The 72,089-nt window shown below is 36.9% G+C and overlaps 2 protein-coding genes and 1 long non-coding RNA gene across 6 annotated transcripts; 1 reads left to right on the top strand and 2 right to left on the bottom strand.

The window, feature by feature from the left end:
• Nucleotides 1-28,841: 28,841 nt before the first annotated feature.
• LOC142164896 (uncharacterized) lies at nucleotides 28,842-30,347 on the bottom strand. Its single transcript, XR_012695980.1, has 2 exons — nucleotides 29,966-30,347; nucleotides 28,842-29,156 (listed from the first exon to the last, which is right to left on the bottom strand). It is a non-coding gene; the product is annotated as an uncharacterized LOC142164896 (long non-coding RNA).
• Nucleotides 30,348-50,987: 20,640 nt separating this feature from the next.
• Nucleotides 50,988-57,519, top strand: LOC107764844 (protein MEI2-like 2). 2 transcript variants are annotated; one of them, XM_016583431.2, is made up of 13 exons: nucleotides 50,988-51,400; nucleotides 52,795-52,848; nucleotides 52,948-53,076; nucleotides 53,158-53,624; nucleotides 53,849-54,007; nucleotides 54,093-54,209; nucleotides 54,315-54,466; nucleotides 54,879-54,970; nucleotides 55,051-55,984; nucleotides 56,072-56,156; nucleotides 56,244-56,312; nucleotides 56,552-56,731; nucleotides 56,903-57,519. In XM_016583431.2, exons 2-13 carry the CDS (start codon nucleotides 52,806-52,808, stop codon nucleotides 57,014-57,016), a joined length of 2,541 nt encoding a protein of 846 aa, XP_016438917.1. In that variant the 5' UTR covers nucleotides 50,988-51,400; nucleotides 52,795-52,805; the 3' UTR covers nucleotides 57,017-57,519. The 2 variants fall into 2 exon arrangements, with proteins under 2 accessions (XP_016438917.1, XP_016438918.1); XM_016583432.2 differs by having other exon boundaries at nucleotides 51,135-51,400; nucleotides 52,962-53,076.
• LOC107764845 (ribose-phosphate pyrophosphokinase 4) lies at nucleotides 56,363-62,134 on the bottom strand. 3 transcript variants are annotated; one of them, XR_001643305.2, is made up of 9 exons: nucleotides 61,877-62,134; nucleotides 60,558-60,873; nucleotides 60,256-60,351; nucleotides 60,065-60,133; nucleotides 59,859-59,987; nucleotides 58,813-58,912; nucleotides 58,479-58,714; nucleotides 57,206-57,691; nucleotides 56,363-57,018 (listed from the first exon to the last, which is right to left on the bottom strand). XR_001643305.2 is itself a non-coding variant. In XM_016583433.2 (7 exons), the coding sequence occupies exons 1-7, from the start codon at nucleotides 61,996-61,998 to the stop codon at nucleotides 58,584-58,586; spliced, it is 963 nt and encodes a 320-aa protein (XP_016438919.1). In that variant the 5' UTR covers nucleotides 61,999-62,134; the 3' UTR covers nucleotides 58,422-58,583. The 3 variants fall into 3 exon arrangements, 1 of the variants encoding a protein (XP_016438919.1); XR_001643304.2 differs by lacking the exons at nucleotides 56,363-57,018; nucleotides 57,206-57,691 and adding an exon at nucleotides 58,249-58,354; XM_016583433.2 differs by lacking the exons at nucleotides 56,363-57,018; nucleotides 57,206-57,691 and having other exon boundaries at nucleotides 58,422-58,714.
• Between the last annotated feature and the right edge of the window lie 9,955 nt (nucleotides 62,135-72,089).

The raw sequence follows: 72,089 nt of genomic DNA, 5'->3' as shown, positions 1-72,089 counted from the left end.
TGATAGGTGCTAAGATATGCTCTTATGTTACTAGACAGTGAGAAGGTTTCATGATGATACTCGCAAGAGAGTAGAGTGACTGTTCAAACCATATAAGCCATATACACGACTGAGTAAAAGAGTGACTCGAGAAGGATCGCAATGCTGGGATGCTTTGCATGGAATTTGACACCACATAGGTAAACTTCAGGATGGTGCATGTATAGGCACAAGCGAGTAGATTTTGTCCATTAAAATAAAATGATTTCTGTAATAAATTCATCGGGAATAGTCCCTTATTGAGAATTTAGGAAAAGTAAGTGGGAAGTATCAATAGTGTTATAACTCAATTCTGGAACATAATTATAGAGCTCAATTCCATTGGAGGCTGTAAGTAAGAGAACTGTGATCGGGAGATTTTGTGAATAATATGTCTCATTCAAAGGGCAGGTGCATGCAATGTTTTGTGATTCAGATTCTTATTAAGACCATATCTATGTAGGATTCCATACAGGTGCACATATATAATAAGGAAAAGTATGAGGCGTTCGGAATGACGTACTAATGGGTCACTTACTTGGTGACTCTAGATTGGTGGGGCAGTGCCTTAACTGATGCACCCTGACCCCATATCTGTAACATACATTGGTAACATACTGAAATACTACATGATCTGGTGGTGCAGTGACATTAATAGGAATAAGGTTACTCCCCTTAGCAACAAGTTCTACCAATCCCTCCATGGCTCAACACATTCTCCTAACAAGTTCTTGGGCAATCCACTCGGACTCAATGGTGAGATCAATCCCTCCTTACATATTTCAAATTCGTGGATTATGGTATCAAGATTACCAATCTTGAGAATAAGACTTAGAGAGGAAATAAGCTCCCTATCTTGAGCTATATCGCACGATCTGGAGTATCAAAGAAGGGTGAAATTCCTGAATATCCAAATAGCCTCCAACTTATAGATGTGGTCAACTACACACCGATAAGAAGGACTCTACTAGACACGGCTCCGAGACATCCTAGGACACTTTAAAACCTTAGGCTCTGATACCAAGTTTGTCACGCCCAAAAATCTGAGGAGCGCGACCGGCGCTCAACCGAGTAAACCCGACTGAGCAAGCCTGTTAGGTTTCATTCTACGCAAACTAATTCATGAATAAATAGGAGATGGACTCTATTAATCATACTTAGTAAGTATTTCATTAATAACTTCCATTTCATTTCCATTAGCAGCTTAAATCATAATTATCAAAATATTACAAGTTTTATAAGTCTTTGCAAACATCAATATTTCTACTTTAATTCCAATACCCGACACTATCCACAACCTGTCTACGGAGCCTCTAAACACAACTGAAGAGTAATGTAATATGGAAATGCCGGTAACAAGGCTCCGGTTATACCTCAAATACAAAGTACATAATGAATAGATGAAACAGGACCTCGAAACGAAGTGAGGCTCACCAAGTCAGCTGAAAGGATGATGCGGCACTACCTGCGACCAACACTGCTTGTTATAGAAACACTTACATCCATTAAAGACGTAGCGCCCCCGGCAAAAGGGACGTTAGTGCCATCGAATAGCACTAGTATGTATAACTAAACACCATCTAGTTAGAAAGAACTATCATACAAGAACAAAGAAATCATAAACACCTTCTCATTAGAAAGAACTATCAAACAAGAATAAAGAAATCATAAAGGTCAATCAAAAGCTTTAACAATCACCACATCATCAAATAAAAGAATCATACAACTTCCACATCATTTTTCCATAGCGTTTTAGTTTAGGGAATTTTATACTATTCATCATATGTTTCCAATACCACCGCTATCTTGAGCGGAGTCCGATCTCGACCCGATCAGCTAGGTCGCCTCATTTGAGACATATGCTTCAATCGCAATCTCATTTTCCTTCTTTTTCGGAATTCATTCACAATACCACCGCTATCTTGAGCGGAGTCCGATCTCGGCCCGATCGGCTAGGCCGCCTTACCAAGGCATTGTTTCCTTCTAATTAATCAATTCATTTCACATATATCATTTCATAGGAACTTGGGGACACAACTTATCACATCATACTTGGCACTAGGCCACATTTCATAACTCAATCTCTTCTTTCCCATATTTCACATCATTTCCACATATTTCACATCAATATCAATTTCAACAACAAGCCATTCAATTCAAGATGTTAAGTACACATAAGAGGAATCATGAACCATGGGCATATACAATATTTCAGAAATCATACACCTCTAGTTTATTAACAATGGAACTTTAAACACAACGGATTCTTCCAAAAAGGAGGGGATACACCAAACCACAATAAAAACACACATCAAAGGCATAAGCAAGATATTTCATCAAGTGTTCTTGAATTACTCTTTTTCAATCATGACAATATACAATTTCAACATCGAAGTATGTAACAACTCGGATCACATTGGATGTACTCATAAGGCAAGACATTATCTCGAACAGCCACTTATGGCATAAATTGTGTATAAAGCCTTTAGGGCACTTTATTATTGAAGTCATTTATGGAAAGAAAAGTCGAGGCTCATTTCATAATCTGTTTCATATTTTCACATGTCATAGACATCACCAGGTACAATTATAATTCAAGTTCTGGGCACATTGGTCACACTCTATTTTCCAAATTCATTTGATTACTTCAAACATCTCTATACATAGAGGGTTTCACATAGTTTGGCATAATATATGCAGCTCCGATCTTAATTTAAGGTCTTAGCATTTCAATACATGATTCATATTCCTTGCACCCTTTTTAAGTTATCAAGAATAGCGCATTGAACATATTGGAATGCATCTTTCACAAATATAGGGTCACAACACTAATTCATGTAAAGTATCAATCAAAGCAAGAATCCAAAGTTCAGTCTTACTACATTTACACAAGCATCAATAGAGCTCAATTTCTAAATGACGGGATTTTAGCCATACATTTCCTTAAGTTACTACAACGTTCCGAAAATTCTATCAATCCCAATCTACTTTGAGACATAACAAAATTGAACATACATTAGGAAGGTATTCATGGTTTTAGCTCATTTGAGAATTTTATCAAATACTAGTTGAGCATCTTGATTTCAAATCTCTTTTACAAGGTTTCCTTCATTCCCCAACTCAATCTTTACCTATTTATGTTCAACAATCTTTTCACAAACATAATTTGTACATGCATGTATACATAATAGTATTACACCCAAGAGTCATACCTCAATACCCCATCTTATACCCCAAACTCGAAATTAAAGTCTAACGTGTAGAATCTTACCTCTTAGATGAAAAACTTGTGATTGGGTTCTTTGATTCTTGAAAATTGATGCAAGATTGGATGATTGAATGTTGGCTTCCTCCTTCTCTCTCTAAAATTCTCTCAACTTTCTCTAAAATCAGTAGAAAAATGACCGCAAATGAAGCCCCAAAGACTATATATTAAAATGGGGTCGGGTTATAAAAATAGGAAGATTTACCCTCCGAATGCGGGTCTGCGGTCACATAATGGACCACAGAATGGGTATGCTGGCCACAAACGCGTCGCAAAGCTTGGTGCCCAAAACTGGGCTACACTGGTCCAGTTTGCGACCAGATTTGTGATCGCATATCGAGTATCCATACCGCATAATGGTTTTTGCGATTGCATATCTGACACAGGATCGCATTTTTCCAGCCTTTGGTAATTTGATCATAACTTTGTGTAGGAATGTCCAAATGACGAACAGTTTGAAGCATTAGAAACTAGACTCGAAGACCTTTCATATGATAGGTTGTTTCATCACATAAAACCTTATAGATATTTTGATATGCTCGTTCAAACTAGGGACTTGTGCAAACTCATTTGAAATCTTAGCCTATCATGAAGTTTTTTTCCAATTTGACTTAGCCCTAGGCCTTTTCTTGGGCCCCAAATTACTTACCACAAGACTTGTACACTTATTTACCAAATCTAATTGATGTCCACCATGTTAATAGCACATAAAATATTAAAATAAGCCTACGTGGCACCACGAAATCCTAGGTTACTTAGCGAAATTTTCCGGGTCCTTACATGGCCCTTTGCAAATTTTCCTATCGGGACCCCTGTTGACACGAAGCATCTTCCTTGAAAACATAACATCCAAGGGTGATGCCCCCCAGTATTCGAGGTTGATTTTAAATTAGTCTTGGATACTGTTGAATTGCTCTAAGTTAGCACGAATAATGGTTGCCTCGTAAAAAATCTTGCCGGAAAAACCCATTTGGGATAAAAACCGGTCGAAGGAAAAAAGAGTGCATTTCAAACCTAAGGACTTTGTTTTTGCAGAGAACTTCGACGTCTTTGACCAAACACCTGCAATAAGTTAGTATAAAATACAAATGAAAAGGGAGAAAAACATACTTTAGCAATAATATCGTTTGAGGAATGATATGTTCCAATTACTTGGAAATTGTTCACCGTTCAGCATGCCAAGTTTGTAAGACCCTTTTCCAATGATGTCGAGGACCTGATACGGTCCGTCCCAATTTGGACCGACCTTTCCCTCGTTTGGGTCTCGAGTGTTGATGGTGACTTTTCTCAGAACTAAGTTCCCAATTTTGAAGTGTCGAAGATTGTCTCTTCGATTATAATATCTTTGATTCGCTGTTTCTGGGAAGCCATTCGAACGAGGGCGGCTTCCCGTTTTCCATCTAGCAATTCGAGGCTTGTGTTCATAGCTTCATGATTTGATTCTTCAGTTGTGTATCAAAATCTGATGCTTGGTTCCCCGACTTCGACCAGGATTAGAGCTTCGTCGCCATATACTAGGAGAAAGGTGTTGCCCCCGTACTGGATTTTGTCATTGTCTGATATGCCCAAAGGACTTCGGGTAAAATTTCTCACCATTTCCCCTTAGTATCGTTCAATCTTTTCTTTAGGTTTTGAATGATGGTCTTATCTATTGATTCAGCATATCCGTTCCCATTACGATCATATGGCATCGACAAGATCCTTTCTATCTTGTGATCTTCGAGGAACTTTGTTATTTTGCTGTCGATGAATTATTTTCCATTGTCGCATATGATCTCGGCGGGTATCCCAAATTGGCATATGATGTTAAATAAAATGAATTTAGCTTTACCTGGGGCCGATGGTAGAGGGTCGATGATATCCATCCCCTATTTCATCAACAACCATGGGGATAGGACTGAATGAAGTTGTTCCCCGGGCTAGTGGATCATCAGTGCACGTATTTGGAATTTTTCACATTTTCGAACAAACTCCTTAATATCTATTTCCATATTGACCCAATAGTACCCTGCTCGGATGACTTTGTAAACCAGTGATTCGGCATCGAAATGATTCTCGCAAATATCCTCGTGAATTTCTCGTAGGACGTAATTGGTGTCTCCTAGACCCAAACATACTGCCAACGGCCCATTGAACATCCTTTTTTACAAAGTTCCATCTTCGACCAATGTGAATCGTGCAACTTTCGTTTGCAGAGTCCTCGATTCCTTAGGGTCCTGTGGAAGCTTCCCGTTCTTTAGATACTCAATATATTTGTTCCTCCAACCCCAAGTTAGGCTTGTGGAGTTTATTTTGTCATGGCCTTCTTCGACTACTGACTTTAAAAGTTGTATGACAGTCCCCGAGCTAATTTTATCGTCTTCGAATGACGACCCCAAATTTTCAAGGGCATCAGCCTCACTGTTTTGCTCTCGAGGTACATGTTGTAGGGTCCATTCTTTGAACCGGTGTAGGGTTACCAACAGTTTATCCAAGTACCTCTGCATTTGATCCTCTCGAACCTCGAAGGTCTTGTTGGCTTGGTTAACTACAAGTAGGGAATCACACTTGGCCTCAATGACCTCTGCTCCTAGACTTTTAGCCAGCTTGAGACCTACAATCATGGCCTTATACTCGGCCTCATTGTTAGTCAATTTAGGGGTTTTGATAGATTGTCTAATTGTATTGCCTATGGGAGGCTTCAAAATGATGCATAGACCGGATGCCTTCACATTTGAAGCACCATCTGTGAAAAGGGTCCACACCCCCGAAGACGTACCCACTTTTATCAAGAGTTCCCTTTCGACCTCGGTACGAGGTCTGGCGTGAAGTCGGCCATGAAGTCTACTTAGATTTGAGACTTGATAGCCGTTCGGGGTTGATACTACTCGTTATCATACCCACTGATTTCGACGGCCCATTTGGCTAGTCGGCCCGAGAGTTCGGGCTAGTGCAAAATGTTGCAAAGGGGGTAAGTGGTAACGACACAAATTAGGTGACATTCAAAATATGGTTTTAATTTCCTAGAGGTGGTTATTAGAGCAAGCGCTGATTTTTCTAAGTGATGGTACCGAGTCTCGGCTTCACCTAAAGTTTAGCTAACGTAGTAAATAGGAAATTGTGTACCTTGCTCTTCTCGAACTAGGACACCACTTACTGCAACTTCCGAGACTACCAAATCTAAGTAGAGTTGCTCGTCCACTTTTAGAGTATGAAGCAATGGTGGGCTCGAAAGTTACCACTTTAATTCTTCCAATGCATGTTGGCATTCCGGGGTCCAAGTGAAATTGTTCTTCTTTTTGAGCGGTGAGAAAAACCTGTGACTCCTATCTAAAGACCTCGAGATGAACCGACCTAAAGCGGCTATCCACCTTGTTAATCTTTGTACATCCTTGACACTATCCACGATTGTGATGTCTACGATTGCCTTGATTTTATCGGGGTTGATCTCGATTGCCCGAATTGACACCATAAAGCCGAGGAACTTGCCTGAACCGACCCCGAATGCACATTTCTCGGGGTTGAGCTTCATGTTGTATTTTCTATATATGTCTAAGGTTTCCTGTAAATGTGATAGAATATAAAGGTCCACCAAACTCTATAGAGAACCAGGTTCTCTATCAGATTCAATATTACACACACACGGAAGTAAATAAATGACAAGAGAAATTTTAGGCGTAGCTGTGGCAATGAGAATGTTGATGACTTGTGATACTTCTATGTCAAACCCTTTTTGACAAATCAATTTTTAGCTTCTGATGTTGTAGATGTGGGACCAGGTTCCTTATTGTAATCAATGAGCGTTCTCCGCCTTGATCAGTATTTATGTTCTTTCTTGAGATGAGCACATCATGAGGATTCCTCCATCTCTTTTAGCATCAGATTTTCAAAACTGATCCTTCCCATTATTGAGAGCATAACAATTTACCTAGATCTCCTCAAATGAATCAACAACTTTGGTGATGTTTGCAATCCCTCTATCAAATAATATTGACTGTGCACAATCTTCAAGAGTCATGTTCTCTTTTTCCACAAATCTACTTGTTGTGGTGTTCTTGGAGCTAAGAGGTTGAATAACTCTTCTATGAATACAACATTCTTCCATTCTGGCATTATCCAAACCTGTTCCATGATTTGATCTAATACAAACCACATTTGTTCCTATCTATACTTGGATCTTCTTGACAAAGGCCACAATTACTTGAAAGATCTCATCCTTGGTTTTGAAGAACACAGTCCAAGTGGACTTGGAGTAGTCATTCACTGTCAACATATATATCTTATTTCTTTCCTATTAAGCTCTCTCACTGCTCCGCATAGATCCATATGAGGAAGATCAAGTGGCCTTGAGGTGTTGACTGCCCCTTTTTGGGCTTAAATGGAGATCTGACATACTTTCCGTTTGCACAGGCATTGCACACTTTGTGTTCCTTGACACTCAGCTTGGTCAGATCACGAACCAGGTCCTTCAAGGCCAGTTTATTCAGTGATGAAACACTTGCATATCCCATACTTTTGTCCCATAGTTCAGCATTATTTTCAACAGCTCTCAACCAACTTATATCACCGCTCTACAGAGATCAAACCCAACAACATAAGTATTCTTGTATGTTTTGGCTACAACATCACCTCACTAGTTACAGAATTTGAGATTACGCATAAACTGAACAAGAATTCCACTTTATTTCCCTTAACGCATATCTTCCAACTCCTAAAGTGTACCCCTTTTAGCTATTTATCAAAAGGGTACACTCTCTCCTTGCAATGCTTTTAGTGAAGGAAAATTGATCATATTTTCTATCATGTACTTTGAATAGCTGTTGTCCATATGTCATTATTGGATGCTCACCTTCACTGCTCCCTACACAAGGAAATTAAGGGTTAGATTTAGGAACCCAAACGAGTTTGGGTCCCTTGTTAAGAGAGAAGGGATAAATGAGTGCTCTCTTAGTCCAAGCAGGCAAAATGCGCTTCCTATTTGAAGGACCAGGTCCTCTAGCAGTAGTTACTCTCTCGGCAAAGACTTTATTTTTCTGATGAGACTGGACCCTGGCCATGCAGTTTTCCTTGAGGTGCCCATTGTTACCACAATGGGTACATAGCCAATTGTTGGTTACAGTAACGTACTTGCTATGAGGGTTGTAGGGAATCTTTTCCATTTGAAACCCAATCTCCTACCTGTTTCCCCCGCTATTGGTATACATGGCAGTGATAGCATTAGAGGACGAGGTCCACTTAAGCGATTTTTCAATGTCACTCTTTACCTTCCCTAGTTCTTCCTCAAGCTCTTGGTTTTTCTCAAGCTCAGCACACAGACTAGTCTTCAACAAATTCAACTCATTTTCAAGTTTAATGTGTGCCTCACTTGCAACTTCCTTTCCCTTTTCAGAGTTTACAAGACTATTTACCATTTTAAATTCCTCAATTTTTTCTTTCAAGTCTACTACCACCACTACTAGGTCATCTCTTTCTTGCTCAATGATAGAAACTCTCTCAATCAAGGTTTCTTTTTCTTTACTTGCACACTTAACGGTTTCTTTTAAGTCCACCACAACAACCATTAGATCATCTCTTTCATGTTCTATAATAGAAATTTTCTCTTCTAAGGCACTTTTCTTTTTTTAGGTTCTCTATTGTTTCTTTCAAATCAACTACAACGACTACTAAGTCATCTCTGGTTTGTTCAGCTTCCCCTAGGTATATAATGCATCTTTATCATTGATTAGACTATGGTATGCATTAATCATACTCAGTTCTTTCATTTTCCACTGCCATCATTGAACTACCACCATGGTCTTTTTCTTCTTCAGATTCGCTGGAGGAGTCCCCATGCAGCAAGAGCTTGTTTTACCACATTGTCAGCATCATTCTTCCTCTTGTAGCATTTGTTAGGAACCTGGTTCCTCTTGGCTGTTTTATCAAAGTTGTTATTGTATTGATCTTGCTTTAGGAGGGGGCAATCCTTGATGAAGTGTCCTATCTTGCCACATTTATGACAGAGGTCATAATTTCTTGGCTTGCTAGAACTTCCCCTTTTTGGAATGCATCCATTTCTGCGAACCATCTTCTGGAATCTTCTTGTCAAGTAGGCTATGTCCCCGTCTTCACCACTTCAGTCATTGCGGCCCGTCTTGAGGACCAGGTTCTTTTCCCTCTTGGGCTTTCTTCTTTCATTGTCCTTCTTCCTCTTTATGTCATAAGTTTTCAGGCTTCCAATTGGTTTGTCCATGGTTAGTGTCTGCAAGTCCTTCGCCTCTATAATGGTGTTAACTTTGCTTTCCCAAGAACTAGGCAGTACACTAAGGATTTTTCTGACAAGCTTGTTTCTCAAAATACTTTTACCAAGAGAGTGAAGCTCATTGATGATGGAGGTGAATCGGGTATGCATATCTTGGATGGATTCATCATCTTTCATTCTGAAGAGCTCATATTCAGTTGTGAGCATATCAATCTTGGATTGCTTCACCTGTGTTGTTCCCTCGTAAGCTATATGAAGCCTCCCAGATCTTTTTTGTTATTGACATGCTGATATCCTGTTATATTCATCAGGACCAATGCCACAAACAAGAATATTCTTAGTACGAAAGTTCTTTTCAATGGCCTTTCTATCAGCATCATTGAATTCCTTCCTGGTTTTGGGAATGACTACACCTGATTCGCCAAGGTTGTTGTAGGGACAAAAGGTCCGTCACATATAACATCCCATAGCTCAGGATATTTAGCTATGATGAAGTCGTGCATTCTTGTTTTCCACCATCCATAATATTTCCCGTTGAACCTTAGAGGTCTGTAAGTAGACTAGCCTTCTTCGAAGTTTGGAGGAGCAGCCATGAGGATACTTTCTAGGTTTTAACATGATAGAAAGAACCTGCTATGATACCAATTGATATAATATAAGGGTCCACCAAACTCTATAGAGAACTAGGTTCTCTATCAGATTCAACAGTACACACACATACACACGGTAGTAAATAAATGACGAGGAATTTTTACGTGAAAAATTCCCAGCTCAAGGGGATTAAAAACCACGACCTACCCTTGCAGAATTTCAACTTCACTACTGAGCAACTTTTAGATTATAACCTATGTAACCTAGGAATTAACCTCTTAATCCCTCACTAACTTATAATACTCTATTACAAACCACTTTGTAACAACTCTATTACAAAGACTTTACAACATGACTAACTCTAGCCAAGACTCAAACACTCAGGTTTAAGGTTTACAAAAGAGTTCCTATAGAATGCTTCTAAACAAGCTAGATAATTGAAGAACTATTATAAAGTTACAACTCAACTAAGAACATATAATGACTTGAAGTGAGAACTGGTCCATAGTTGATTTGTTCTTTGTTCTTGAAGAACTTGAAACTTTCTTGTTGGATAGTCACGTGAATGAGCTTCTGAAAAGTTCAAGTGAATATGTTTTACCTTACTTGATTGTATATATACATGTGTGACATCACTTACAATAATGTAAGCAAGGTAGGTAAAAAGTCTTCCCTGGAAAGTTGACTGCATCACTATTCCTGCACTGTAGCGTGTGCAGGCAGCAACTTTCCAACTGGAGAGTTGACTTCGCACAGTCTGTAGAGTTGAATCATAACCTACGCTGAATCCCAACCTGAACCTTGCAATCTTAAGGTCTTGTAAGTGTAACAGATTCCTTATCTGGTTCTGGATAGTAAGTTTATTATATCATCAAAACATAAAACAAAGTACTTATGACCAGAGTACTTGTAACCTATCAAAATATGTCAAATGGTCCTCTGCACGCAGGGACTTAACTATCACATCATCAATATAAACCTCCATTGATTTACCTATTTGTTCTTCGAATATTTGGTTTACTAGGCGTTGATAAGTAGCACCAGTATTTTTAGCCCAAACGGCATTACATTATAGCAATAAGTACCGTACTTAGTGATAAATGAAATCTTTTCCTGATCCTCCGAGTTCATTTGTATTTGGTTGTACCCGGAGTAGGCATCGAGAAAGCTGAGGATCTCGTGTCCAGTCGTGGCATCGATCATGCGATCGATATTCGACAGAGGAAAAGAGTCCTTAGGGCATGCTTTGGTTAAGTCTTTGTAGTCTACGCACATTCTAAGTTTATTCCTCTTCTAGGGGACTACAACTATGTTTGCCAACCAATCGGGATATTTTACTTCCCGGATGGATCCTATTTTGAGAAGTTTGGTTACCTCATCCGTGATGAATGCATACTTTATCGCAAATTGTGGCCTTCTCTTTTGCTTTACCGATCTGAACTTTGGGTCTAAACTCAACTGATGAGGGGTAATCTCCAGTGGGATCCCTAGCATGTTAAGGTAGGACCAAGAAAAACAATCCATATTTTTAAAAAGGAAAAGACACAACTTAAAGAGATTGTCACGCTGATGATGATGTGACATTGTTTTTGTCCATTTTAAATTATGTATGAAGAACAAAAGAACTACTAACCTATATCAAGAAAACCAGGTTCCCTAATAGGTCTGGCAAGTGAGTTTAACACATTTTTCAGCATGCACTGTAGCATCTGCTTCTATAGTCATCATGCATGTCTCTCTGTAACGGTATAAAGGTGAGTTACAATTAGCCAGAAAACACTTTAGCTAACTTTTACCTGACTATGGCTTTCATAACCAATCAAGAGGAACCAGGTTCTCAGTTGGGTTTTATTATCTCCAGTGCAAGGCAATTTTTCTCGGAATATTTTCTTTCCAGGGCTTTGGCGAAGATGCCTGCTATTTGATCTTCAGCAATCAATGTATTTGACCATCTTGAGTTGGACTCAAGTTCTTCCAATTTTTTATTTGGTCCACAACATTTGAGCACATCAGGAGGTTGATGATACATATTCTGCTTCAGCTATTGAGAGTGCCATTGAACTTTGCTTCCTTGAGCCTCATGAGACAAGACAGGAACCCAGAGAATGTCCCATTTCAGGTGAGCTTTTCCTATCCATTACTTGAAGGATAGTAGAGGACCAGGTCCTATATTCCTCTAAGATATCTCAAAATTCTTATACCAGCCTTCAGATGAGAATCCTTTGGATTTGACTGAAACCTTGCACATAACCCAACTCTAATCATGATGTCCGGTCTACTTGCAGTGAGATACAGGAGTGATTCAGTGATGTCTCTATGCATAGTTTGATTTAGAGGAGAGCCAGTTTCATCCATGTCTGGGCGTGTAGCTGTGGCAATGAGAGTGTTGATGACTTGTGATGCTTCTATGCCAAAACCCTCTTTCCAACAACTCATTTTTCAGCTTCTGTTGTTGTAGACGAAGAACCCGATACCTTGCTGGAATCAATGAGCGTTCTCTACCTTGATCAGTATTTCTGTTCTCTTTTGAGATGAGTGTCACACCTCCTTTTTACATACCCGCGAGGGTACAAGGGAGTTTTTTCCAATTAAAGGACAATCGAAACGGGATTCGTTTATTTATTTTAGAGTCGCCACTTGGGAGATTTAGGGTGTCCCAAGTCACCAATTTTAATCCCGAATCGAGGAAAAGAATGACTCCATATTACAGTCTGCACACCAGAAATCCGGATAAGGAATTCTGTTAACCCGGGAGAAGGTGTTAGGCATTCCCGAGTTCCGTGGTTCTAGCACGGTCGCTCAACTGTTATATTCGGCTTGATTATCTGATTTTATACAAATATGAACTTATGTGCAATATTTTATCTTTTTACCGCTTTCTTACTTATTGTTATTATTTTACGAGAATTGCAACGTCGTGGAAACATATCTCGAACCACGTTACATCAATGCACCCGTAGTTGTTTGGCATATCTCGACTCGGTTGAGATTTGGATTTGGGTCACATAAATGTGCACCCGAGTTAAGGAAAATAAATTATTAAAGGCGCGCCTAAAGCAACTAGCGTCTTGTTATTTTGGGGAAGGCCGTAAAATTCGCTAAACGGCCTGTCCTCGAATTCTAAGTTATACATTTAGAGGGCCCCGCAGCTTGTGCATTTTTTGTTTGTCGAGGCTCGTCTCATTCATTATTAAAAAGAATTGCAATGTCATGGAAATACATCTCAGACCACGTCACAATCAATGTACCCGTGATTAGAGACACATTTCGATTTCGTTGAGATTTGGATTTGGGTCACATAAATGTGCACCCGAATTTAAGGAGATAACATTATTAAATACGCGCCTAAAGCGACTAGCGCAGGGTTATTTTGAGAAAAGGCCGTGAAGTTCGCTAAGCGGCCGATCCCGAGTTCTAAGTAATTAACACATACATTTGTGAGGGCCCTGCAATCTATATATTTTACTAGGCGAGGCTCATCTCATTTATTTTAAATGGACAAATCCTAAAGCGACTACATCTTTTCTATTAAAATTAGTCTCTAAAATAAATAAAGAAAATCCTAATTAATTACGAGTTTTTTTTTATTTAAGAAAGCATGGCATACTAATTGCTATATTAATACAAATATTGATGAACAAGAATTTTACTAAAAAAATTCGAAATTATAAATAAAATAAAAATTTGACAACTAATATTCAAAAGAATCAAATATAGTTAGATTGAAGCTCGCATTGTTATATATATAAAAAAAACTATTGGAATTAATTATTCACAACCATTTGAAACTGGATTTAACCATAATTACTAAAGCTTAATAGAAAGTTTATTAGACTTAAACGTTCTTCTAATTTTGTTTGAACTCAAATCATGCCTTAATACCTAATTCACGAAATTTAGTTCAAATTCATGTCTTAGCTATATTTAAGTACTTGTTCACAATTAACCTACTGTTGATAATCTTAGAACCTTCATAGCTAGTGAATTAACCCGTTTTGCCAAGCCGATTCATTAAAGACTAACTTATGTTATTTTCTCTTATTCCAATTATTATTCAATAATACATAAAATAGCCTAAATACAATCAATAAAAGGAATAGAGAAAAAGCGAAATTAAAACTTCAAAATTCGATTCTTCATATGTATTCATGCTTCCACATTTTTAGCTTGCAATAACTAGTATTACATTCGTGTACCTGGTATTGGAAAACAAGAGAAGATGAAGCTGAGAAGCAGCAACAGTAGTAACAATGTAGCACAACAACGACAGTCCAGCAACACAGGAATAGACCAGTAACAGTAGGAATAGTAGAAAACCCAGGAGACTATAAACGACTCCAAGTATAGAGAAGAAGTAAAAGGCAGGAAGGTTCTGACTATTTCAGATCTTAAGCGAGGCAATGAAACAGTAACTATTCTTTTTCAACTTCAAAACTCTCCAAAATGAATTCTGCCCCTGTATATTCAGTGTATCCAGAATGTATATCGGGTGTATACTTCTCACTCCGCCCCCTCTTTTTTTCTTCTCTCTATCTAGTTTTTCCTCTCTTTTTTTCCACCCCTTCTTCCTAAATTTTCTCTTCTATTTATAGCAAAATTTTCGAAATTTTCAGATTTGTTTTTTTATTATTTTATTATTTTTTTAATTAAAAGAAATCCCACTTACAAATTGCTTTTATTTTTTTAGAAAAAGAAATCCCACCTTTATTTACTTTTATTTTTAAAATTCCAACTTTAATTACTTTATCTTATTTAAAATCCCACTTTTTATTTTTTTAAAAGAGAATCTCACTTTATTTAATTTTTCTTTATAAAACAAACCACTATCTTTTCTTTTTCTTTTAAAAATGCTACTTTCAATTACTTTAAATTTTTTAAATTTTCAGATACCTTTATATTTATTTTTTAATTCCAACCTTATTTTACTTTTAAATTTTTTAAAACTTTTTACTTTTTTTAAATTTTCTACATTCTTTTACTTTATTTTTTATTTTTTATTTTTTTTTTAAAAATTACTATATATAAATAATAAATAAAATAATATATTTTCGGATTTTTTTTTATATATAAAAAAACAAAAAAATAAAACTATTAATAGTGATAATTCACTTTTTATTTTTTATTTTTTTGGTTTTGTTTTGTGTTGGACAAAAATGAAGAAGGGGTGTTGGGTTAATGGAGCGGACCGGGTCGACCCGGTTTGAAGTGGACCGGGTCATGGGGAAAGTTGGGCAATTATTTGGGCATGTGGTTTGAAATTGAAGAAGTGGCCCAATCCGATTTTTCTTTGTATTTTTGTTCTCTTTTCTTCTTTTATTTTTCTAAAACTAAATTATAAAAGTACTTAAATTATTATTAAGAACTAAATTAAGTTATAAAAGCGCAAATTAACTTCCAATAACAATTAATGCACAATTAAGTAATAATTAAGCATAAAATTATTCATTTGGACATTAAATGCTAAAAATGGAAAAGATGCCTATTTTTATAATTTTTAATTTTTGTAAACAAATTTAATTACTAACAATTGTAGAATTAAATCATACATGCAAAATGCGACATATTTTGTATTTTTTATTAATTTAACAAATAAACATGCATAGACAAACATACAAATAGTTACACAAAATATCACAAAAATTGCACACCAAGAAAAATTATTTTATTTTTGAATTTTTTGGGAGTAATTCTCATATAGGGCAAAAATCACGTGCTTACAGCTGCCCCTCTTTGCCCGAAGACACGAAGGGTTTTCGTGCAAAGATAAAGCGAGCGATTTTTGCCCATCCGAGTACTCCGTGTGAAGCTTTTTTTTTTTTTGAAAAAGATTTGACCGAACCTTTGCTTCAAAGGTTTCCTACATATCCTGGGCTAAACAGGAATCAGGTCAATGTAGTTCGGAAAGTTTTGGTAGCTGGGACTACCGTGGGACTGCGATGTTACTGCTGTTGCATGCTGTTATCACTGCTTACCGATCTCCTTGTTACACCGTGATTAAAAGAAAACAAGAAGCTAGGCTAGACTAAAATTTGTTCTTGTTGCCTTGCTTTCTTGTCGGCTTGTGTTTCCTCCGGTGTTTTTCTTCAGATGCTTTTCTTCCTTTTGACACATGCACTTGAGTTTGTGCTGGGACCTCTTGTTGCATCCTTTTGCTTCCCGGTGCTGGAGATTTTTATTGTTTCCTGCTAGTGATTCCTGTGGTAACCCTCTGTTTTATTGTCCTCTGACTTGATCTTGAAATGTGTGCCTCTGTTGTATGGGCGGGCTCCCAACTTCAATACTTGAAAATTAATGCTGAAATGTATGCCTCGGTTATCTGGGCGGGCTCCCAACTTCAACGCTTGAAATGTAAAGACTGAATGTATTCCTCTCGTTATACAGGTGGGCGCCTGGCATGAAATGTGAAGACTCAAAAGTATTCCTCTCGTTATACAGGTGGGCGCCTGGCTTCATCATCTTGAATTTAACAACCTCTATTTTCCAGGCGGGATCCTACCACCAAAACAAACAAAACAAACGAAAATTTCCTAACCTCAGTTTGCACTGGGAAGATTTGTGAGTCGTTAGCAAAATTGTAACCTATTTATACTACTGATGCAATGATGAGAGTAAACTAAAGACTAGACTAGGATGTGCATCTCCTACGAGTAAAACCAAAAACTCTTGCTAGCAAATGTGTCTGCTAAAATAAAAACCTCGATGACTCAAACTAGAAAGTGCTTCTTCTATGGTTGAATCGGAATGAACTAAACTAGGAAGTGCGTCTCCTTGGGGTGAAAACTTCAGTGACTAGAACTAGGAAGTGCGTCTCCTATGAATAAAATCTCGATTTTAGGAAGTGCGTCTCCTAAAAAACTTGAAAGACCTTGATTAGGAAGTGCGTCTCCTACAGGTAAAAGTTCAATAAACTAGACTAGGAAGTGTGTCTCCTATGGTCGAACTTAAAATGAATCAAACTAGGAGGTGCATCTCCTAAGGGTGAAATCTCAATTCCGGAAGTGCGTCTCCTGAAATAAAATATAATCTGAAAAAGCCAAACTAGGAAGTGCGTCTCCTATAAATGGACTATCAATATTAGGAAGTGTGCCTCTTATGGGTAAAATCTCAATGACTCAAACTAGGAAATGCGTCTCCTACGAAATCTTAAATGAACCAGACTAGGAAGTGCGTCTCCTAAAGCAAAAGTATAACCTGAGCGAACCAGACTAGGAAGTGCGTCTCCTAATAATGAAAACTTAATTCAGGAAGTGCGTTTCCTATGCATGAAATTAAACTTAGGAAGTGCATCTCCTAGGGGTAAAATAGTCTTAGAAAGTGCGTCTCCTATGGGTGAAACCTTAATGATTTTGAACTAGGAAGTGCGTCTCCAATGAATGAAAATAATTTAGGAAGTGCATCTCCTATGCGTGAAATCTTAATTTAGGAAGTGCGTCTCCTATGGAGTAAAAGTAAACTTAGGAAGTGCGTCTCTTATGGGGTAAAAGTAAACTTAGGAAGTGCGTCTCCTATGGGCAAAACTAAACTTAAGGAAGTGCGTCTCCTATTGGGTACAATAACTTTAGGATGTGCGTCTCCTGTTGGTGAAACTAACTTAGGATGTGCGTCTCCTCTTGGTGAAACTATTTTTAGGAAGTGCGTCTCCTTAGGACGTGCGTCTCCTATTGGTGAAACTTTTCTTAGGAAGTGCGTCTCCTCTTGGTGAAACTAACTTAGGATGTGCGTCTCCTCTTGGTGAAACTATTTTTAGGAAGTGCGTCTCCTTAGGACGTGCGTCTCCTATTGGTGAAACTTTTCTTAGGAAGTGCGTCTCCTCTTGGTGAAACTAACTTAGGATGTGCGTCTCCTCTTGGTGAAACTATTTTTAGGAAGTGCGTCTCCTTAGGACGTGCGTCTCCTATTGGTGAAACTTTTCTTAGGAAGTGCATCTCCTCTTGGTGAAACTAACTTAGGATGTGCGTCTCCTCTTGGTGGAACTTACTTAGGATGTGCGTCTCCTATTGGTGAAATTGACTTAGGAAGTGCGTCTCCTAATGGTGAAACTTATCTTAGGATGTGCGTCTCCTATTGGTGAAACTTAACTTAGGATGTGCGTCTCCTATTGGTAAAAATAAACTTTAGGAGGAAATACATCTCCTATGGGTAAAAACAAACTTAGGAGGAAATGCATCTCCTAAGGGTGAAACTAAAACAAACTTAGGAGGAAATGCATCTCCTATGGGTGGACCAAAACAAACTTAGGAGGAAATGCATCTCCTATGGGTGGAACTAAAACAAACTTAGGAGGAAATGCATCTCCTATGGGTGGACTAAAACAAACTTAGGAGGAAATGCATCTCCTATGGGTGAAACTAAAACAAACTTAGGAGGAAATGCATCTCCTATGGGTGGACTAAAACAAACTTAGGAGGAAATGCATCTCCTATGGGTGAAACTAAAACAAACTTAGGAGGAAATGCATCTCCTATGGGTGGACTAAAACAAACTTAGGAGGAAATGCATCTCCTATGGGTGGACTAAAACAAACTTAGGAGGAAATGCATCTCCTATGGGTGAAACTAAAACAAACTTAGGAGGAAATGCATCTCCTATGGGTAAAAATAAACTTAGGAGGAAATGCATCTCCTATGGGTGAAATAACTTAGGAAGTGCGTCTCCTATGGGTAAAGCTTAGGAAGTGCGTCTCCTATTGGCAAAACTAGACTTAGGAAGTGCGTCTCCTATTGGTAAAGGCTAGGCTTAGGAAGTGCGTCTCCTATTGGTAAAGGCTAGGCTTAGGAAGTGTGTCTCCTATTGGAACAGACGTGGAATGTATTCCCTTGTTATACAGGTGGGCTCCTAATGGTAAAGACATGAAATGTATTCCCTTGTTATACAGGTGGGTGCCTGAAATATGAAATGCACAGACAAAAAGTATTCCTCTCGTTATTCAGGTGGGCGCCTGTCTATACTAAGACATACAAGTATTCCTCTCGTTATTCAGGTGGGCGCCTGTCTTCGAGAAAATTTTCACAATGAGAAAATTTTCACAATGAGAAAATTTTCTGCCCCGGTTTGATGATTTTCTTTATGGCCTGTCTTTCCGCCATCAATAACGTTCGTTTTCCCTGTTTCTAAATCAAAGAAAAATTTGTTAGTTTAAAAACATGGTAAGCGGTCATGCCACTCTTGTTGGGGATGGTTTCCTCTTTCTCCTTTCCCAGCTTTGTGTTCCATTATGCTATCAAACTTGCTGGGGATGATATTAATTGCTGACACTGGCCCATCCCTTTTATCAATCTCATCTTGATAGGGATACCCTTCTTGACACGGGTTTTGCGCCTGTTCCTTGTACCACTTGGATGTACTAGTTGATGGCCTATTTTGAAGTCATTTCCCACTGGTTCCGACCAAACAGACTCTACTAGGGAATTTTCCTATGAAAGGAAAAAAAATAAAAAAAAATAAAAAGAAACAAAATAAAGACAAAAGAAAAGATGACTCTTTAACAAAAGAAACTATAAATAAAAATCTATCAAACGCAGATACCGATTCTAATGGCCATGACATGCGTATGTGGCCTATCCTCTGACGTCAATCGTCTCTCAAGACCTTCCCTTGACGATTCCCCATCTGATTCCCAATCTTATTCGACTTGTAGTGCCCGAAGGGTTTTTTCACTATCAAGCCTCTCTCATTTTGGTTTTCTCTCAGCTTTCATCACCTTATGATGCCTGCGAAGGTTTTCACCAATAAGACTCTCTCATTTGTATTACTTTCCAGCTGGGGATTTCGAGTGTCGCCGGTATGACTCTTTCTGTTGGAGATTAGAGTCCTTTTTGCTGTGGAACAGAATGCTATGTTCGCCAGTAAGACTCTCATTTGTCTGACTTGGCATCTTTTGAAGACTGGTCAGAAGGTCTTTCTTTGGACCGTAATGTGGGTTTTGGATAGGCTAGAAAGAAAGGGTATAAAAGGCTAAAAAAAATACATTAATTTTGGGTTATTAGTTACAACCTTCGGAATTAGATTTATTCACAATAAACGCAACCTTTGCCCCAGTTTCTTGCTTGGGGATATCCTAACTGATTTTTTTTTCATTTTTCAAAACTATGACCGAGCCGTGAAGCGCCTACGTATCCTCTTTGAGGAATCAGGTCAAACGTAGTTCCCAATTCCTCTTTTCATTCCGACTTTCTTTTGTTTGTTTTTTTCTTTTCTTTTTTTTCTTCTTTCATTTTTCTCTTTTTTCGTTTTTTTGTTTTTTTTTCATGCCATATGCTTGCGTTTTCTAGTCGTTTTTTCTGATTCCGAACGAGGGGTATGACAAAAAATAAGTAAGGCTCAAAAGGGGTAACGAAGGATAAAGTGTTTAGGTAGCAGAATAAAATGCCTTCGTCATTCCAGTCTTCAAACTATGCCAAGTGCAAACAACACAATTTAAACAACGATTTGTAGCCTCTTCCGATGGTGCTGGACTTGACAATTATATTCAACATTTACTTTTTCATTGGTCCTTTCTAAAGAACCGTTGGGCGACACTCTCATTATCATGAACGACCCTCATGCCAATTTGGCGAATCTTGCTTTTAACGATTTTTCTTCATATTTTACTTGCCCCAGTTCCATATGACTCGAGCTCTGAATAATCTCAACCGTCCTTATTTCCTTTAAATGATCTGATCGGGGTTTTATAATTAACTTTAAGATTAGGCCCCAAACTGTGTGCGCATGTCATGTCACTAGAATCGTCGTTGAAAAAATGATAAAAGGACTAAACAAAAGAAGATTGGAAATAATAAAAGACCGGATTTTGCATTAGACTACCGTCGAAATGGTTTGAATAACAAAACAAAACAAACCAGAACAAAATCCTAAACAACCCTGACAAAACTTAAACAGACCGCTATGACAAAAACGGAAAGATAAGCGGCATGATATTGACACAAAACAATCCGAATTACAATCCTAATGATCCGAACAACAGAAATGAAAACAAAATAAGCCACCACAAGCTTCTCTCCTGTTAACCAAGTAACAGAGCGTCCTTCCACTTTATCAAGACTGGCATCTTAGCCACTGAGCTTCGCATCGATACTGCCAAGACCATTACCAGCTTCAATATCATCAACATCGGTCAACAAGTTCTCAAGAGGATTCGCGTGCTCCCTGTCACTGTCATCGATCACAATTGCCCCTTCCTGAATCATTCTTTCTATTTCCTTTTTCAAAGAACAACAGTCTTCAATGCTATGTCCTTGGACATTAGAGTGATACACGCATCGAACAGCAGGATCGAATCCTTTTGCATATGGGTCTGGAGTATAGCCAAGGAGTGGCTCAATCAGTCCTGAAAGCTTTAGCTTTTCAAACAAACTCGCGTAGGACTCCCCAATTGGCGTGAAATTGTTTCCTTGCCTTTGTTTTCCCCCATGCCCCTGTTTTCTAGGGTCGTTGGGTGCTTGAAAACGTTGTGAAGGCAAGAATGCATCACGTGGTGCTGGCTCTCGCCAGCGGGGGTGACCTGATGGTTGACCCTGCGACCGGACCTTGTTCGGAGGATAATACTGAGGCGGATTATATGGAGCTCGGGAGCAGGCTTGGGCATGATGGTCTAAAAAGAGTGGCTCTGATGGTGGGTAGTAGGGTTGTGGAAGGTTGTATGGAGTGTGTGGATAATTTGAATGACTGGGCCTGGGCTGGTAGTGAGGGGAAGGACCTCTGAATTTGGACCCAGTACCTGCTTCGACTGATGCGACCTCGAGCTCACCTCCCGCGCCGCTCTGAATAGCCTGGGTCGTTGCCTTGAGCGCTGAGTAATTTAGGATTTTGTCAGACCTTAGGCCCTCCTCTATCATGACCCCTATCTTTACCACTTCATTGAATGATTTCCCAACCGTTGTCACCAAGTGACCAAAGTAAGTTGGATCAAGTGTTTGCAAGAAGTAGTCCACCATTTCTCCCTCTTTCATGGGAGGATCAACTCTAGCCGCTTGTTCTCTCCAGCGGAAACCGAACTCACGAAAACTTTCCCCAGGCTTCTTTCCAGTCCTCAGCAATGTGAGACGGCCAGGGACTATCTCGAGATTGTATTGAAAATGACCTGCGAAAGCCTGCGCCAGATCATCCCAAGTGTACCATCTGCTGGAATCCTGCCTGGTATACCATTCTAGTGCCGATCCACTCAGACTTTGGCCGAAATAAGCTATCAGCAGCTCATCTTTGCCACCTGCCCCTCTCATTTTGCTACAGAATCCCCGCAAATGCGCCATGGGATCACTGTGCCCTTCATATAAATCAAACTTAGGCATCTTGAACCCAGCCGGGAGTTAGACATCCGGGAAAGGGCATAGATCCTTGTAGGCCACGCTGACCTGGTTGCCCAATCCGTGCAGGTTCCTGAAGGACTGCTCCAGGCTCTTGAACTTCCTCGTCACCTCATCTTGTTCGGGGATTTTAACCAGCTTTTCAATCTCTGCCGGTACCTCTAAGTGCAGGTTGTAGGTATGGGGTTCTGGTGCATGAAATGTGGGCTTAGGGGGATAGTTTTCGTATCAGGAGCCTGAAACAATGGCTCGATGGTCGTTATTTGCAGGGTGACTGATGTGGGTCCCGCAAAAGTGGGAACATTTGGTGTAGGGAGAGGTTGATGGGATGGTAGAGCTTGGGAATCATGGGGGCTTCTCTCCTGAAGACAACGATGATTTGGGAGGCTTGTTGAAGGGCCGGAGAGGGGGTATTCGGGCACGTGCCCTAGTGGCTCAGGGCTCCTTTGTGCTTTGGCTAGAGCTAGCTGCATTGCATTCATCTCTAGTCCCATCCTTTCTATCTTTTCCATCGCTTCCTTTAACAACTGGCTCACCGGCCTTTCTTCCTTGGTACTATTCTCTGAAGTAGTCATGCTTGTTGTTATCGGTCCTTTGGATCTAGTTTGGTAAGGGTGTGTTGCCAGAATTCTTTAACAACTAACTGTTTGAGATTCGGAAAACAAACTTGTTAGCGTTTAGAGTTTAACAGATTTGATAACAACACATTGAGGATGCAATACTCCTAGGCAGTTAACCGTTTCTAACATGTTTTGCTTCAAACAACATGCGTCATCCTGGCTTGCTTATTTGCCCCTTTGAAGTATTTTGGGAACCCCTGTATTTTATTCTATTTTGTATTTTCTTTTTCTTTCGATTTTTCATTTTTATTTTCTCTTTTTTTTCTCAAATTTTTTTTTTGTGTGGTCGAATCTTATGGAGATTGCCTACGTATCATGACCCCGCATGAATCATACCTTGCGTAGTTCGGCCCAATAAAGATAAACAATACTCAACATTTTTTTTATTTTCATATTAAAACAAATTGGGTTTCAAAGGTTTAAAGATGACCTACAAACTTGAAAATCAAACAACCCGCATATTCTAATCAAAAGATTTACAAACTCAAAAACACACGCTAGCTTCCTTTCCCCGTTTGTCAAATGCAACCAAATGGCTATTTTTGCAAATGTGGGCCCTTCCAAATTTCACATGAATTTTGAGGCCGAGGAGGATTATTTTATGACACTTTACAAACTTGTCCGTTCTTTTACGAAAATAGCCTTTCGACAACTGAAAGATACTCTAAGGCTATTTCGGCAAGAACGGTTTAAGACGCGGCTGAAGCTGGCTTGGCTTATTTTTGACAAAACCCAAAGGTATTCACCTGACCGCTGACTTTTTTTCCAAACTACAATAAAAACGTGGTGTTGCAAACACGGCCCTTCAGCGCCTCGGGGACGAAGATTTATAAGGATGTGTGGATCGACTAGACCAAAAATCCTAAACATGACCCAAAGGTGGCTATTTATGCAAAGTTGGCCTTCCGGCGTCCCTTTCGGCGTCCCTTTCGGGAACATTCGGCTATTTATGGCAAAACAACATCACCCGACTTATTTACGACAAAAATCAATATTTGACATATTATTTGTTTTTTTTTATTATTAATTAATTGTTTTTGGCTTTTTAGCAAAAGATGGGGTTGGACCCGATGAGGGCTGCCTACGTATCTCACATCCGGTGAGAATCAAACCCGCGTAGTTCGGGCTGATCATGAATAAGTAAATGAACTAACATTTTTTTTTAATTGAAATTTGTGAAAGAACTGCTTCAAAGAAGAAAGGAAGTATTTTTTTTTTTGATTGATTTTCTTTTGAAATAAAGACTTGTAAAAATTCCTTTTCTTTTGATTTGAACTTTGAGAATTTCAAAAGTAAAAGGAAGATATTTGTTTTTCTGAATTTTCATTTGTTTTTATTCTAAAGAAAAAAGAAAATATTTTTGGAATTTTACTTTTAATAAAAGAAATGTTTCTAAAAAGTATTTTTTGAATTTTGAATTTTCTTTTCAATTTGAAAGAAGAATCAAAATATTTTCGGATTTTTTTTTTTTTTAAAAAGAAAGCATTTTTATTATTTTTGTTTTATCAACAATGGAAAATAAAGATATTTATATTATTTTTGCAAGACATATCTTTTTGGAATTTTACTTTGAATTTTCTTGGCAAGACAAATACCCTTTGCAGCAAATAAAGATATATATATCTTTCGGAAATAAAAAAAAACTTTTCGGATTTATATATATATATATATATATTTGCGACAAATAATATATATATATATATATATATATATATATATATATATATTTGCGACAAATAATGAAAGACTCTTTTTCATTTTCATTTTCATGGCAAGACAAATTATTTTCCTTTTCTATTTTTTTGAAAAACAAGACAGAACAACGACTCTTTTTTTCTATTTTTCCTTTGCTTTTAATAAAACAAACTAATAAGACATTCTTATTTTCTCAAAATTTCGGCAGAGTTTTGACAGTATTGGGGTATTGGTTTTTTCAAAAATAAACAATCAATTCCCTAACCGCTATTTTTCGATTTCACAATATTCATAATATTCAAACACCGGTCCGCGAGACAAAATAAATGCACGGAAAACAAATAGGATGCATCAGGATGGTCTTTTCATATCAGGTTGCTAGTCCTAGACGGACCCAACCCCTGTGTTGAGTCCCCTAAGTCAAATGCAACGTGATGCAAATAAGCGTTCCTACTAGGGATCCGGCATGAAGTCACGTTATTCTATGTTCAAAACCTGGGTCGGTGTTCTAGACAATGTACCCGAGCGGACAACTCGAGTTGAGGAAGGAGCTCCTTTCCGGGAACCAAAAGGCCAGCCGGCTTAGAAACTTTCCGAGCCTCTTTTATTTAGGGTATGACACTAACAGAATAGGGAGTCTCAACCAGTGAGCACATCCCCGGAGGTAAGAAGAGAAAGGTTTCGGCACAATTTATATACAGTTCAGATAATATCAAAGCGGTAAAAGCAGCATTTAGCACATTAGGCTCAAAACATGTAAAAATCAGATAAAGCCAAATATAATAATTTATCTAAGCTCGAATTCTTAACCCTGAACCAGTGGTTCTGGGTTCGTTCCCCAGCAGAGTCGCCAGAGCTGTCACACCTCCTTTTTACATACCCGCGAGGGTACAAGGGAGTTTTTTCCAATTAAAGGACAATCGAAACGGGATTCGTTTATTTATTTCAGAGTCGCCACTTGGGAGATTTAGGGTGTCCCAAGTCACCAATTTTAATCCCGAATCGAGGAAAAGAATGACTCCATATTACAGTCTGCGCACCAGAAATCCGGATAAGAAATTCTGTTAACCCGGGAGAAGGTGTTAGGCATTCCCGAGTTCCGTGGTTCTAGCACGGTTGAGAAAAGGCCGTGAAGTTCGCTAAGCGGCCGATCCCGAGTTCTAAGTAATTAACACATACATTTGTGAGGGCCCTGCAATCTATATATTTTACTAGGCGAGGCTCATCTCATTTATTTTAAATGGACAAATCCTAAAGCGACTACATCTTTTCTATTAAAATTAGTCTCTAAAATAAATAAAGAAAATCCTAATTAATTACGAGTTTTTTTTTATTTAAGAAAGCATGACATACTAATTGCTATATTAATACAAATATTGATGAACAAGAATTTTACTAAAAAAATTCGAAATTATAAATAAAATAAAAATTTGACAACTAATATTCAAAAGAATCAAATATAGTTAGATTGAAGCGCGCATTGTTATATATAAAAAAAACTATTGGAATTAATTATTCACAACCATTTGAAACTGGATTTAACCATAATTACTAAAGCTTAATAGAAAGTTTATTAGACTTAAACGTTCTTCTAATTTTGTTTGAACTCAAATCATGCCTTAATACCTAATTCACGAAATTTAGTTCAAATTCATGCCTTAGCTAAATTTAAGTACTTGTTCACAATTAACCTACTGTTGATAATCTTAGAACCTTCATAGCTAGTGAATTAACCCATTTTGCCAAGCCGATTCATTAAAGACTAACTTAAGTTATTTTCTCTTATTCCAATTATTATTCAATAATACATAAAATAGCCTAAATACAATCAATAAAAGGAACAGAGAAAAAGCGAAATTAAAACTTCAAAATTCGATTCTTCATATGTATTCATGCTTCCACATTTTTAGCTTGCAATAACTAGTATTACATTCGTGTACCTGGTATTGGAAAACAAGAGAAGATGAAGCTGAGAAGCAGCAACAGTAGTAACAATGTAGCACAACAACGACAGTCCAGCAACACAGGAATAGACCAGTAACAGTAGGAATAGTAGAAAACCCAGGAGACTATAAACGACTCCAAGTATAGAGAAGAAGTAAAAGGCAGGAAGGTTCTGACTATTTCAGATCTTAAGCGAGGCAATGAAACAGTAACTATTCTTTTTCAACTTCAAAACTCTCCAAAATGAATTCTGCCCCTGTATATTCAGTGTATCCAGAATGTATATCGGGTGTATACTTCTCACTCCGCCCCCTCTTTTTTTCTTCTCTCTATCTAGTTTTTCCTCTCTTTTTTTCCACCCCTTCTTCATAAATTTTCTCTTCTATTTATAGCAAAATTTTCGAAATTTTCAGATTTGTTTTTTTATTATTTTATTATTTTTTTAATTAAAAGAAATCCCACTTACAAATTGCTTTTATTTTTTTAGAAAAAGAAATCCCACCTTTATTTACTTTTATTTTTAAAATTCCAACTTTAATTACTTTATCTTATTTAAAATATCACTTTTTATTTTTTTAAAAGAGAATCTCACTTTATTTAACTTTTCTTTAAAAAACAAACCACTATCTTTTCTTTTTCTTTTAAAAATGCTACTTTCAATTACTTTAAATTTTTTAAATTTTCAGATACCTTTATATTTATTTTTTAATTCCAACCTTATTTTACTTTTAAATTTTTTAAAACTTTTTACTTTTTTTAAATTTTCTACATTCTTTTACTTTATTTTTTATTTTTTATTTTTTTTTTAAAATTACTATATATATATATTTTTTAAAATAAAATATTTTCAAATTTTTTTATATATAAAAAAACAAAAAAATAAAACTATTAATAGTGATAATTCACTTTTTATTTTTTATTTTTTTGGTTTTGTTTTGTGTTGGACAAAAATGAAGAAGGGGTGTTGGGTTAATGGAGCGGACCGGGTCGACCCGGTTTGAAGTGGACCGGGTCATGGGGAAAGTTGGGCAATTATTTGGGACTGTGGTTTGAAATTGAAGAAGTGGCCCAATCCGATTTTTCTTTGTATTTTTGTTCTCTTTTTTTCTTTTATTTTTCTAAAACTAAATTATAAACGTACTTAAATTATTATTAAGAACTAAATTAAGTTATAAAAGCGCAAATTAACTTCCAATAACAATTAATGCACAATTAAGTAATAATTAAGCATAAAATTATTCATTTGGACATTAAATGCTAAAAATGGAAAAGATGCCTATTTTTGTAATTTTTAATTTTTGTAAACAAATTTAATTACTAACAATTGTAGAATTAAATCCTACATGCAAAATGCGACATATTTTGTATTTTTTATTAATTTAACAAATAAACATGCATAGACAAACATACAAATAGTTACACAAAATATCACAAAAATTGCACACCAAGAAAAATTATTTTATTTTTGAATTTTTTGGGAGTAATTCTCATATAGGGCAAAAATCACGTGCTTACAATGAGTACAACAGTAAGATTTCTCCATCTCTTTTACCATTATATTTTCAAAGCTGACCCTTCCCATTGTTGAGAGCATAACAATTGTACCCAGATATCTTTAATTGAGTCAGCAACTTTGGTCAAGATGTTTGCAATCCCTCTATCAAATAATATTAACTGTGCCCAATCTTCAAGAGTCCTTTTCTTCTTTTCAACAACTCCATTTGCTATGGTGTTCTTGGAGCTGAGCGGTTGAGTAACTCTTCTTGAATATAGCATTCATTCACTATGGCATTATCCAAACCTGTTCCATGATTTGATCTGATGCAAGCCACATTTGGTTCTATTTATACTTGGATCTTCTTGACAAAAGCCACAGTTACTTAAAAGATCTCATCCGTGGTACTTAACTTTGTCAGATCACGGACCAAGTCCTTCAGGGGAGGTTTATTTAGTGATTAAACACCTGCATATCCCGAACTTATATCCCGTAGTTCAACATTGTTTTCAATGGGTACATAGCCAGTTATCGGTTACAGTAACGTACTTGCTATGAGGGTTGTAAGGAATATTTTCCCTTTGAAACTCAATCCCCTGCACGTTTCACCCACTGTTGGTGTACATGGTAGTGATAGCTGTCATGACGCAAACCGATGGGCCGCGACGGGCACCCGGTACCTTACTCAACCGAATACCAAAGTAACGTATCTTTCTTATTACATCATTATATACACATGACATACGGGCCTAATAGGCCAACACGATCCTTTATAAACTCAAAACATAGGCCGACCAGGCCGTACAATCTTTTATATACACAACATATGTCTACAAGCCTCTAAGAGTACATAAATGTAATAAAGGTCGGGATAGAGTCCCGTCATACAAAACAATACACGTCTAAATCATACTAACCAAATAAGCAACTCTGAAGTAAATGGAGCGCACCAACATCTTCCATTGAGTTGATAGCCTACTTGGAGGGCTCTCGACCTGTCTATCGGGACCTGCAGGCATGAAACGCAGCGTCCCCAAGCAAAAGGGACTTTAGTACGAATAATGTACCGAGTATGTAAGGTACATAAATATATACATAAGAGACATGGAAGACATATAGAGTACATGACTCAACCTGTAAGTCTGAATAACTTTGTAAATCATAAATTACTTTTAGTGTCATGCATATGCGTATAAATGTCATGTCGTGCATAGGTACATGTTTCATAACATCATCAGCCTCTGAGGGCATCCCATCATATCATATCGGTCACTGTGGGCAAAATCATCATCGTATACCAGCTGATCAGGTGGTGGTGCGTATATAACGCCATAACCTTTCCCATATCCCATATACATATATATACATACATATATACACGTATATAACACCATTTGAATCATATTTCAGCCACTGTGGGCAACATCATCATCATATACCAGCTGATCAGGTGGTGGTGCGTATATAACGCCGTAACCTTTTCCCATATCCCATATACATATATTTACATATATACGCGTATATAACGCCATCTGGTCATGAGTCAATGCACATGCATGAAATGCATGAAAAATACGTAATAAAATCTTTCGGAGCTTCATAAGACCATTTTGCTTTTGAGTAATATCATAAAGTAAACTCTTTTCAACTTTCGTATTTTTTTTCTGAGACCCATGAACAGATGATAAAATATTATGACACTTATATGAATTTGTAATACTTATATGAATAGAGTCATTCATGGAATTTGTGCATTTGCACATTTCGTTCGTATCGTATGGATCATGCCAAAAGAAAGAAGGGATAGCCTTAACATACCTGAACCGATTCTCTTTTGCGAAAATACGTAACGGAGGTCCGAGGTAAGGAAAAATTCGTATAATATTCTTGAGAAAGATTGTACCGGGCTTTATTTGAATTAGCACATGTATTATGGAAAATCTTGATATTGAAGCTATTCCACGAGCTGTACTCATTTCATAAAATCATGATCGGTTACTTCCAATTTTGAGTTTCGAAACCATATCCATGAATAGCAATGTAGTCCCAAAGCTGTATATCTGATGTAACTTTAAAATGAAATCATTTCCTCAAACTTTCTTCTCGTGCAAGATTGTCGTTGCATGGTAGGCAAGGGTAAAGACTAAAGAGAATAAAAAGGAAAAGCTATATAGAGAGAATATATCATCAAGAACCAGACTGCAAGCTTGTCATGACTTGGAATTAGGTTGCCACCTATCATATATAAATATGAGTCACTTTTCTCAAATAGTCGCCTTCTGCCACGTTTTGTTGGGGATTTATTCTTATCCACTTATTAGTTAATCGGGTAATGTCTCATTACCGGGTAATTAACCAATTACCCAAAAAAATGAGAATTATTGGCACTTACTTAAAATATTACTCACTTTTCACATACCTTATACACCTTTTTATTATGGTCATGTGGTACTTTGTATGGTAGTAATCCATAAATACCGAGTATTTTAGCTTGAGCAGTATTTTATCCCAAAATACCAAATTTCAACGAAATTCATTTTCTTCGACTTGCTTCCCCTCCCACCTTCGCGAATTTATTCATCACTTACAATCCTTATAATCTCCAAATAATCTTTTCCTTGGACTGATGTCAATTACCTTACGACAAATTCAACGTAAAAATATTGCATGGTGCAACATCGTCGTAACTTATTACTGCGAAGCGTAACATCACCGTAATGTAATACTATTGGGTACAACACTGTCGTAACTTAATACTGCCGAACGTAATATAGACGTAATATTGCGGGACGTAACATCATCCCCCCCTTGGAACATTCGTCCTCGAATGTTGACTGATGCTCTTATCATTTTTGTAACTTATAGCTTTTGTGAATACCTTAATACTCTTCTTTTCATTTAAGCAGTCGTTCTGTGAATAAATCCAAAGTCTAGGGTATTCCCCCCTCTTGTCTTTTTGCTCATATCATGACCTGTGGTCGAAATCTTCCTAATTTTACAACTTTTATTATCTCCTGTCATGCAGCTTGTATTCCCCTGGCTTTGTAAGTGCACTTATGCGACTCATCTTTTCTTTTTCCTTCTATCTTTTAGTTAATCTGTAGGCCTTACTTTGTATATACAAGGCTCAATAAGATGCCTCTCTAGGCCTTTATAGGTATACCGAAGTCCTTTTCTCGATACTTTATAGAACTTGCAAATATGGCCATATCTTATTTCATGGACCTGGTTACCCATTTAAATGACGTTACTGCATTTACATGGGTTATACTATACCATAATTTTTGCTTCAATCTACCTTTACTGAGGTATGCTTACCAAGTTCCCAGTTACTTTTGTTGCCTACCCTTTAGGTATAAATCTCAGTTCTTCAATGCCTCTTCATTACCGTTCGCCTTAAGAATCATGGCCAAGCGTCATATCATACTTTGTAACTTATATCTGACCATTGTTGATTCACCTCAACGTTGATCTATAATCCTTTACTTGAAGACTTGAAGCTTTTTTACGTAATACATTACCGCTAGGACTTACGTTGTATTGAGGAATATTTGAAGTAATTTCCATAATCATATTTCATAGTGTCTCAATGTGATTCGCCTTATGTGGGTATTTTGATCTCATATAATCCATGAAATTCTCTTCAAATCATTACTCACTCAAAGGCCTATGTTACACCGCGCAATATTACATCGATATTCGTTCTCACGAGCGCAGCTGTTGTCTGATATATCTCATTACCTAAAAATGATAATGTTACACCCCGCAATATTACGTCAATATTACGTCCCGCAGTATTACATTGCAGAGATGTTACGCTTCACAATAATAAGTTACGACAGTGTTGCGCCCTGCAGTATTTTACGTTGAATTTGTCGTAAGGTAATTGACATCAGTCCAAGGAAAAGATTATTTGAGGATTATAAGGATTATAAGTGATGAGTAAATTCGTGAAGGTAAGAGGGTAAGTAATATCGAAGAAAACGAATTGTTGTCGAAGTTTGGCATGTTGGGATGAAATACGGCTCAAGCTAAAATACTCAGTATTTATGGACTAGTACCATACAAGATACCACATAACCATAATAGTAAGGTTTATAAGGTATGTGAAAAGTGAGTAATATATTAAGTAAGTAGGAATAATTCTTAATTATGCGGGTAATTGGTTAATTATCTTACCTAATTATCTAATAAATGGATAAAGATAAACTTTTTCCACCCATCCCACGTGGAAGCTTAGCCTTAAGGGAAATGGTGACTCTTACAATTCATAAATAGGTGGACTATAAAGAGATTAGCAGGTGCTGTTATGCTTAATTGCTCGGAACTTTGAAGTACTCTGACAGAATTTTTTATTGATTATGGGACATCTATTATCTCAATCAAGTTGAACAAGTGCAACTACCTATTTTATCAAATATCTAACACCATGTAACGTTGTTGAACTGAAGAAGGCACTCACTCAAATCTTTTGTTCCTTATCTATTCTAAGATAAAAAAAAAACCACACAACTGCCAAAGAGAGTCATGTTTCTACTGTTCCCCTCAACGCACATAGTGCTGATCGAGAATCTGAATATTTGAAATTATTTCCACTGCCATCTAGAAATAAAAATGAATCCTTGAAGCCACAGTATGAAAGCCACATTTCAGCATTATGGAATTTGCGAGATCAGGTTTTGTCAATGAGGGGTCCATCTTTCTCAAGGACTGTGTCCGAGCGTGATTGGCTGAAAAATTATGCCAAAATATGGGAAATTGTTAAGAATTCTCCCATTATGATGGACTACTATAGAACTCTTCAAAGTTCAGGCATGGTTAGGAGGTCATAGGGATCATATGGTCAAAGACAAAGTTTTATAGGAATTCTTTGATTTATTGCAGTGTGATTGAAGTGGACTGCCAAAACAAGAGCATTGACACCTCTTTGGTGGCTAGCAAAACTTTGTTTGTTCCTCAATTCATATTCTTCATGCCATATGTGACTATCAAGGAGCGTTTTTCCAAATTAATTTAATTCATACGGATTTTTTTCCTACTCCAGATATGTTAACGTTATCCCTTCTTTCTTTTGGCATGATCCATATAATACGAGCAAAACGTGCAAATGCACAAATTCCATGAATGACTATTCTTAGAAGTAGTAGAGATATCTATGTTCTTGAATTTTCGTGTATCATAATATTTTATCGTCTGTTCATGGGTCTCAGAAAAAAATACGAAAGTTGAAAAGAGTTTACTTTATGATATTACTCAGAGGAAAAATGGTCTTATGACATTCCGAATGATTTTATTGACGTACTTTTCATGCATTGCATTCATGTGCATTGACCCATGACTAGATGGCATTATATATATGTATATATGTAAATATATGTATATGGGATATGGGAAAAGGTTACGGTGTTATATACGCACTACCACCTAATCAGCTGGTATATGATGATGATGTTGCCCACAGTGGCTGAAATATGATTCAAACGACGTTATATACGCGTATATATGTAAATATGATTCAAACGGCGTTATATATGCGTATATATGTAAATATGATTCAAACGGCGTTATATACGCATATATATGTAAGTATGATTCAAACGGCATTATATACGCGTATATATGTATGTATATATGTATATGGGATATGGGAAAGGTTATGGCATTATATACGCACCACCACCTGATCAGCTGGTATACGATGATGATTTTGCCCACAGTGGTCGATATGATATGATAGGAGGCCCTCAGAGGCTGATGATATTATGAAATATGTACCTATGCACGATATGACATTCATACGCATATGCATGACGTTAAAAGTAATTTATGATTTACAAAGTTATTCAGACTTACAGGTTGAGTCATGTACTCTATATGTCTTCCATGTCTCTTATGTATTTATTTATGTGCCTTACATACTCGATATATTATTCGTACTGACGTCCTTTTGCCTGGGGACGCTGCATTTCATGCCCGCAGGTCCCGATAGACAGGTCGAGAGCCCTCCAAGTAGGCTATCAGCTCGGCGGAAGATGTTGGTGCACTCCATTTGCTTCGGAGTTGCTTGTTTGGTTAGTATGATTTAGACGTGTATTGTTTGGTATGGAGGGACTCTTTCCCGACCTTTATGACATTTATGTATTCTTAGAGGCTTGTAGACATATGTCGTATACGTGAAAGATTGTACGGCCTTGTCGGCCTATGTTTGAGTTTATAAATGATTATGTTGGCCTACTAGGCCCGTATGTCACGTGTATATAATGATGTAATAAGAAAGATACGTTACGTTGGTACTCGGTTGAGTAAGGTACTGGGTGCCCGTCGCGGCCCATCGGTTTGGGTAGTGACAAAAGTGGTATCAGAGTAGTTCTTTCCTAGGGAGGCTACAAGCCGTGTCTAGTATAGTCTTGTTTATAGGTGTGTCGTGCACCACACTTATAAGCAGGAGTCTACAGGACATTTAAGATTGTCACTCTTTCTTCTTACTCTAGATCGTGTGGTAGAGCTCAGTCATAGGAATTCAAATTCCTAAATCCTATTCGTAATGAGACGATACCTATATCCGGAAAGAAGGTTGGAAAGAGAGATTGTTTTGGAAGAGTTGAGTCAAAGGAACTCCATTTTTGCATCATGCTTAGGATGAATAAATATGAGGTATTCGGCAAATCATGTGTATACTAAGATGTGTAAGTTTCTTGATAAAGATTCCAAAGGCAAGAATGCCTATCCACTCTTACGGTAAAAAGGAACAAGAGAATCGGAAGGTAGATACAAGTTTCAGCAAGTAAAAGAAGCGAGGTGAAGAAGGGTACGAGGCGCCCAGTTAATGAAGGTTAACAACGTTTATAATTGAGGCAGAGGAACATAAGCTTTTTGAGTTATATTCAATAGTAATAGAGGTATATACAATTAGTCGCACCCATTCCAGATATTCCATATGGGGGTTAATAGAAGTAGTATAAGAAGATATGATCGATGAATTGTTTGTGTCAGTTGACATTTCCAAAGAAAATTGCAAATATATCAATAGATCTCTTTGTGAGACACCCAGATGGTACACTTTAAAATAGTGCAGCCAGATATGAGTACTACAAAGACATGCATTATAAACCTTGAAGGGATACATATTACCTTAGTGTGGCTCGCGTCCCTAGTAAAGCGAGAACGTTAAGCAACTTGAAGAGCAACTGGATGGAGCAAAGGGAAGCAAAAAGCAAAAATAAATTGTCTTGTTCGAATTTTCAGAATAAAGTGATAGGCATAAATGTTAGCGGAAAATATGAAAAGAGTTAATAATGCATTATAAGTAAAATGTGGTACATGGATGACAACAGTAAATCAAAAGATGACAATATTACAAAATCTATAGTCAAGTGAAGGAAGAGATGAGGGGTGACAGGCCTTAGGACAACAAAAGAGTATAGGCCATACAACCATGTCCTCATTTCGAGAAATAAGTTCGCAACTCTAGCGCAATTACCAAGAGGAAAAGCTAGACCCCAGAGTAATATGAATCAGTTTGGGCTGGTGAATAAGATAAACTAAAAATGAATTAGGGACTGAATGATTGGAAAGTACTCGGCATCATGGGAATTTTAGATTTCGTTCCGACTGTAATAGAATGGACCATAAAAGAAAATTCATGATGAATTCAGAGGATGGTCATTCAGGGAGATACTTCCTTAGAGCAAGCAATGTGAGCAAAGTTAAGCTTAAGGGACTGTATGTACCAGTTACATTAAGTGTCACCCTCGCGAGTAAAGGAATTTGTCATCCTTGGTACAGAAGGATTGCCGCAAGGCAAGTAAGGATCATTGATGTTGAGAAACGATGCCAAAGATGAAGAGGTAAAACATCTATAGGTAGATCCTCCCGGCTTCAGCTCTTAGTACAACCCAAAAGGGGGGAATATGGAGTGATGTGGCATTAAGTCAAGATAAAGGGGTTCTAGTGACTATGGAATAGTAAAGGAAGAATGCGATAAATGAAAGAGGAATGAGAGGGCACTTATCCAAATCTTACAGATACGCTATGATTCAAGAATATTGTGCAAGCACGAAGTCAAGGAGAGAAAGTAAAGGTTCCTGCTCAAGCTGTTATTAATAAATAAGGAGCTAGTGTGAGACGTAAGTTAAGACAAAGGAAGTAACCCAAGAAAGATTACGAGGAACATTATCCAGACAGCATATTTATTGACAATCATACAGCCATAGAAGATTCTGGTATAAGTTAAAAGAAAGAATTGAGCCCAGGGCATAGAAAAAGGATTGAATTGTTAGAAGATTGTATCATGGATATTCCATAATGCCCATGGAAAGGTTAAGGAATAACTGATACCATGAGCCACGGATCGGAAGATAGCTTAAGCCTACATAAAGGCTGATTAGAAGGAAGAGGAAACTAAAGGATTACATTACCTAAGTAAATCAGGAGTCTGATTATTGGACCTAGAAAAATTATAGAAGTGTGCTTGAGAACATGACAAAAATCACTCTTAATATCAGACGTTCAAGAGAAATAACACAACGACCATAATCTATAATGGCTCTACAAGGAAGCCAGTTAGAAGAAGTACCAGCCTCATAAGAAGTCAGTACGAATCCCCCACCGGATTGTGTATGTACAGTATTATAAATGGATATTTATAGGTCGCAAGCTAAAGTATAGTAGAACGACAAAGTTTTAAGAAAACATGAGTAAGAATGAGGAAAAGCAAGTGAAAAGGTGACGAGAATAGATAAGTCCTCAAGATTAAGTCCATGAAAACAAGAGAGATAATGGTTTCATTAAGTTATTGAAAGTTCAGTATAGCCTGAATGAACTCAAAGGAATCTAAGAATAATAGCATTTAGAAAGAATGAAATGCTGGCCTAGTAATAAAATGAAGGGATAATTGTGACAGATAAAGGATGACGTTTGGGCCTTCGTTTGAATAATGATTTGAAAAAAGAAGAAGAGAAAATAGAAGAAGAGAAGAAGAAAAAGATTTCACTGGCGGCAGAAAATCAAGATACCCCTATAAGGTGAATCACATTGAGACACTATGAAATATGATTATGGAAACCACTTCAATTATTCCTCAATACAACGTAAGCCCTAGCGGTAATATATTACGTAAGAAGTTTCAAGTCTTCAAGTAAAGGATTATCGATCAACATTGAGGTGAATCAACAATGGTCAGACATAAGTTACAAAGTATGACATGAGGCTAGTCCATGATTCTTAAGACGAACGGTAATGAAGGGGCATTGAAGGACTGAGATTTATACCTAAAGGGTAGGCAACAAAAGTAACTGGGAACTTGGTAAGCACACTTCAGTAAAGGTAGATTGAAGCAAAAATTATGGTATAATATAACCCACGTAAATGCAGTAAAGTCATGTGAATGGGTAACCAGATCTATGAAATAAGATACGATCATATTCATAAGTTCTACAAAGTATCGTGCAAAGGACTTCAGTATACCTATAGAGGCCTAGAGAGGTATCCTATTAAGCCTTGTATATACAAACTAAGGCCTTGAGATTGACTAAAAAATAAAAGGAAAAAGGAAAGATGAATCACATAAGTGCACCTATAAAGCCAGGGTCATGCAGGCTGCATGACAGGAGGTAACGAAAGTTGCAAGATTAGGAAGATTTCGACCACAGGTCATGATATGAGCAAAAAGACTAAAGGAGGAATACCCTAGACTTGGGATTTATTCACAGAGAAACTGCTTAAATGACAAGAAGAGTATTAAGGTATTCACAAGAGTTATAAGTTACGAAAATGATAAGAGCATCAGTCAACATTCGAGGACGAATGTTCCAAAGGGGGGAATGATGTTACGCCCCGCAATATTACGTCGATATTACGTTCAGCAGTATTATATTACGACAATGTTATGATCTGCAGTAATATATTATGATTGATGTTGCGTCCTGCACTATTAAGTTACGACAGTGTTGTACCCAGCAGTATTACATTATGGTGATGTTACGCTTCGCAGTAATAATTTACGACAATGTTGCACCCTGCAGTAATGTACGTTGAATTTGTCGTAAGGTAATTGACATCAGTCCAAGGAAAAGATTATTTGACGATTATAAGGATTACAAGTGATGAGTAAATTCGTGAAGGTAAGAGGGTAAGTAATATCGAAGAAAGCGAATTGTTGTCGAAGTTTGGCATGTTGGGATAAAATACGGCTCAAGCTAAAATACTTGGTATTTATGGACTAGTACCATACAAGATACCACATGACCATAATAGTAAGGTTTATAAGGTATGTGAAAGGTGAGTAATATTTTAAGTAAGTGGGAATAATTTTTAATTATGCGGGTAATTGGTTAATTACCGGGTAACGGGATATTACCTAATTATCTAATAAATGGATAAAGATAAACTTTTTCCACCCATCCCACGTAGAATCCTAGCCTTAAGAGAAATGGTGACTCTTACAATTCATAAATAGGTGGACTAGAAAGAGATTAGCAGGTGTTGTTATGCTTAATTTCTCGGAACTTTGAAGTACTCTGACAGAATTTTTTATTGATTATGGGATATCTATTATCTCAATCAAGTTGAACAAATGCAACTACCTATTTTATAAAATATCTAACACCATGTAATGTTGTTCAACTGAAGAAGGCACTCACTCAAATCTTTTGTTCCTTATCTATTCTGAGATCAAAAAAACCACACAACTGCCAAAGAGAGTCATGTTTCTATTGTTCCCCTCAATGCACATAGTGCTGATCGAGAATCTGAATATTTGAAATTATTTCCACTGCCATCTAGAAATAAAAATGAATCCTTGAAGCCACAGTATGAAAGCCACATTTCAGCATTATGGAATTTGCGGGATCAGGTTTTATCAATGAGGGGTCCATCTTTCTCAAGGACTGTGTCCGAGCGTGATTGGCTGAAAACTTATGCCAAGATATGCGAAATTGTTAAGAATTCTCCCATTATGGTGGACTACTGTAGAACTCTTCAAAGTTCAAGCATGGTTAGGAGGTCATAGGGATCATATGGTCAAAGATAAAGTTTTACAGGAATTCTTTGATTTATTGCAACGTGATTAAAGTGGACTGCCAAAACAAGAGTATTGACACCTCTTTGGTGGCTAGCAAAACAGAATTCTAACTCTTTGTTCCTCAATTCATATTCTTCATGCAATATGTGTCTATCAAAGAGCATTTTTCCAAATTAATTTAATTCATACGGATTTTTTTCCTACTTCAGGTATGTTAAGGCTATTCCTTCTTTCTTTTGGCATGATCCATATAATACGAGCGAAACGTGCAAATGCACAAATTCCATGGATGACTCTATTCTTAGAAGTATTAGAGATATCTATGTTCTTGAATTTCCGTGTGTCATAATATTTTATCATCTGTTCATGGGTCTCAGAAAAAAATACGAAAGTTGGAAAGAGTTTACTTTATGATATTACTCAGAGGAAAAATGGTCTTATGACATTCTGAATGATTTTATTGACATACTTTCCATGCATTGCATTCATGTGCATTGACCCATGACTAGATGCCGTTATATACGCGTATATATGTAAATATATGTATATGGGATATGGGAAAAGGTTGCGGCGTTATATACGCACCACCACCTGAGCAGCTGGTATATGATGATGATGTTGCCCACAGTGGCTGAAATATGATTCAAATGGCGTTATATACACGTATATATGTAAATATGATTCAAACGGCATTATATACGCGTATATATGTATGTATATATATGTATATGGGATATGAGAAAGGTTATGACGTTATATACGCACCACTACCTAATCAGCTGGTATACGATGATGATTTTGCCCACAATGGTCGATAAGATATGATGGGATGCCCTCAGAGACTGATGATGTTATGAAACATGTACCTATGCAAGACATGACATTCATACGCATATGCATGACGTTAAAAGTAATTTATGATTTACAAAGTTATTCAGACTTACAGGTTGAGTCATGTACTCTATATGTCTTCCATGTCTCTTATGTATTTATTTATGTGCCTTACATACTCGGTACATTATTCGTACTGACGTCCCTTTTGCCTGGGGACGCTGCATTTCATGCCCGCAGGTCCCGATAGACAGGTCGAGAGCCCTCCAAGTAGGCTATCAGCTCGGCGGAAGATGTTGGTGCACTCCATTTGCTTCGGAGTTGCTTGTTTGGTTAGTATGATTTAGACGTGTATTGTTTGGTATGGTGGGACTCTATCCCAACCTCTATGACATTTATGTATTCTTAGAGGCTTGTAGACATATGTCGTATATGTGAAAAATTGTACGACCTTGTCGGCCTATGTTTGAGTTTATAAATGATTATGTTGGCCTACTAGGCCCGTATGTCACGTGTATATAATGATGTAATAAGAAAGATACGTTACGTTGGTACTCGATTGAGTAAGGTACCGGGTGCCCGTCGCGGCCCATCGGTTTGGGTTGTGATAGCCTAAATGTCATCCTTTATCCCTCACGATTACACCGTCATTGTACTATCAAGGCAGCATTCCATCGTTTCTAAATGTTACTAGTCTTAGACTCCTTTTTGAGTTCATTCAGGCTATACTGAACTTTCTATCACTTTAGAGAAACCATCAACTCTTCTTTTTTTCATGGGCTTAATCCCGAGGACTTATCCATTGTCGTCACCTTCTCACTCGCCTTTTCTTATTCTTACTCCTATCTTCCTAAAACCTTGTCGCTCTACCATACTTTATCTTGCAACCTACACATATTCATTTATACAATTGCAATATTTCTTCAACTTACTTGCACCATAGACTTCCTTATGTTATTTTGGAATATCAAGTGAGACGTCATATCGTCTCTAACTCTTCTATACTCTTTTAACTATACCTCTCGATACGTAGAAACCATAGGCTGGAAGATATGTCATTAACAATGCCGCTATCATTCCTGGATATTGAATCCCCATTCTTATAACCTTCTATCCGAAGTATGGATTATTCACGATCTTCTGCCTTTGAGTATCTCGTACGTTGTTCACCTTTACCTTACTTACCTTAAAATTTTGCATCGTATCTTCTATCTCTTTCGTGACCTTCCCTCCATATAGGTATAATTCACGTCCATAACTTGAAGCTCTATTATAATACTCGCACCTCTGGTATATACACAATCAAGCGGGAGCTTCGTACTGACTTCTTATGAGGCGGGTACTTCTTCTAACTGGCTTCCTTGTAGAGCCATTATAGATTATGGTCGTTGTGTTATTTCTCTTGAACATCTGATATTAAGAGCGATTTTGTCATGTTCTCCAGCACAATTGTTATAATTTTTCTAGGTCCAATAATCAGACTCTTGATTTGCTTAGGTGATGTAATTCTTTAGCTTCCTCTTCCTTCTGATCAACCTTTATGTAGGTTTAAGCTATCTTCCAATCTGTGGCTCATGGTATCAATTATTACCTTAGCCTTTCATAGGCATTATGGAATATCCATGATACAATCTTCTAACAATTCAATCCTTTGTCTATGCCCTGGGCTTAATTCTTTCTTTTAACGTATACCAGAATCTTCTACGGCTGTATAAAACTGCAAACCCTTAAGTGAGTTCTTAACGCAACCAATTCTGGATCATTGATCGAGTAATTCTTTCGTTCTAACTTAGCTTTCTTTCAACGTAAACTATTACTTTTCCTGATCTTTCTGTCCCCTTGTTGCGTCCATACATAGCTTATCTTAGTGCCCATATATATTGAAATTCCATACAACTCATATGATCCTGAATATCACTTCTGATTTTACTCCTTGTTCATTAGCCACTGTAGGTGCCATTTTCTTAGGGGGTGCATACAATGTTGTTTTGAGACTGTTGTTACACGACCATTTCCTCCTTAGGTCATTGTACTGAGGTTGAAGCCTTCTTCCTTATTTCTCAGCTAGTCTTTCGTCGTAGTACTTAGGGAAGACTCTCTGACTCTTATAAAGATGTGAGCTTATTATACCGTATTCCTGATAGAGTTTTTGATGTTCGTGCTCACTTGTAATTATCCTTAGTTACTTACCTCCATACTCATCTACTCGTACGGCTGCTTCTGAACTGAAGTTTTGACTGTCTTCCCAGTGGAACTATCTTTTATTTCCATAACACTTATACGATACCTTTAACTACCCCAACTCCTATTTGAATATTTCTCAAGTATTACAATATCATAATTGTGGGGCTAAATTCACTATATTGGGTTTTACTATCTTTATCTTGCACGACCTACTGTCTTATTTTGTATCCTCTTGACTAGCCATAGCTAGGCTCTTTCTGAATCAACTACTAATTACTCGTTGGCCCATCCTCATGTCAATATTCCACGAAATCTTTCTTGGGTTATTTCCTTGGTCTTAACTTACGTCTCGCACTGGCTCCTTAATTATCAATAACTTCTCGGGCAGGAACCCTTACTTCTTCTCCTTAACGTCGCGTTTGCATAATGTTCTGGAATCGTAGCATATCTGTAGCATTTGGATAAGTGCAATATCATCCCTTTCTCATTTTTATCGCATTCTTCCTTTTATCATTCCATATTCCCCCCTTTATGGGAGTAGTAAGAGTTGAAGCTACGACGACCTGCCTATAAATGTTTCACCTTTTCATCTTTGGCATCCTTTCACATCATCGATGACTCTTACTCGCCTTGCGGTAATCCTTCCGTATCAAGGATAGCAAAATCCTTTACTCACGAGGGTGAAATTTAATATAATTGGCACATACAGTCCCATAAGCTAAACTTTGCTCACATTGCTTGATGTAGGGAAACGTCTTCCTGAATGATCATTCTCAAAAAATTTCATGAATCTTCTTTTGTCGTCCATTCTATTATTAGCAGTCACTCAGTCCCTAATTCATGTTTAGTTTATCTTATTCACCAATCCATACTGGTTCTATTACTGTGGGGTCTAACTTTTCCTCTTGGTAATCACGCCAGAGTTGCGAATTTATTTCTTGAAATGAGGACATGATTATATGGCCTATACTCTTTCGTCGTCTTAAGGCCCATCACCTTTCGTATCTTCCTTCATTTGACTATAGGTTCTATAACACTCTACCATTTTCATCCATGTATCACACCTTATTCATGATGCTTCCTTATCTCTCTTCTCATTACTCTGCTAATATTTTTGCATATCCCTTCTCTTGTGAAAACTTCAATATGACCTTCTTTCGGTTTTAGCTTTCCTTTTCTCCATCTAGTGGCTCTTCAAGTTGTTTAACGTTCTCGCTTTACTAGTGACGCGAGCCACACTAAGGTAATATTTATCTCTTCAAGGCTTATAGTGCATGTCTTGTGGTACTCATATCTGGCTACACTATTTTAGAGTGCATCATCTAGGTGTCTCATAAAGAGATCTATTAGCATATTTGCAATATCCTTCGAAAATATCAACTGACGCAATCAATTCATCCATTATATCTTCTTATACTACTTTTGTTAACCCCCATAGGGCATATCTGGAAGGGGTGCGACCAATTGTATATACTTTTGTTACTTATATAACTCAAAAAGCTTAAGTTCAAATTTCAAACAAGAAAACAACCGTTAACCTTCATTAACTGGGCGCCTCGTACTTTTCTTCATCTTACTTCTTTTACTTGTTGACACTTGTATTTACCTTCTAAATCTCTCATTGTCTTTCACCATTAAGGTGGATATGTATTCTTGCCTCAAGATCCTTACCAAGAGGCTTACACCTTTTAGTACGCATATGATCTGTTGGAGACCTCACATTTACTTATCATAAATATGATGCAAAGTCGAGTTCCTCTGACTCAACTCTCCCATAACTATATATCATACCACCTGTCTTTCTGGATGTAGGCATCATCGTATTATGAATAAGGTAGAGTTTAGGAAATTGAGTTCTTACAACTGAGCTCTACCACACGATCTAGAGTAAGAAGAAAGAGTGACAGTCCTAAATGCCCTGTAGCCTCCTGCTTATAAGTGTGGTGCACGACACACCCATAAACAAGACTCTACTAGACACGGCTTGTAGACTCCCTAGGACAGAACTGCTCTGATACCACTTTTGTCACGACCCAAACTGATGGGCCGCGACGAGCACCCGGTACCTTACTCAACCGAGTACCAACGTAACATATCTTTCTTATTACATCATTATATACACATGACATACGGGCCTAATAGGCCAACACGGTCCTTTATAAACTCAAAATATAGGCCGACCAGGCCGTACAATCTTTTATATACCAGACATATGTCTACAAGCCTCTAAGAGTACATAAATGTCATAAAGGTCGGGATAGAGTCCCGCCATACCAAACAATACACGTCTAAATCATACTAACCAAATAAGCAACTCCGAAGCAAATGGAGCGCACCAACATCTTCTGCTGAGCTGATAGCCTACTTGGAGGGCTCTCGACCTGTCTATCGGGACCTGCGGGCATGAAACTCAGCGTCTCCAGGCAAAAGGGACGTCAGTACGAATAATGTACCGAGTATGTAAGGCACATAAATAAATACATAAGAGACATGGAAGACATATAGAGTACATGACTCAACCTGATAGTCTGAATAACTTTGTAAATCATAAATTACTTTTAGCGTCATGCATATGCGTATAAATGTCATGTCGTGCATAGGTACATGTTTCATAACATCATCAGCCTTTAAGGGCATCCCATCATATCATATCGGCCACTATGGGCAAAATCATCATTGTATTCCAGCTGATCAGGTGGTGGTGCGTATATAACGCCATAATCTTTCCCATATCCCATATACATATATATACATACATATATACGCGTATATAATGCCGTTTGAATCATATTTAGATATATACGCGTATATAACGCCGTTTGAATCATATTTCAGCTACTGTGGGCAACATCATCATCATATACCAGCTGATTAGGTGGTTGTGCGTATATAACGCCGTAACATTTTCCCATATCCCATCCATATCCCATATACATATATTTACATATATACGCGTATATAACGCCATCTGGTCATGAGTCAATGCACATGTATGAAATGCATGAAAAATACGTTAATAAAATCTTTCGGAGCTTCGTAAGACCATTTTGCCTTTGAGTAATATCATAAAGTAAACTCTTTTCAACTTTCGTATTTTTTCTTCTGAGACCCATGAACAGATGATAAAATATTATTACACACGGAAATTCAAGAACATAGATATCTCTAATACTTCTATGAATAGAGTCATTCATGGAATTTGTGCATTTGCACGTTTCGTTCGTATCGTATGGATCATGCCAAAAGAAAGAAGGGATATCCTTAACATACCTGAATCGATTCTCTTTTGCGAAAATACGTAACGGAGGACTGAAGTAAGGAAAAATCCATATGATATTCTTGAGAAAGATTATACCGGGCTTTCTTTGAAAAATCCATATGATATTATGGAATATCTTGATATTGAAGCTATTCCACGAGCTGTACTCATTTCATAAAGTCATGATCGGTTACTTCCTATTTTGAGTTTCAAAACCATATCCATGAATAGCAATGTAGTCCCAAAGCTGTATATCTGATGTAACTTTAAAATGAAATCATTTCCATAAACTTTCTTCTCAGTGCAAGATTGTCGTTGCATGGTAGGCAAGGGTAAAGACTAAAGAGAATAAAAAGGAAAAGCTATATAGAGAGAATATATCATCAAGAACCAGACTGCAAGCTCGTCATGACTTGGAATTAGGTTGCCACCTATCATATATAAATATGAGTCACTTTTCTCAAACAGTGGCCTTCTGCCATGTTTTGTTGGGGGATTTAATCTTATCCACATATTAGTTAATCGGGTAATGTCCCGTTACCGGGTAATTAACTAATTACTCGAAAAATTGAGAATTATTCGCACTTACTTAAAATATTACTCACTTTTCACATACCTTATATACCTTTCTATTATGGTCATGTGGTACCTTGTATAGTACTAGTCCATAAATACCGAGTATTTTAGCTTGAGCCGTATTTTATCCCAAAATACCAAATTTCAACGAAATTCATTTTCTTCGACTTACTTCCCCTCTCACCTTCGCGAATTTATTCATCACTTACAATCCTTATAATCTCCAAATAATCTTTTCCTTGGACTGATATCAATTACCTTACTACAAATTCAACGTAAAATACTGCAGGGTGCGACATCGTCGTAACTTATTACTGCGAAGCGTAACATCACCGTAATATAATACTGTTGGGTACAACACTGTCATAACTTAATACTGCCGAGCGTAATATAGACGTAATATTGCGGGGCGTAACAACAGCATCAGAGGACCAGGTCCACTTAAGCGATTTTTCAAGGTCACTCTTTACCTTCCCTAGTTCTTCCTAAAGCTATTTATTTTTCTTAAGCTCAGCACATAAGCTAGACTTTACCATATTCAATTCTTTTTCAAGCTTAATGTGTGCCTCACTTGCAACTTCCTTTCCATTTTCAGAATTTCCAGGCTTATTCATCATTTTAAGTTCCTCAATTGTTTTTTTCAAGTCTATTACCACCACTACTAGGTCATCTCTTTCTTTCCTAATGATGGCAACTCTCTCAGTCAAGGTTTCTTTTTCTTTACTTGCATACTCAATGGTTTCTTTTAAGTCCACCACAACAACCATTAGATCATCTCTTTCATGCTCTATAATAGTAATTTTCTCTTCTAAGGCATTCTTATCCCTTTTTAGGTTCTCTATTGTTTCTTTCAAATCGACTACAACGACTACTAAGTCATCTATGGTTTGTTCAGTTTCCCCTAGTTCCTTAGTTAATGCACCTTTATCATTAATGAGACTATGGTATGCATCAATTAGCACATTTGCTAATGACATGAGTTTTAGGAGAGTAAAATTTCAGATTTCTCTTAACATCCAGAAAGTTTACCTCATCACTGTCGTCATCTTCATCGTCATCAGATTGAGCCATTAGAGCAAAGATTGAATCATACTCAGTTGTTTCATTTTCCACTGCCATTAGAACAATATTGTCAGCATCATTCTTCCTCTTGAAGCGTTTGTCAGGAACCTGGTTCCTCTTGGCTACTTTGTCAAAGTTGTTATTGTACTGATCTTGCTTTAGGATAGGGAAATCCTTGATAAAGTGTCCTGACTTGCCACATTTGACAGAGGTCATAATTTCTTGTCTTACTAGAATTTCCCCTTTTTGGAATGCCTCAATTCCTGTGAACCATCTTCTGAAAAACTTTTTATCAAGTAGGCCATGTCCCCATCTTCACCACTTGAGTCATTGCTGTCCGTCTTGAGGACCAGGTTCTTTTCCCTCTTGGACTTTCTTCTTTCATTCTCCTTCTTCTTCTTTATTTCATAAGTTTTCATGTTTCCAACAAGTTCATCCACGGTCAGTGTCCGCAAGTCCTTAGCCTCTATGATGGCGTTAACTTTGCTTTCCCAAGAACTCGGCAGTACATTAATAATTTTTCTGACAAGCTTGTTTCTTGGAATACTTTCATCAAGAGAGTGGAGCTCATTGATGATGGAGGTGAATCGAGTATGCATATCTTGGATGGATTCATCATCTTTCATTCTGAAAAGCTCTATTTCTCCTGTACAGATTCGACCCTATGAACAACTTCCTGTGATATATCGAGTTCGATTCTGCTTAGTGCTCGATTCTGATTTTGGAATTGCGCTATCACAGCCTGCTAAGTTTGTAACATGTCAAATATCATTCGAAGGCTAATCCCGCCTTCTTCACCACTCTATGCATTCTGATCTGTTGCTCAGGCGTCTCTACGGATACTATTTTCAGGGTCGGCGCCTAAATCTCCATGAATGGCAACTCGAGAACTGACATCGACTGGATCTACGGCCTGTGGTACATCGAGATTAATCGGAGGTACTCCGTTTCCCAAGACGACCATGTGCTCGTTCTCGCCATAAGACCAAGGCCGGTATTTGTGTGAGGGGTACTGCTTGAGAGTTCGACATGTTGATTCCTGAAATGGAAAACACTTACGAGAACAAGCGTAAAAGCAATGTGTGTTATAAAAGTTAATACTAAGCAACCACTGTTATTCTTAGCCCCACGGTGGGCGTCAAACTGTTTACCCTAAAATTTGGATAATAATTAAACTTATAATGTAGTTTTAAGGATATGTGATTTCACCTAATACCAATCGATAAACGTAAATATAAATAATGGAAATTGATAATAATATAAAGTAAACCAATGTTTGGGCGGAGCCCTCGAGGTTGGAATACCCTTGAGCTAGTTATGCAAGAACGATAAAAACGCAACAAACTGATAACAAGAGAATGTAAATTAAAGAGAGAATATTGTATTGCTTTTATCTGTGTGAACGTAAGGTGTCTACAAATGATGAGGACTCCTCTTTATATAGTAGATGAATCCTAATTATGGTATAACTCTAATTACATAAGTAAATCCCATGATTAGCCTAAACAACCGCCCTTGATCTGATTTGTTCCGGAATTTTCGCGCCGTGATTCTCGACCGGTTACGGATATCTCGCCTTTCCGTTATTGCGCTTCACTCGAAGTCTATCATATATGGTCTTGATCGTTGTTGGCCTCGATCTCGACGAGCACCTCGATTCTCGAGCTTGATACTTTATCTTTGTGTTATGACCTGTTCCATTACGAGACCAACCCTCAACGTGATTTCCTGGTCTCAATTAAATGGCAAAATCGGGCAAGCCCTATTTTAACCGTATACACTCGTGTTCTCTGCATTTATAATTCCGCAATAGTAGTATAAGGAATACATAAAAGAACTAGGTCCTTCTATAATCTATGCACGCGAAAATTGGACACCTTACAAATCACCTCTTCTTGTGTGGCATTGAAGTATAAAACATCACTCAAACTCCTTGTTCTTGCACATATTTATTTGACCCGAGACACGTACACTAAACTAGTAGTATAACAAATAGTGCGAATAAAGTGATAATTCATCAATGAAACTGTCACCCCTTAAAACATAAAAAGGGATTTTAGAGACTCACAGTTTATTTTCAAAACCGATACTCCATAAATAAATTATACTCTTGCGATCGAAAATAAGCGGCAGTTATCCTTCACGTAATAAAAATATCCAACTTCTGCCAAACTCTTTTCTTCTAATCATATCGGCCCTCCCCTCGCCGAAAAGATATTATTTTAAAAAAAAAGCAAGTGGCCATTGAGTAAACCAATTATAATTGATATGAGAGTCTATATTCCCTCAATTATTTTACCCAAAAACAGATTCTAATGAATCTCGGCCCTCTTTATCCTGCGGGTCAGACCTCAAGTCTCCCATTGGTTCAACAAAACCATCTTAGTTTGGTGAGAAGATTGCTCTTTTTTTGTTGGTTGAAATAAAACTGAAAATTTGAAGAAAGTGAGAAGATTGATCTATTAGGAAAATGAAAAAAGTGAAAAAAGAAAGAAAAGGTGAAATTACTTTCCTTCTCAACCCCGTCTCATCAAACCTTTCCAATAATTATGCTCACATACCAACCAGCGGCAACCGGGTAATTTCATACTGAAGTCGAGGGCATTCTTATCCTTTAATAGCCTCGCGGCTGCTCCTTATCTCCACCTCCATTGTGTCAACGGACGCCAATCCAAATTCAAATATAGCAGAATGTTCCAAGCGAGACTATCATATTCTATAGGATTTAAGAAGAAATATATTGATACTTTAATAATTTTTAAATTATTTACAATATCTTTTAAGTTAAATTATTTTTCTTCCACCAATATACATAATTTAAACTCTTCTATTTATACATACTTTATTATTATTTTATGTTCTGTCTCATTACTTTATTCATATGAAGCATTCGTTATTTGGCTTAACCATTATCGGGACGAGGTAGAAGTTCAATTCCTATCGTGACATAAGTTTCTTGTTCTGCTATATCAATATTTTATGCGTCTGAACATGTAGTAACTGATGGTTTTCGGTTTGGCCGATTTTCATAAAATTTATACTATATTAATTTTTCGATTACTTTATGTTATATAATAAAAGTTAGATTTTTTAAAACCGTCCCAATCATCTTATTTTTTCTTTGGTATCAGTACAATTCAATTAATTTTTCTGTATTTTTTAAAATTCATATAGGGGTTGCTAGTTGAAGTTAGAATACGATAAATAATACGTACTTGCATATGATTTTGGAAACACTCTCTAGACATTTTTATTATTTTAAAAGTGATGAATCAAAGTAACCTGAAAGATATTTAGAATAGAGATTCATCCCATTACAAGAAAAGACAAGAGTTATATAAATCATACGAGTGAAAAAATACTAATTAAGCTTGGACTCAAGAATATAGTTTATTAAATGATTAGTATCTAACAAGAGAAATTTAAATCATACGAGAAGAAATATATCCACTACCTTGTGGATTGCGCCCAAAATATATCCAATACCTTGTGGGTTGCTACCGAAGATCGCCACAATACCTAGTGGCTTGCTATTCTAGATGTTGAAACTAATTTAGTTTTAATATGAATAGTAGAATAGGTTTGAAAGTTGAAAATTTGGGAATTAATTACTTGGTACCATTTTCATAATTTCAAGGCCCAAAATAACTTAATGCTTTGCTCGTTTCAAACTTAGTATATAAAATATTTTTCTTATACATAAATTTATTTCGTACGATTCAGTATTTTTTGATTTATTTTATAAAACAAAAAATTTACCCTGTTATCCGATACAATACAAGTCGACAGATTTAATTGATTTTTAAAGATCTATTAACACCCTGTTAATGACCTTATAAATATTTAAAACCCCGTCCTCATCTATAGTTTTCTAGGAAAAATAAAAAGAAACAAATTATTACGATTGTAAAATATTCTTTTTTATATGAGTTCTTTCCCTCCAATCATGCTCCACTTTCTCTCCCTCTCTCTTTCTCCCCACCGTGTGTGTGGGTGTGTGTTGTGTTTTGGACCCTATTTGGTTTTGTGTTGGTGGGGTTTATTCTCTCTCTTCTAGGAGTTGTCTGTATTCATAATAATAATGTAATTCGCAAGTGTCCCGGCGGGAGAGAAGGAAGTGAAAGAGTAGAAGAAAGCTCTTCCTCTGCTTCTACGAAACTTATTTTATTTTGTTTTCCCTCTTCTTTTCTGCCATAAACTCTCTCTCTCTCTCTCTCTCTCTCTCTCTCCTTTCTCATTCTCTCTGTCTCTCTCTCTTTCTAGTGTCTTTTTGGCAGTTTGTGATCTTCCCAAAAAATTTCAGCTTTTCATCCTCTATGAGGTACTTCACCTGTCTCTTTACCCAATTTTTTTGGGGTTTATGTCTTTGGTATCTTAAAAATTTTAGTGGCTATTCAAGTTTTTGTTGAATTGCGTGCTTTTGCATATGGGTTTGTTATTTTCTTTGCTCTTAGTGCTAAAGTTGTGATCTTTTTGTGATTTTTCTTTGGTTTTTAATGCTAAAGTTGTGATCTTTTTGGATTTTGGTTGGTTTTATTTTACATGGGGGGAGTAATGATGGTGATGCCAATTGTTTTTCCTCTTTAGTTTTCTTGAAAATTTTAGTGGGTGTTCAAATTTCTTGCTGAATATCACCTGCTTGGCTTTTGGCTTTGTAATTTTGTTTGGTTCTTAGTGATAAAGTTGTGATCTTTTTGGGTTTTAATGTCAGTTGTTTGTTCTTTTAGTTCTCCTTAAAAAAATAGTTAGTGTTCAAGTTCTTGCTGAATATCATCTGCTTGGCATTTAACTTTGTGATTTCTTTGGTCATAGTGATAAAGTTGTGATATTTTTGGGTTTTAATCTCAATTGTTTGTTCTTTTTGTTTTCTTTAAAAATTAGCAAGTGTCAAGTTCTTGCTGAATATCATCTGCTGGGCATGTGACACTTTGATTTTTATTGGTCTTTGTGATAAAGTTGTGATCTTTTTAGGTAATGATTGTGATGTCAATTGCTTGTTTCTTTAGGTTTTCTAGGGTTGACCATATGGAATCTTTTTTCCCTTTTGTCTGGAATTGTTTCAATTCTGTTGCGGGTTCCTCAAAGCATTGAGCTTTTCTGTTAAAAATTTAGTGTTAGCCGGGGTTCTTTATCCTTGTTCTTTTTGTTTTATAATTTTTTTTTGATGAAAAATTGAGCATGATGACGGATGATTCATCATATGGAAATTCTGATTGTGGTCATGTGTTAATTTGATGTTGTCACATTTTGTGGCCCTTGGAGCTAAATGGAAGGTCAAAAATTTGTCGTCCATGATTGTTTATGTCTCAACTTTTTTCTTTAAAAGGCTTGCTTTTGTTCACAAAATAAAATGGTGTATACAATGTGCTTTTATTGGAAATCTTGCTCATATGATGCTTGTTACTCCTTCAGTGAGAGATGTACTTCTTCATATAGTAATATTTGTTTTGTTCACTGAGTGGTCAGAGAGTCTCTAAGAGCTAGATTTCATTGAAATTCTGAAACATACTTTAAAGTTAAGTTCTGCTACTCTTATTCATTCTTTTTATTATGTGTTTACCTTGCTGAGTTGATGGAAGGAGTTCTATCCAATGTAATTTGCCTGGATTGTGATATATTTGCTGCTTGAGCTTAAAATTATTGACATTTTCACCGTCATGACTTCCCTTCGTGAAATATGCCTCTGAAGAAATCTCATTGTCTTCATATTTGCAGAAACTGATTAGATGGAGAGGCCTCTAAATAAACCCATTTTCAATGGCTCTGAAGGTAAATTTTTTTCTCTAACATATGAAAAGCATAAACCTGTTAATCTTGTTATGTTCTCCACACGTTGTATATGTTTCAATCTTTTGCATATCTAAATAGTTCCATCGGCAAAGACTTCTGGTATAGAGAGGAATGCTTGGGAAATCCCCCTTGGAACAGCTGCACATCATGCATCAACTGATGCAAGCTTGTTTTCTAGTTCACTGCCTGTTCTGCCACATGCAAAATGTATGTTCCAAGTTTCTTCTTTAAGCTTCGTATCTTCCTTCAATTGGTGAGATTCCTTTGACACCTTTGGTCAATGTGCAGTAAACTTTGCTGAATCTGAGAACTATGGTCAATCCATTGATGATAGCTCACCCAGCTTAAGCAGACTTCATTTAGAAGATGAAATGAAAGATCCACTGGAAGAGGAACTAAGTCAAGATCGCTGTTTGCTCCCTGGGGATGAAGATGAGCTACTAGCAGGCATCATGGATGATTTTGATCTTAGCGGGTTGCCAACTCAGGTGGAGGACTTGGAAGATGATTTTTTTGGCAGTGGTGGAGGACTAGAATTGGAACCTGACGCTCCTCAGGATAGCTCACTTAATGGTTTTGCAAAGTTAAGCTTGTCTGATGGTATTCTTGGAAGTAGTGTTGGACATTATATCTTCCCCAACGGTGCTGGAACTGTTGTCGGAGAACACCCATATGGAGAGCATCCTTCTAGGACATTGTTTGTTCGGAATATTAACAGCAACGTAGAGGACTCCGAGCTACAATCTCTCTTTGAGGTAATATTTTAACTAAGTGCAGTCCTTACGGTCACGTCTCTTATTGACTATTCCTTCTGTGGTCTCACTTGTTGTCGGTCAGATAGTCGCTGCTTATTCTGTTTGTTTCGGAGAAAAACTCTCTTTTGTCCAACATATTACGTGCTTGAACACTGTACCCATTAGTATATAATTTGTTTTGAGAAGTAATACTGACCTGCTATTATTTACTTTTTTCCTTGAAGCAATATGGTGATATCAGAACTTTGTATACTGCATGCAAGCATAGGGGCTTTGTGATGATATCTTACTATGATATCCGAGCTGCTCGAACTGCAATGCGCGCACTACAAAATAAGCCTCTAAGACGGAGAAAGCTAGACATTCATTTTTCAATCCCTAAGGTATGAGTAAAGATAATGTTCATTCTTAATTGGTAGACCTGCCCATATTTAAGGGCCAATGTCTAACTGTCATTCCTATGTCCAGGAAAATCCATCAGAGAAAGATATTAACCAAGGAACGCTGGTCATTTTCAACTTGGATCCTTCAGTATCCAATGAGGATCTCTGCCAAATATTTGGGGCTTATGGGGAAGTGAAAGAGGTAGCAACTTCGGCGAATTATTCTGTTTGATGTTGTTTGTGTGTATATGCCACATTCAGTCAATTTATGATTAACTTGGTTGCTCATGTTGCATGGAAAATGCAGATCAGGGAAACACCGCACAAGCGCCATCATAAATTCATTGAGTTTTACGATGTTAGAGCAGCTGAGGCTGCACTCAAGGCTTTAAATAGGAGTGACATAGCTGGTAAGCGGATAAAGCTTGAACCGAGCCGGCCTGGTGGAGCCCGTCGAAAGTATGTCCTCAATTTTCTCTTTAATGGAACCTCTTGATGAAATTTGTGAGCTAGAATTTACCCTGTATAAGGGCTAATGGACTTGCATACATGCCAAAAACAAATAAAAAGAAGAACAACACCAAGAACAAAAAGGAAAAAAAAAAGGGAAAAGAACTCTTGTTGTAGTTCAATTGGTAAAAGATGTCTGATATCCTGTGCAAACAATGATAACTGTTGATTTTGAAATCATTGTGAGAATGCTTGGATGCCTTGATGATGTCTCAGTTAGTGTAAACTAAACCTTGCGCTTCTCCTTGAAATATGGGATAATCATTGCTTTCAATCGATAGATGGCATTTGTGTGGATTAGGATGCAAGTTTTTGACTATATTTAAGAACAAAGATTGACGACTTTGCATCCAATGTGTAGCTTGATGCAGCAACTTGGTCAGGACTATGAACATGAAGAAGTTCGAACTTTTAGGCACTCAGTTGGTTCTCCAGTAGCCAGCTCTCCTCCAGGTATTTTCATTTTCATAAATGACTGGTTTTAATCATGGAGAGTTCATGTGATAAGCTAATATTTCTGCTCTATCCAACAGGTAGCTGGTCAAACTTTGGCAGTCCTGTTGAGCCCAACTCATTGCTTGGTTATAATCAATCGCCTGGTCTGAGAAATCTCAGCCCTGTGAATGGCAATCATATGCCAGGGCTGGCTTCTATTCTTCCAGGCCATTTGTCAAGTCCTAAGATCGCACCAATTGGTAAAGATCCACGACGACTTGGCCATCTGAATCAGGCAATTACTAGTCCCAAGTCAGTGCAAGGAGTGGGTTATCAGCATTCTCATTCAGTTCCTGAGCATATACCACGTTTGAACATGGGATCTATGTCGTTTGGTGAGTCTAAGTCGTCCGGGATTGGGATGCTTTCTGGTCCACAATTTCTTTGGGGAAGTCCCCCCATACAGTCGGAGCATACTGACTCGTCTGTCTGGTCAACTTCATCAATGACACATCCATTTGCATCAAATGGGCAAGGGCAAGGGCATGGCTATCCATATCCTCGTCGGCAGGGCTTGTTCCTCGGAAAACATCATGTGGGATCTGCTCCATCAGGAATTCCTCTGGATAGGCATTTAGGTCTTTTCTCTGAGTCTCCTGAAACATCATATATGCACCAAGTTGCATATGGTAGTCCAGGTTCTAGTCACAACAATGGAAGTCGTGTCATGAGTATAGGTAGCCTTGGGGCAATGAACATGGGTGTTTCTCTTGCTGGGAACTTTCCTGAAAGTGGTTCTCCTAGCCCTAGAATGACGCCACTGGCTAGGAACGGGCATTTATTTTTCGGAAATGGCTCTTACAGAGGAATAGGAATGGCTAACAGTGAAGGGCTAACAGAACGAGGTCGAAGTCGAGGAGTTGAGACTGGAAATGAGATAGACAACAAAAAACAATATCAGCTTGATTTGAAGAAGATCATGAGTGGAGAAGATAGTAGGACAACTTTAATGATTAAAAACATCCCAAACAAGTAAGAACAGTCTAATTCTGAATTAGGGAATTTTGAGTTTTTGTATGATTATTTTCTTGCTTAACCATTCGTGTTCTTCCTTTTAAGGTACACCTCAAAGATGCTACTCACAGCAATTGACGAGACTCATAAGAATACATATGATTTCCTCTACTTGCCTATTGATTTCAAGGTAGTACAGTATGTTATTATGTCTTCACATCTTCCAATAAATTTATATTGAAGGCCAGCACTTATTTCTATGGTTTTGCTGCTTCAGAACAAATGCAACGTTGGTTATGCCTTCATCAACATGGTGTCTCCTTCAAATATCATCTCCTTTTATGAGGTTTGTTCTTTTACAAATACCACATTCCTGGTGGTTGAGATTTCTGCGGAGTGTGAAGTGCATACTGTATTTATTGAAAAGAAGAAAAAAGAATACATGATGTACCAGCCTACAGTTTGTATAGTGGATGATCTATATGCATATTCATACATTGAATGTAGTACTTTTACTTACTTAAAAAAGTTTTGCATAGTTATAATTGTCTGTTTAAAATGACTTAGTGCGAGATACTTGTGCAGGTATTCAATGGGAAGAAGTGGGAAAAGTTTAACAGTGAAAAGGTTGCTTCCTTGGCTTATGCACGTATCCAAGGGAAGGCAGCCTTGGTTGCTCATTTCCAGAACTCAAGCTTAATGAATGAAGACAAGCGGTGCCGCCCAATTCTTTTCCAGTCAGAGGGCCAAGAAGCAGCTGACCAGGTAGCGTGACTGCCTGTATTGAACCTACAAATAAATAACTGTATACTGTCGAGCTAATGCTGGTTGTTGGTTAAGAGGGCAGCTAAATATAATGGTTTATCCATCTTCAATGTTGTTATCTACTCTGCCGCATGCTCATTTTAAATGGTTTTCCCGTTCGGTCTTTTTCAGGAACCGTTGCCATCCAACAATCTGAACATTTGCGTACGTCGTCCTGATGGGTCCTACTTTGGAGATTCTCTGGATAGTCCAAAGGGTGATTTAGATGACAACCCTGAGAATTAACCCTACATGAACCGGGAAAGCAGATGACTCAATGAGTTCTAACTGTGAATAGAAATAGTACATAATAACTTATTAAGCCGGAAATCGGATATAGTCTCGTGTGTGCTAGGAGTGTCTGCTTTTTGAATGAACGACACTCCAAAGCATACGGGACAAAAAATTATGATGCAGAGAGCGTTTTGTTTATACCTTGAGTGACGATAATTGATACTCCCTATTTATCTAAGGGGAGTTGACAAGGTGAAGCATTCAGGCAACGTGTAAAGTCTCTCTGCTTGTTGATATGCTTTGTTGCTAGCGGTGTAGAGAAACTTTCCGTTCTACTTCTCCAGTTGCCATGTAATTTGTGGTGGATTTGTATTACCAGTTACAATCCATGTTCAGATGGTAATGGGGCTGTTTCTAAGTGTATAGGATGGAAAACAGACCCTTCCTCTGTTTATGAATTGCACCTTTTTACTGATTCAATGAAGGCAACTTATGTGCTTGACTGTGCAGTAAAATGTATGCTTCTACTTGTTCTGTCAACCCAAGTTTTTTTCCGAGTCAATAATGCCAAACATGTTGAGATAGAGTTTTGCTGAGTTGATAGTTAGCACTTCTGTTGGGTAATTGAAGTTGAAGTTGAGCGTAAACCAGAGTAGCTCGAGCCAAACCCTCAGTTTAAATTGCTCGCTGAAAAACAAAAAGAAAATAGGACTTGGGCAAGAGGTTGGTAAAAAAGTTCTTCATTTGGGTGTGTTTGGTAGGAAGGAAAATGTTTTATATGGAAAATGTATTCCCGGAAAATGAGCGGTTTATCATTTATTTTCCCTTGTTTGGTTGGTGGGTGAAAAACCTTTTCTAGAAAAAGAAAGTACTTTTTTTTTATGTTAAAACGAAAGAATATTTTACGAAAAATATTTTCCTTTGTACCAAACACACCCTTGATCAAGAGTTGTCATTCAGAAATTATTATTAGGAGGTGAAAATAGAAAAAAGAAGTTGTATTTGGACATGAATTTTACTTGGTCAAAGTCAAATTTATGAGCGACCATTCGTTTTACTTGAAATACTCTTCAAACAAGTTTTCAATAGTTTCAGCATGATTCCAAAATTATTTCTGTATTTCTGCTCGCCTAAAATCTGCCTCTTCCGTTTGACAGAAGGAACAGATGCATGTTCCATATTACGCTGTGTTTCTTTCAATAGCAGCACCACTTTTCCATAGGGTCAATCAAAAGCTAAATCACTTGTTTTTGCAAAGAAAATATCACTGCCCTGATAGCTTCAAAAGTATTCTGCCTTACAATATTTTCGGAGAAAACTTTGAGGAGCTTGTTCCAACTCATCAATACCCTTTGGATAAGAACATGCATGTAGATAGAAAAATATTATTTGTGCAAGAAACTAAGTAGTGGCTCACTTGACAAAGTAAATATGTTATTACAATTGGGTTCAGCACATTAGAAGTTTCTCTTACCGGGGTAATGTTCCAGCTTAGCCAATTAAGACACAACCTCTCCAACAGTCAGAAAAATGATCATGTTCCGTTTCCACTACAACTGACCTATAGCAAACAAAGTTCTCAGGTTTGAAGTGCATCAGCTATTGATCCTGCCAAACTTATAACTTCAAAAGGAGCTTTATCAGCAATGGCTTTCACAGTGAGGGGACACGAATCTGTGATCCAAAAGTATGTGAATGCTTTCTCCGAGCCTGAACACAAGAAGGGTATTGGTCACAGTCAGTAAACCAGCTGGTAAATAGAGAAGGAAAGAACTAAGTGTCTGCTGGATAGGAATACAGATAGTTACCATCATCCTTGTGAATAAAACGCTCCCATGATCGCTTAGGGAACACTCCGTGAGTCACATATGCACTAACTTTCGCTGCACCATGAGCTGCCAAAACTTTCTGGTGAACCAAGTGTCAAAGAAAGAATGCGTTAGCGGTGCATCCAATTCACTTATTTAAGATATGAAGTCCAATACTTCTACCAACTCAGAATGACAAAGTGGAGGAGCTGATCCTAAAAATAGTCATCAAGGTGTTATTAGATCACAACAGGATCCTGATTATAAATATACCTGTATATACATACACGCTTGCGCGCACACACACACACACACACACTCTCTCTCTCTCTCTCTCTCTCTACTTTTTTCCCTTTTTCATGATTCCATTATTGTTTTAATATTCTGGTTGGACATGTTGGGATCTTCAAGGTCGCTGTGTCCAACTATTCATGGCAGTCATATACTCTACCCTAAACAATTATAAGCAATTAGTGCCGGAGCTGTTGAGGAAAATTGCCAATGTGACTAGTTTCAAGACATTGCAGCTAAAAATCGTAAGTTGACACATATTGGAGAAATAAATGGATGGTTTAAGTTTATGCACCGGGAAAGATATATTAACCCAAAATGAATTTGGGACTGAAAAGATGGAATGCTAAAAAACAGATGGAAAGATATATTAACCCAAAATGAATTTGGGACAGAAAAGATGGAATGCTAAACAAACAGATAACATCTACACAGAATGTGAACAAGCAAATCCATATTCCCTAGCTGAAGGAAGTCAGGTAACTAAGCACAAGAAGCAATCTGAAGATTTATTCAATCAACATAATAACACATCTCTTCAAACATCTATCTACAAATGAAAAAAAAAAAAAAAAAAAGAGGATAGGAAGAACCAGAGTTATATAAGACTGCTTAGCAACCCTAGGACTAGAGAAGTTGGACACTGGACGGACAGTAAAAATTTAAATAATCGGGTTACGTCTAGTAGATGAAATTTGAGTACCTGGGACACAAACACTTTACTAACACTTATCACATTCAAGAGGCAGAATTACCTGGCATTCAATTAAGGTACCTCCAGATTGGACCAAGTCGTCAACAATGACCACATGGCAACCGGCAGGATTACCCTCTTTTAGCCTGACTATTCTCTTATCACCCTCCCGGACTTTAGTGCAAATCACCTAGGAGAGGAAAATCTGCTAACTTCAAGCTGATATAAGGTAGCTTAGAGAAGTAAAGAAGGAAGTTATTTACTAACAGCAGGATAGTGACCCAATTGCTTGTAAAACCGCTTCCAAGCTCCATCATCAGGAAATGCTATAACTATCTGGAATATAAAAATTGAAACAGTGTGATTTTTTTGTTACTGGAAGAATAACCATTTTTGATATGCTAAGTCCTCAACTTTGAAAAATGAGGATAAACATGCTTAGCAGGAAAACAGGCTACCTTCTCAGTCTGTGGAAGTTGCTGAAGCCGTTGCTTCAACAGTGGGATTCCAGTCTCAAACAGAGGCAGAACGTGGTCTCCAAAATAAAACCTTTCCTGCAGTAAAAAAGAAAAAACATAAACGCACCACCAAAAACATCTCGAGAAATATTTGAGCTACGAACACATGAACGAGTCAAGTTGGTCTCGTCAGCATAACTTTGGAACTTCTAAAAACATGAAAAAGGACCCAAGATATAAGTAGCCTAAGCAACCATGTGAGCACGAAGGACCTACAATTATGTGAAAGAAATCAAATTAACCTGCAATGCATGTATGTCATAGATGACTACACTGGTTGGACCACCCCTTGAGATTGGAATGTTTGATAATATTCTGGCCATAGTAAATGCAGTCGCCACATCTCCTTCCTCTTCCATCCGTTCAAAGGATCCCGTTGGAAAGAATGGAAGTACAAGTGTAAAAGATGCGACAAAAAGCCTCGGAAGAGCAAATATCACAGAAAGCTGTTCAAAGATGACTGCTGGTGAGCTGAAAGATGCCAGAAAAGCAACGTGCTGCCCACGGATATTGTGTGCATTGTTTATGAAGAGATTTGGAAAGCCATCATCAAAATTCCTGGAACATGCACAAAATATTTGTTAGTTTCCCAAAAGGAGTCAAATGCAAACTATTTTACAAGTATCAGCATCATTTCTAGGACCATTAGTAAACTAGGTATAAAGTGCCCCCGCATACAGATTGCCAATTTAAGGTATCTTTACTTGGTCTCAATAACAAAATATGCTGCAATTGGAGCCTTGAACTAACTTTATAAACAATAAACAAACTATTTTTCCCTTGTAAAAATACGTTCAAACTTCACCAATGTAAGCAAAGTATAGCTAGTCTTAATCTTGATAAAGGAGGAGAGTCAAGGTAGTTTTACGGCTAGTGTAAAAATAGACAAACTTTGATGATCCTCTAGAAATTGAGGCATAGTTGATACTTGATACATACCAGTTATCACATACAAAGATCTGTGCAAATTTATTTTTCGTTTGATCTTTGCTAATCATTCCTCGGTGAGACTTTACTAGTCATGTGTCAATGTTCCATTAGAAAATGTAATTGAAAATTGACTTTCTGTTTTCCAAATGCTATATAAAAATGTTAAAAGATAGTCTTTAGTCAAGTCCATTAGTCGTGTTTTATTCACTTACACATTTAGTACGGCAGCATCCTTCATTTAAAAAAACTGTACTCCAATTAACAGAGAAAAGCTTCAAACATAAAAAGGGGAGATTTTGGTTCAATTTACTCCCATCAAATACTTAATCTTTTCAAGAGAATTAAAATGTAATAAAGTTGAAGCGGTTAAACTTTTGGATAGGGTTTACACCGTTAAAATGTATGCATGTCATCACAAGCCATCTATCAATAACTATATTTTCCATTTGTTTGCTTCAACATGTGACAGACTTATAACAAATGAATAAATGTGTTCATTTCTAAAAAAAATTAAAGCTTTTAAATGAGGCACAATTCAACATTGGTAAAGTTGAGTGAAACAAAGATATAAAAAAGAAACCAAAAAGCAGTGGAAGATACATAGAAAAGGTTGGTTTGGGAAGGGGGTTACCTCCAGTTAATAGAGTGGAGGTGAATGCAGTCGGATTCAGAAGCAATTTTGCGAGCAAGTTCCTCCATCTCAACACAGTGGTAGAGAAGCACTTGCTTCTTCGTCAGCGCACCATTCTCCATCGTTACAGTCAAAGTATTCTCTCACTTTTGCCGCCAATTGAGAGAGAGAGAGAGAGAGAGGGAAGGCGGAGAGAGGCGCGGCCTGTCTGCTGCTTTTAAAGTAGGAGTATGTCTTTTTGCCGTGGATTTTGGTGCCCTCTTTATTTTTGCTGATATTTTATGCCTACACATTTTTTTTATTTACTTTTTTTTTTAAATAAAGCAAAGGGACTTCTTCTGCACAATTTCCACGTTCCTTCAAATCAATCAACTAGTCACAATATAATTTGTAAAGATAATTTATTCTTCGCTAGTGTTTGATCATAGATTTTCAAATTTGTTTTGAAAAATTTGATTTGGGTGAAGTTTGATTTGAAGATAAAAATGTATTTGGACATAAATTTTCAATACATGTTTCACTTTTTTTTTTAAAAAAAACATGAAATATGACTTATACCCACAAGTTCTAAAAACCATCACAAATACTCAACAATATCTTCATCAATAACATTCATTATCATTATCACAAACTATAGTCCTGAACTTAGATAAATTTGGTAAAAAATTATCATTTTTATAATGAACTACACCTTGTGGGATTATACTGGGTCGTTGTTGTTGTTGTTGTATAATGAACTACATAATACACTATCAGATGACCGAGAAGAGGAAACAATATTGTCACAAAATAATAAATGGTGAGCTCTTTTATAAAATACAAAGTTTGAGGCAAGTTTTAAAATTTTTAAAAATGTAATAGTAAAATTTTGGGCCAAAACCAGCTCTTGAGCTGGTTTGGTATTTGGGAATTTGCCAAATATCAATAAAATTTATGAACAAACATTTATTTGCCAAAAAAAATTGGGAAAAATTTGGCACAATCTATGGCCAAATGGGTCCTTAATTTAAAAGAAAAGGCAGTCCAATGCATAATGTATCCTTCATTCATATAAGATCCGGGGAAATATAGATCGTCAACCCTAATGCAATCATTAGTGACTGCTTGTACAATTCGAACCTGCCTTCATAATTTATTCTTAATTTCTTAATTAATAATCTGTTTACCCAAAAATCGAATAACAATTAAATTTATATGTGGTTTCAAGGATATGTGATATAACTTGGTACAAATTGAGAAAATAGAATACTATTGAAATTGATGATAAAAGAATAAATGCAAACCATATAAGTCGAATTGCCTTGGCCCTCGGATTCAACCGCCCTCGAACCAAAGGTGTTCCAACTGAAGTATGAACAAAGTAATAAAATAACAACATGATGAAAGCTAGAAAACAGTATATTGCTTTATGTTGCGTAGAGATGATGTCTTTTACAAATGATCAGACACCCTTTATATAGTAGGGGAGTCCTACTCTTGATACAGTTCTATATGGGGTAAGTAATCCCATGATTAGCTAACCGACCCGTCTTTGATACGTGCCGAGATTCCTACCGTGATCTGTACCCGATCGCGGATATTTCGTCCTTCTGTTATTCAGCATGGCAAATCTCTCTCTGTCTCGTCTAATCTCGATCTTGTCCGGTCCCGGGGTCGAACTTAAGGGGCGAGCTCGATTTTGACCGTATACTACTAAAACGTTATCACTTAACTAATCATAATTGAAATTGACTATATTCCTTTGACATAGATTGAGCTCTCCTTCATCTTAAAAAGAATCTAATCTTCGGTTGCCTTGATCGAGCTTTGCTTTTGTTTTTCCTGGTCTAGTCCCCTTTTTTTACTTTCTCTATGTTAGAGACAAACGGCACCATATTGGAACATAGAATTTGGTTCTTGATAAGAATATCAAACCTTTCTGTTAAAGAAAACTACTTTTTTTTCACTTAAAGAAGAAGCTTAGCAAATGATTCCTATATCTTTTTACCTCATTCTTGAAGTGTAAGACTTTTCTAGTCAGAAGCATAAAATCTTATAGGAAGATTTTGTAACCGAAAATGGGTTGGTAGGGCACCTACAATCCTGCAGGTTTCTGAATGGTGCCTATTGATGGTAACTATTTTATTTTTCTTGGACAAAAAAATACTAGTACTATTTCATTTTTGTTATTTAAAACATGTTTTCCATTGTCCCTCGTTATTTTCATAGTCTCACCTACCACTCATGAAACAAGGCCGTCCTATGCTTAAAGAGTCGCTCATCACACCTATCGCTAGAGGCGGAGGATATAAGCTTCTTAAATATGGATGTCCCATTAGAAAAAGAAAAGAAAAAAGCACTGAATGTGAATTGATCCCCTATTAGCTGGGTAAATAACTCACCATTCAACCAAATATTTTTGTAACATAGAGGCCAATATATGATATTAGATCAATTTTACAAAATATTTACGTAACATACCTAGTTTGGTAGCAGACCATGCGTCCACCTGCACCATAAATATAGCCTAAATCTGACTCTGCCTACCGCAGGATAAGAAGGTGTTAATGGTTAAAGAAGAATGGTCCGCTCTAGCCAGCTCTTTTGAAGGGAAACCTAACGCAATAGTACAAGTTATCATTATATAATTAAGATGTCACTTGTATAAAACTGAAAATCATCTTACAAAATTAAATAAACTACGACTTGTGATTCATGTCGTACTTCAAATACACCGAATTGCATTTTGGGACTTAATGTAAGTTGCATAGCTTTGCTCCATCATGGGCCAAGAGGCCCTCTAAGATGTTGCATCATTATACTTCTCCCATCCTCTACTTATGTGTGCACCTGCGAGAGCTGAGTGTGTGGGGTTTATTAAACCTAAAGGTTACACTCTCATTTTCTGAAATGAAAATAGACGGACAAAATGTCCAACGGCCTAAATTATTGGTTAATAAGCAAAAGAGACAACGGGCCTCAAGTCAAGATGGCCCATATGCAATGAAAATGAAGAGCCCAAGGACAACAACCATAATGAATGTAAAAATAGCACGGTATAGCCAGTTTTCGGACTGGTCATTCAAAAATAGTAAGTGTTTACGAAGTCAATGAAAAATAGCCACCATTTTGCTGCACTGGAGTTCGGTGCACATGTGTATGAACTCCAGCATATTATGCTGGACCGGTATACTTTGCTGACTCCAGTATAATATACTGGAGACTAGAGCACTGGTGCTCCAAACTCCAGTATATTATACTGGACAATTATACTTGCTGGAACTCCAGTATATTATGCTGGAGTTCTAGTGTACTTATGCTGGAACTCCATCATATTATGCTGGAGTTTTAGCATACTTATCCTGGAACTCCAGTATAATATGCTGGAGTTCAAGCATACTTATGCTGGAACTCCAGTATAATATACTGGCGTATTTTTCAGGTTTTGAACAGTGTTTTCGCTCAGATTTATCTTTACATGAAAAGTGGCTAAATTTCGATTACTTTTGAAACTGAGCTATTTTTGAACGACCAGTTGTAAATCTGGCTATTTTTAAATTTCTCCCTAATGAATCCATATGCGATAGGAAATTTTACTTCCTATAGCAAAGGTTGATACCTTATTTATTATAAATAAATACCTTTTAAAAAATTATCTCCTTTAGCTACCTTTTAATTTTTATAGGAAAATATCTATTTATGGTCACTTCCTACCTTTAAGCCATTAAATACGCTGTATATTATTTTTCTCTCTCCCTCTCGCTTCCTCTCTCTTCCTTTCACTTTCCTCTTTCTTCTCTTTGCCCCCCGGTTTTTTCCTCTCCTGCTTTTAGAAACCCTAGCAAGGGCTGTGTTCCGCCAACGACATATCCGGCCGGCGACCACTTCCCGCCTTCCTTGTTATGTCACCCCTAACCCCCTCCTCCGGCCGGCGATTTCTTTCACACAGTTGTGTTACACATTCTAAATTTTCTTTGATTTTGCATTGATTGTTCATGTTTTCCTTGTGAGATCTGAAGAAGTTCTATCTCTAATTTTCGTTTGATCCTTTAAATTAGTGCTTCTTCAACAACTGGCTTCATTTTACCGGTGGCGATGCCCCACATGGCGGCGGCCTGGATATCGGTGGATTGGGGACAGAGTTTGGGGCTGAGGAACTTGAAGAGTCTATTACTTTTTTTTCATTGTATTTCAATGCATCTCGTTGTATTCCATATATTTCATTGTATTCACTATCTTTAGTTTTTTCTACCTTTTCAATATATTCACTGTATTTAACTGTATTCAATGTAATTATATAATTTTAAAGCTTCACTTTATTTCACTATTTTGTCCAGCAGTATATATTCAGCACTATGTATTCAATGTATTGTAGAATGTATTCATATATTTTTTTAATTAATGTATTTAGATGTATATATGTATTCAAATTTATCTGCAGTATGTATTCATATGTATTTGCACTATAGATGACCTTCTATACTTCATGTATTCAATGTATTTTTATGTATATAATTGTATTCAATGTAATTATATAATTTTAATATATAAATCTAGTTGTAAAGATACCACTAAAAAATATTTTAGTAAAGAAGCCACTAAAAAAGAAAGGATGGATTGAATCTTTGAAGATTGCTCTATTTTTCGGGTGTTTTTAGGTAGAGAATCTTTTCTATAACTGAAAATATAAATTTTGTGTGTTATAATTGAGTTTGTTGAGTTATATTAGGAGTCTATCACGTTAATTGATTCACTTACCGTTTTTAAATAGCTGAAGACCTTTTTTCTCGCAAATTCAGTTACTGTATTCACGAATACAGTCGAATATATTCTTTGTTTAGCTGCACTCCCCTGTTTTCCGTCGAGTTTTGCTACTGTATTCATGAATACAGTAGCAAAAATATATCGAATACAGTCTATAACAACTGAAAACATATAGCTATAGGAAGTAATTTAGTAAATGGTAGTTATAACAATTAATAATCACTAAAACATAGTGGTTTCTGAAAATTCTCTATGCGATAAGCAATGATGGTGAAACAAAAAGCCCAAAACAAAGAAATCTTCCCTTTGTTATTAGATGAGGTATTTTCATAAAGCACTATATTTTAGAGGCTAGTAATTACAGTTTGCCTAATTATTATTCGTAGCTACTGTTCAATTTTTACTGGCTTCTACTACTTGTATTGTATTCATTCGCGCAATGAATACAACATGTATCAACTGTATTCGTTCGCTTGTATACAAATGATATAACTTTTCGAATACAACTAAGGCGAAATACAAAATACAGAAAAATAAAATGCTCTTATTGAGAGTTGAACTCAAGACATTCGCTAACTAAGTGTACCCTCTAACCAACTGAGCTACAAGAGCTTATTTCTCTCTTGTTTCAATTCAAACCAATTAATTTCTTGTTTCATAGATTTGCTATAAAATTTAAATATAGCTACGAATGGAAATTTGTGAAAAGTATAGCTACGAATAATAAATATAGTGTACATATTTAACGTATCGCTTAATTTTCCTTTATTAGATCGTTGTCTTCAAGCCCTTTCCCCTTTCTCGAAACAAAAGAATGTAAAGCAAGCTTTGAAAAGTAACACACTTGTTAAGGGCAATTAATCCATAATATCATCCATCTTTGAAATTATTAAATCGTTGGATTTTGTTCAATGCTCATCTACTCATTCCAATTCCGTTGAGCTAGTCAAGTAAGCGTTGAACACGGTTGAGACTCGCTCGCCTCTTTGACAGCAGGAACTTAGCACCCCAAATTGTGTCAAAGCGATAACATCCATTAAGAGTAAAGTACAACATCTACGAAGCTGCCAGAACACTAGTATAACATCCATTCAGAGTAAAGCGACCCGGTAGGGTAGAAGGTGGAGGGAGGAACGGGTTGGGTTTTGGGGGTGGGGGGAGGGGGTGTTGTACTTTCGATTGGATAACTCATTATATGCATGGCCTACAAATATATTTAACTTCTCAAAATGGACATGAAAAACAGTAGTGCATGGTCGGCGCAAGTACCATAACATAACCATAATTAAAATAGACTAGTCTCTCTTCTCTGAGTTCTTTGTTTCGATGATTTCTATTTTGGGGAAAAGGTCACCACATATCTTGTGACAAGAACTTTAAAACTACATGCATGTTCACACATAGATATCCCCAAAAAAAGACATTTAAAGAAACACGTGTAGAAGTCTAGTGCCAATGCATCATCTTCATGAGCTAACGAACATTAAAAGCAAGTGTATGGCCATAGAAGAATACAAAAGAAAGAAGGATTCAGTCAACTGAGTTTCTTTTAAATTCTAACATGCTATATGTTTCCCATTCTTCTTCCTTAAGTTGTTCACACGCTTGTATGATTGTCTATTATCCTAGTTTCTTAGTTTGTACATAGGAAACAAAACGAACATTTCAGTAATTGGCTTTTTGGGGCAACACGCTGGTGGTGGGGTTTGAGTTAAGGGGAAGAGTACTGCTGCCAACTATATACTCGTAAAACTCGATTCTTCAGTCTCTGTGTATTTTGAATGCGTCCAATATATGATCTGCCTATAGTATAGTCAATTTCACTTTAATGATAGAAATAGACCTTTGTATTTTGCCCCTTTCTCTCTTTTAAGGTAGAATTGGATGTGGATAGGGGTGGACACAGTTTGGGCAAACCCGAAATCCGAATTAAATCCGAATTATTTGAATTTTTGGTTTGAATTTTCGGATTATGGATTGGATTTGAGATTTAATTTTTAAATTTTTTGGATTTTCGTTGGATATTGTATTTAGTACTTCGGATTTTTGGATATCCGAAAATCTAAAAAATTTATACTTCTTATTTAATCCATTAATTATCCATATGCCAATAGTAATAAGTTCAATACCCTACCCATTAGATATTATCTTATATATTCAATACTAGTTACAAAACCCTACCCATTAGATATGATCTCATATATCCGATATTAATAACTAAGTTATTGTAAGAATACTTTCTATTTGAACATGGTTTTACTATTGCTGCTTCTTATCAGTGGTATATGAATTTGTTGCATCCCTGATACTAATTTTATTACTTGAATACTTTATTTGGATGATTGTGATGAGAATGGGGAACTTTTCAAGCAATTTAATATTAGTATTTCATTTGGATATTCATTTTGTTAAAAAAAGAAATATCTCAACTTATAAGCTCAAAATTGAAAATTCAAAATATCCAAATCGATTAATCCAAAATCGAATTTAAAAAATCCGATCCAATCCTACACTGCTTTATACAATATATATACATCTTATATATAATTTCTATGTTGCAGGTTCATTCCTAATCATCAGGTTACAAAGATAATCACTGATATTCTTGGCGGGTTGTAAAATGCACCATATCCAACTTGGAGTGACTTTCCAGAGGATCTTGTGCAACAAATGTTCAACCAATTTAAGGTTTTAATACAATTCTTATCTATTTAAGAATTATATTAACAATATTTTCATCTAACATTACATACTTTATTTGCAGACTAAGTGTGCCTGGGAGGATCGGTATAATAGTGAAATTTGTGCAAATTTTATGTTCAAATGTCGTAAGAGACTATCTGATTCCTTCTGCTCTGGTCGAAAGAAGAACAAGAAGCCTTCATGGGTTCTACCGCATTTATTTGCTGAAGCAGTGGACCATCGAGAAATTCGAGAAGAGGAGTGAACAGGGAAAGAAGACCCGAGCATCTAAGAAGGGTGGCTCCTTGCACTGTGTGGGTGCAAGGAGCATGGGGATTGCGAGGAGACTACTGGTAATTCCTTAAAATATTTTACATCTATTTTTATCGAGCTATATATATATATATATATATATATATATATATATATATATATATATATATATATTTTAATTTAGTTAATACGTTTTATTATATTTGTAGGAAAAAAATATAGGAGGAAGATGACTCATGATGAGTTCTTCATGGAAACTCATATTCGGAAGAAGAAGGCACCGACAAATCCAACTAGATGGGTCGAGGACCGAGCAGAGACTGCATATGTAAGTTTTATAACTAGAAAAGATATGGTTGGATATAGTAGATAATTTTCTATCTTCTAAATAAAAGGTAGCTACAAGATTAGTGTGGAGGAGTGCACTCAGGGCTTGCCACCGAATGAGCAAGGCGAGCGACCACCCCTTTCAGACGAAGAAGCGCAAAGGATATGGTTGGTTGTTGTCGGTGGTCCTAATAAGAGGATAGCATACGGCCTTCCAGAGAGATCATTTCGGCGCTACAGGGCTGGATTGCAAGGTATAGGGACTTCCACCCAAGGCGAGGTAATTGATAGGTCGACTATCTCGTCTATGGAAAAGGAGATCGCAAAGCTGACAACAGAGCTTGAAGAGACAAAGGCTAGAGAACAAAAGAGAGATGAACAATTTGATACCCTTCAACTTCAGCTAGAAAAGAGGGACGAACAATTTAATCTCCTCCAAGGTCATCCGGCCAATCTTCTTGCTAGTGGTACTTTTCCCATTCCCCGGTCTCGTGAGCCTTCCCCATATTCTAGCTCTTTTCATCGTGATCCTTCGAACTATGCTGACGATGAATGTTCTAGTAGTGAAGATGGAGATGATGCAATATAAAACACTCATTGAATGGAGTGTATTGCTAAACAAAGTCTTGAACTTGTGAATATTTAGTTGGAAATAGTTTTGAATGATGATTGTATTATTGATATTATTTTATTATTGAACATTTGTATAGTTGTTGTTGCGGTTGGCGTTGTTGTTGTTGTTGTTGTTGTTATTAGCGTTGTTGTTATGGTTGTGGTTGTTATTAGCGTTGTTGTTGGTTAATTATTGTTGTTGTTGGTTAATTATGGTTGAATGACAATAATGTAATATTTCCATTATAGGATGGATATTGGTTGTAATTGGCAGGTGGTGTAGCTTGAAAACAGGCATATTCTTCCCGGTTTTTACCCAAAAAACCAACCGAAGTCAGTCGGAAATCTCATTTTTTTTTCAAAATTTTCGACCGAATTCGGTCGAAAATTTTGAATTTAAATTTATTTATTTTTTAGTAATAATTTTGTTACAATTTACAAATAATTATAAAATTATTATATATTTAAAATTTCGACCGATTTCGGTCGCTATTTGAAAAATAAATAAATAAAATTTAATCAATACCAACCGTTGAAAATTGCGACCGATTTCGGTCGTAACACATTAGTGACCATTATTTTTCCGGCTAATTAAAAGCGATCAGAAATCGGTCGCTTTTCCTCAAATTTCGACAGATATTGATCGATTTTCCTGGATGAAATTACCCAGTTTTTTAATAGTGTGCCTTTACGACTAACAACCCTATTAGGTAAAAAAACTTAATTAATTTCTACGTGTCATCGTCCCATTGCCTAACTTAAAACTCACCTAAATTAAAATAAACTCACCCACATTCTATGACCCATAAACAAAAATACTTTTTCCTAGTCTATCCTTATTCCTCTCCCTCTTCCGTTTCTTTCTCCTCTTTCTTTTGAAAAATATTCCAACATCTAGAACTCTCATACACCCATTTTTTTTCCTAAGCAAACAAAACTTTCTCTTATAGTTAATCACCTTCCTATTTCTTTCTCTATTAAATGTATGCATCAATACTCCAATATTTTTCCATTATAGAAATGCCATTCATCAATGATGTTTTAACTTCAATACCACACAAGAGGGGGGAGGAGACGGATGGGTGATTTGTGTGGTGTCCAATTTTTCGCTTAAACTGATTATAGAAGGACCTGGTTATTCTAAGGGAGGGGTGATTTGTGTGGTGTCCAATTTTTCGCTTAAACTGATTATGGAAGGACCTGGTTATTCTAAGTGTTCCTTAACCTACTATTGCTAAAATAGTAAATGCAAAAAGTAAAGAACACAAGTATTTTATGTGGAAAACACTTGGCTCAAAAGGTGAAAAAAATATGACCTACTTCTAAGTAGGATTTACCCAAACTCTCCACTAAATCACTGAGCAAAAAACTGCATTTCCAAAATACTTTTATAAACCTAGGATTAACTCTAATCCCATTGTGGCAAACAACCTCTAACTGTTGCGATAACTTCAAGTTAAATCTAACTTGAATACTCTGAGTACCTATTATAATTGCCTCTAGATAAAGCTGAAAGGTACAATATGAAAACACCTACTACAATTGAACTAGAATAAAAGACATACACTTGGAACTG

The sequence above is a fragment of the Nicotiana tabacum genome, chromosome 10 (genome assembly GCF_000715075.1).
Source record: "Nicotiana tabacum cultivar K326 chromosome 10, ASM71507v2, whole genome shotgun sequence".
Taxonomy (NCBI): domain Eukaryota; kingdom Viridiplantae; phylum Streptophyta; class Magnoliopsida; order Solanales; family Solanaceae; genus Nicotiana; species Nicotiana tabacum.
The sequence above is the reverse complement of the archived record's forward strand: the minus strand, read 5'-3'. Positions and strand labels throughout refer to the sequence as shown.

Coding starts and splice junctions, on each gene's coding strand:
- LOC107764845 (XM_016583433.2), bottom strand. CDS start 61,998: ATGGAGAATGGTGCGCTGACGAAGAAGCAAGTGCTTCTCTACCACTGT. Junction 60,874..61,876: donor CTCCACTCTATTAACTGGAG/GTAACCCCCTTC, acceptor TGCATGTTCCAG/GAATTTTGATGATGGCTTTC. Junction 58,715..58,812: donor TTTTATTCACAAGGATGATG/GTAACTATCTGT, acceptor TCTTGTGTTCAG/GCTCGGAGAAAGCATTCACA.
- LOC107764844 (XM_016583431.2), top strand. CDS start 52,806: ATGGAGAGGCCTCTAAATAAACCCATTTTCAATGGCTCTGAAG. Junction 53,625..53,848: donor AGCTACAATCTCTCTTTGAG/GTAATATTTTAA, acceptor TTTTCCTTGAAG/CAATATGGTGATATCAGAAC. Junction 54,008..54,092: donor TTCATTTTTCAATCCCTAAG/GTATGAGTAAAG, acceptor TCCTATGTCCAG/GAAAATCCATCAGAGAAAGA.